The sequence below is a fragment of the Emys orbicularis genome, chromosome 9 (assembly GCF_028017835.1).
Source record: "Emys orbicularis isolate rEmyOrb1 chromosome 9, rEmyOrb1.hap1, whole genome shotgun sequence".
NCBI classification, from domain to species: Eukaryota; Metazoa; Chordata; order Testudines; family Emydidae; genus Emys; species Emys orbicularis.
Window position 1 is genome coordinate 13,405,536 of NC_088691.1, and position 69,721 is coordinate 13,475,256.

The window sequence follows — 69,721 nt, forward strand, 5'->3', positions numbered from 1 at the left end:
ACAAATAGGGTGACCAGATGTCCTGATTTTATAGGGACAGTCCCGATTTTTGGGTCTTTTTCTTATATAGGCTCCTATTACCCCCCACCCCCTGTCCCAATTTTTCACACTTGCTGTCTGGTCACCCTAGTTACAAATTAGGCACTGAATGCACCAACCTGGAGCTGCTCCTAGGATCCAGCCTGGTGACTGGTGCTAACATCAATCTCAATGACACTCCATTACATTTCTGTTTATCATTACCTTTGGTTTAACACCTTCTGGCCACTTTTCAGTCCATGTGCTAGTGTTCTGACCCAAGCCAACATGAATTATTTTCAATTCAGAGTCCACGAGAGATGGTATAAATGCTGTATTCAAATATATTACATCAACTATATTCCTTTCATCTACTAAGGGCCCCCATCCTGTGATAAAATGCATGCTGGCAGATCCCAGGGCCTGTGCAAAGCTGCATCACAGTCCCACACATGAGCAGGGGCAAGTGGGAACCATGAACAGCCCCCTTCTTAAAATTTTGCCACCCCTCTGAAGGGAGAGTTGGAGTGATTTCCCTGTCTGTGAAGGAGCATCCCCTCACTCACACACACACACACACACACACACCCCTGCCTGCCAGAGAGGACAAATAAACACCTGGCAAGTATTCTAAAGGGGGGAAATATTATCCATGTGCTCAGTACATTTCAGGGACAAAATATAAAACAGGCTAGCACCATGCAGGTCAGTGTAAGATGGGCGTCTCTGGCCTTGTTTATGGTTCAGATCAAACATTCTTGTCTAAATGGGAGAACAAATGGAGTCACTCACTCACAGTGCCAGCACACGCCCTCCTTTTACTTGGGCTCCATCGCAGAACAAGTGGGGCATGTTTTGATGGAACCCGTCTCTGCACAACCCTGCCCCAAGAGAAAGGAAGGGTCTGGATAATACTGGCAAAGATATGGAAGTTAACCATGTTGACGTGTTCCCATCATCAGCTTTGTGTCTTAACACGTTACGTCAGTTAGGAAGTCCAGTTTCCCTACAGAGCAGCCCGAAAACAAAGTCTGTGGGCAAATTCCCGATTCAACTGAACTCAACGGCAAAATCCCCAATGACTTCACTAGGATGCAGATTTAGTCCCTTACTTTTGTCAGAGTCCTGCAATTTGTCACGTCAATTATCAGCCACTCTTTCCAGCTGCCAGCCTGCAAAATCCAGACCTCTGTGCAAAGTGGTTGATGCTTTCCATGAAACAGTATTTTCATGACCATCCAAGGAGCCAGTAGGAGCCATTTCTCTGCTCAGTCTGGGAACCAGGGCCAACATTTTCAAATTTGGGTGGCTAAATTTAGGCACCAACATCCCCACTTAGGCACCTTAATGAGGTTCCAGTCCTGCACTGGGATTCTCTATCTCAGCCTGTGCCTGTATAGAGTCCTAGTGGCTTCAGTGGGACTTCATATGGGCACAAGAGAGCCCACCTTAACAGAGCCCAGTGCAGGATTAAGCCTGTGAGACCTTGTAAGAACTGAGTATCCATCAACTTCAGTAGTACAGGATCAGGCCCAATTCTGTCATGTTTTGAATACCCTTAACTCCTATTGAGTCTGATGCAAAGTGAAAATATTCATCTCCTTGTGGGAATCACTAACTCATAGCACCATAGGGTCCTTTGAGTGAATGCAATCAGGTGCTTACAATATTTTTTTGGGACCGCACACCCTTCCCTACTGCTGATATGCTTATAATGCGACTAGTTCCATTGCAAAAGATGTTGTCTAGATTGCCTGCATCAGGAGATACTCCTTTTTCAACTCCTTTTTCAAAACTTTGTGGCTGATCTATTAAAATTGGACTTAATTCTTAGTATATATGAATGCAGAAGGGCAACTCACACAAGTAATGATCGGCAGCATCAAGCCCATGCAAATCTGCAAGTGACCTACTAGAACTGCGGGAGGTTCTAATCTAAACTTTGGGGGATTGAAGTCAATGGCAAAACTTCCAGTGACTTCACTGGAGCCAGGATTTCATCTCACGTTTCATTCTGTGTCTTACACATTACTGAGCTCATTGGTGGAAGTTAACAAATACTACCAATATTTGATTTATACTTCTAAATAAAACTCCTAATCCACCCTTTTTGGAAGTTTAATCAAATTCATGTTAATCTGAGAGTGGGCTGTTGCTACCCACAGCGGAGCAAGGGACTAACAGAACGTGCACACACAATGAGAAACTATGGACTTTGCAGGAAAAAAACACTTAATTGGTTAAAAGTGTATTCTCAGTTTATAATCCGGATAACACATGGCACCCTGTGCTAATGCAGAGTTGTTTGTAAGCACTTCTCGGGGACTGGATCACAGTTTATGGCTTGGATTTAAGTATTTTACATCTGTGAGTCTCAGTAAATTCTTTGATATTTAAAAGAAAGTATTTACATATTTGTATATTTGTCCAGGGTTTATCAAAACGATTTGATCTTTCCTAGGCACTGGATTAATGTTTCTTATTTGTTTTTAAAGTTTAAATATAGTCTGATGCAAATGATTACAGATAGAATTTACAAAAATGCCTAAAGGGATTAGGTACCCAACTCCTAAAGAAAGGAGGAGTTCAACATCTAAATCCCTTAGGTGCCTTTGAAAATACCAGACCATAACATTCAGTCTATAAATTTCATGGCCAGCAATGCCAGACATTGAATCTGCAATGAAGTCTGCATCATAGAATCATAGGACTGGAAGGGACCTCGAGAGGTCATCTAGTCCAGTCCCCTGCACTCATGGTAGGACTAAGTATTATCTAGACCATCCCTGACAGGTGTTTGGCTAACTTGCTCTTTAAAATCTCCAGTGATGGAGATTCTACAACCTCCCTAGGCACCCTGACAGTTAGAAAGTTTTTCCTAATGTCCAACCTAAACCTCCCTTGCTGCAATTTAAACCCATTGCTTCTTGTCCTATCCTCAGAGGTTAAGAAAAACAATTTTTCACCCTCCTCCTTGTAACAACCATTTACATACTTGAAAACTGTTATGTCCCACCTCAGTCTTCTCTTTTCCAGACTAAACAAACCCAATTTTTTCAATCTTCCCTCATAGCTCATGTTTTCTAGACCTTTAATCATTTTTGTTGCTCTTCTCTGGATTCTCTCAAATTTGTCCACATCCTTCCTGAAATGTGGCGCCCAGAATTGGACACAATACTCCAGTTGAGGCCTAATCAGCACGGAGTAGAGCGGAAGAATTACTTCTCGTGTCTTGCTTCAACACTCCTGCTAATAAATCCCAGAATGATGTTCGCTTTTTTTGCAACAGCGTTACACTGTTGACTCATATTTAGTTTGTGGTCCACTATGACCCCCAGATCCCTTTTTGCAGTACTCCTTCCTAGGCAGTCATTTCCCATTTTGTATGTGTGCAACTGATTGTTCCTTCCTAAGTGGAGTACTTTGCATTTGTCTTTATTAAATTTCATCCTATTTACTTCAGACCATTTCTCCAGTTTGTCCAGATCATTTTGAATTTTAATTCTATCTTCCAAAGCACTTGCAACCCCTCCCAGCTTGGTGTCTCTCTATGCCATTATCTAAATCTTTGATGAAGATACTGAACAGAACCAGAACTGATCCCTACGGGACCCCACTCGTTATGCCCTTCCAGCATGACTGTGAACCACTGAATACTACTCTCTGGGAATGGTTTTCCAAACAGTTTTGCATCTCATAGCTTTATATTTAACCACTTGCCACATTTCTAATTAATCAGATTGAAAAAGCAAAACGTGCCCGTCTTTTTAGTGGACATCTGAAAAGTCTTTTATTTTCCCCAGTCTAACCAGTAGCAGTTTTGCTATTTACTTCCATGTCTCATGAAGTGTATCACAAAACCAGCGAGGACAAAGCATTCGGTCCCTGTGGTGGATGGACTAAGGGCCTGATCCAATACCCATTAAAACAGTGCAGAGACCTCATTAATTTAAATTGGCAATAGTTCCTCTATAACCAAATAGACTTTTTCCATCTCAGTAAATTCTATGGGCCAAATTCTTAAGAGCACAACTCTTATTGACTTCTATGGGCATGTTTATCTGAAGAAAGGATTTGGTCCTTCATATTTATCAGTCCGAGTGATATAAGCTGCAGGTCTCACGCTGCCAGTACTAAAGCATGCTCAAGATTTCTAAAAATTATAGATGACAATTTCCTAATTCAAAAAGTGTTGCATTCAACAGAAGAATTCTATATTAGACCTCATCTTGACAGATTAATTCATCTTTATCACAAAACTAAAAATTAGTGGTTACTTTGGTGCAAGTGATCATGACTTGGTTATGTTTGTAATGTGGAAACAGAATAAACCCCAAACCAGTAATAGCTATATAATTGGTATTTTACAAAGAGCCAGATTCACAAAGCTGAAAACAATTATGAGCCAAATCATCTGGGAGAAAATTTAAACAGAAAAAATGTGAATGCTAATTGGAAACTGTTTAAGAATATTTTACTAGGTGCTCAAAAAGCCACAATTCCACAACTGAGACAGAAGGCTACACTGGCTTAAAAAAACAAAAAAGCAAAAACCAAAAGATTATCAAAAATGCAGAAAAGGCAGAAGTGTTCAATAAATATTTCTGTTTTGTATTTCTGGAAAAGTCAGATGATGTATTCTTATCTTATGTTGATGAAATACTTTCCATTCCAACAGTAACTCAGGAGGATGTTAAACAGCCACTACTAGAGTCAGACATTGTTAAATCAGCAGATCCAGCTAACTTGCATCTGAGAGTTTTAAAAGACCAGGCCAAGGAGCTCTCTGGACCATCAGTGTTGATGGGTTTATGGAAAATAGATCTGTCAAACTAACTTGATTTCTTTTTGATGAGATTACATGTGTGGTTGATAAAGGTCATAGTGTTGATGTAACATACTTAGCTTTCTGCCTTAGTATCATGTGACATTTTGATTAAAAAAATAGAACAATACAAAATCAACAAGGTATATATTAAATGGATTGAAAACTAGCTAACAGACAGGTCTCAAAATGTAATTGTGAATGGGGAATCATTAGTGAACGGGTGCATTTCTAGTGAGAGCCATATACACAAGAGTCAGAAGAACCACAAGAATGATTAGAGGATTAGAAAACATGCCTTATACTGAAAGACTAAAGGAGTTCAATTTATTTAGCTTATTAGAAGGAAGGTTAAAGGGTAACTTGATCACAGGCTATAACTACCTATAAGAGGGACAGAAGTTTAATAAGAAGGCTCTTCAGTGTAGCCTATAGAGCAGGGGTTGGCAGCCTTTCAGAAGTGGTGTGCCGAGTCTTCATTTATTCACTCTAATTTAAGGTTTCACGTGCCAGTAATACATTTAATGTTTTTAGAAGGTCTCTAAGTCTATAATATATAACTAAACTATTGTTGTATGTAAAGTAAATAAGGTTTTTAAAATGTTTAAGAAGCTTCAATTAAAATTAAATGAAAATGCAGAGCCCCCTGAACCGGTGGCCAGGACCCGGGCAGTGTGAGTGCCACTGAAAATCAGCTCGCGTGCTGCCTTCGGCACGCATGCCATAGGTTGCCTAGCCCTGCTATAGAGCTAGCTTAGCATTTCATTTAACAGTCACATAAGGAACATACAGGCCTACAACCTGTAAGGCATTAGTTTAAGCAGTTAGCATAAGGCTTTGAGGCCTATGAACTTTAGCATAAATAAGTGGCCCAACAGTGCCCCTGAGTTTTGGGGTACTGGGAACATTGTGCTTGGGAAGGCAGGGAAGGGAAGTGTGTACAAAATGATATCAGGAACATTGAACTGATACTAGACTTGGATATTTTAGGACAGAAATGTTGGCAGATGCTTAACCATAAACTTGCCTTGGCAATGAATTGATGCATGTATGATAATAGGTCAAGACTATTAATATACTAATCTGTATCATAAGGATACTGCAACATTATTAAGGTGAGGAAGTTAGGTATGGACAAAGGAGGCTGGGTATTTGTATAAATTTTCATGACAGCCCGTAGCCCCTTTAATAGGCAGACAACCATGAAAGGAGAGATCTGTACCACTGGACTCTCTTGGCACGCTAGAGACAGAGCAGGACCTTTGCCTCTTACCATCAGCTCCCCAAGAAAGGGTGTCAGTAGACATAAGGAATGGTACAAAAATTAGCTTCATACTATATTACTGCTATCATTTTATGTGGCTTGGAGCATTTGTGGCTTTACTAATTGTGCTAATAAAATTGCTTAAAGTTTTGCTTTGCCCTCAGTATGTCTTTGTTGTGCACATTGGGTGCTCAACCAGATACAGAACTGGATAATCTTTATTTTGGGACTAGACCCCTACAATCCACAGCTCTTTACATGAGTAATTAATTGGAAATCAATAAAAATCAATGACCACTAAAGAACTGTGCAACAGCAGACAAAGGTATCATGAGGTCCAATGGCTGGAAGTTGAAGCTAAACAAATTCAGACTGGAACTGAGGTGTACATTTATAATAATGCAGCTGATTAACCACTGGTACAACCCACCCAGGGCTGTGACAGTCTCCATCACTGGAAACTTTGACATCAAGATTGGATGTTTTTCTAAGAGAGATGTTGTAGTTCAAACAGGAATTAATTCAGGGAAGTGCTGTGGACTGTGTTAGGCAGGAGATCAGATTATCACAATGGCCCCTTCTGGTTTTATAATCTATGAATAAAGCGGAATAAACCAGGAGGCATTCAGCACCTCACAGGATTGTGTCCCAGTCTCATCTCCCTGCAGACACCAGTATAAATCAGGAGTAATTCAGTGGAAGTCACTGGAATTATGCTGGTATGAGAGGAGGAGCAGACCCAGAATTCACATGCAGAGTAAACAGCTTCCTGGGATTTAAAGTATATAGAGACAATTAACCATGTGCAAATATGATTTAATATTCATGTGGCCCCAGGGGAAGCTTGTTAGTTTGATGATCTTGCAGAGATCACATTGAGTTTTTACCGTCTTTCTCTACCCATTCAGCTTTCCCAGCTCACATTCTGCTGGGAAGTTGTCGGCATAGCATGGAATCAAACCATTCACAGTTCTGGGGTAATATTTTGCAGATAGTAATGAGACGACCAGAAACAAGAATGAGCTTCTGGGAAGTGAAGTTCTGTGTATCACTCATTTCTCTTCCTCTTTGGGTCCCTCTGTCCATTATGTCAGTGTCATATCTCTGACTGGGATCTCATAGATAATGATTATGCAAATTTGCTGCTCTAAGGAAATAGAACTATTTAGACTTCCTAATGGAAAGGGCTTTCTCTGACAACACCAGAGGGAGATAAACTCCCATCCTCACTGAAGGCTAAACTCCCTTTGAAGCCAGTGAAAGTCTTGTTTGAGTAAAGAACTAGAGACTGGGCCCACCATCTCAACAGGCATGGAATACCTGGCCCATTCTCTGAGGTAAGCCGCTCCAGCCACCTTAGAGCTCAGAGTCACCAGCAGCTGCCATTTTCTTGATTCCCTGTGTCCTCTCTAACCATCAGAGGCCACTGACTAAACCACACAGCTCCATAAGAGGAAACCAATGGACATTTATGTTTTAATCTTCACTAGCTTTGGCTTCCTGACATGGTCCAGGCTTCCCCACATAGCCTCTAAAATGGGTGCACAGCATGGCCCAACCATAATACATAGTTGAGGTTGTCTGTAAGAAGGATGGGTTCCCTCAATGGAATCAGATTGGTGGCAGAGTACCACCTTTCTGAAGTACTTTACAGCCCCACCATACATTGTTCACTGTGCTTCAGCATTCCCAGGATGGGCACCATTTCACTTCAGTTTGCACAAAGTCTGGTTCCTTGTTTAATTGTCTTTGGAGCTGCTGTGGTTTAAACTTATTCTGCAAAACGGCTTTCTCAGCTGCCCAATCTCTGTTGGGTTCCAAGTTCAGTATTCCACATACAAACCCCCTTTTTTACCAATTTCTTTAGTGTGTGCCCAGCTACCAAAGAAAACTGCTCATGTTGTTAATTCAGTCCAGCAGCCTGTGAGTCAAACAGCGGCTAAGAGGCAATTCTCCCCAGGACATACCCTTGAGGAGCCAAGTGTGTTTTGATCAGAATTGGTTGTAATTCTTCAAGTTGCATTACACTTGCTTGCCTCCTGCAGTCTCCCACAATCACATTTACCTGCCTGGCTGTGCAGTATGTGCTGTACAGAGGTTAGTGTGTTTTCTGTATGCAGCAGATTCCTTCCCCAGATCTGATCCCATTGGCACAACTGACAGGTCACACAGATGTCCTTGCTCTGGGGTTGGGCAGTCATCTGAAAAGGCGAGTCAAACAGTCTTACATTTTTTAAATTTAGGATTTTAAGGAATGTTAACCAGTGAGATTGTATTAGAGATGTAACCTAAGTAAAAAGGGTAACTGGCTGAATTAGCTCTAATATAAAGTACAGCCACCCTTCAATGCCCTTTTTGTAGCACAGAAAAAGAAAGAGGAGGAGAAATTAGATGATCAAGGAGATGGGGAGGGGTGAAGGAAGGTTGCTGGAAAGCAGGGCAAATCAAAGTCTTCCTGAGATGAGGAGCACTTAATACGTAATTAACAATAGAGACCTATGGGGAAAAAACCAGGAGCGGTGACATTTCAGAGACGAGGGAATTTTGGCTGGTCGCTGCTCCCATGGAAGTAAAGGGCAAAACTTCCATTGACTTCAGTGGGAGCAAGAATGTGCCCTTTAACATGCCAGTGTAGTTATTGTGGTGATCCTCGTTATTTGTTAAGCACCCAGAGCATGCTCAGCTCTGTACAAAATACAGAGGAAAACTCCGCGTCTGCTCTAAGGAGTTTGCAACCAAGAGAGGCTGACAGGACAGTTCAAACTGGATGAGTCAGTGTGGGCCAAATCCTGAGCTCCCAATACAGCTAGGATTGGGCCCTCACAGCATAGCAAATTTGCATACAAAGGAAGCCTCTCTACTGTGCTGACTGAATCAGCCACTAGTCCCACTACCAAATGCATTAACTATATTTACTTCAAGCAACACAGAGCAGCAAGAGCGACCTCTTATGTCTACTCTGCTGATCTCACCATGGCTACAGCAATGCCCCGGGGAATAAAAGCCAGCACACATTCCCTGCGTGTGCATGTCACCTCCACTTGGCATTCCAACGCGGCTGGAGTGCCTTACACTATTTCTAAGTGGAACAACGATGGATGGAAATACTCCTGTCCTTTCCTAGAAACATCAATGTTTAATGTTAGCAGCCTCACCAGAGTAATCATTTCCTCTTCCGATTTTTCAAATATTATGACCTTGGCAGGTGTGTGTGGGCAGGTGGGTGGATATTATGGAGGCAAATGAACAGCAATGCAAACCCTACTGCACTGGGGTCACGTGGAGGGGCTTCTCCAGGGCCCAGGGTCACAGATGGTGCAGTTCCCTCCCTTTGGAGCTTTCCCACCCCTTTTTGCTCCACACCACATGGCAGAGCAGAGCAGAACGGGTCCCATAAGGGACAAACAGACGTGCACAAATGGAGTCGCTGACGCACAGGAGAGATCTCGAATGGCTGTTATACTGCTGGCCACAACACACTGATCGGGCAGTGCAGCAGGACAGAGCTGCCGCAGTGACATCACTTGGGAGTCACTGGAGCAGTGTGTGGGACCCAGCAAGCTCATCAGGGGATTCGTTTTGAAAACACAAATGCTTCCCAATGGAGCAGGGAGTTCCCTCCAGCTATGCTGATCTCAGTGTCTAATACAAGATGACTTCTTGTATTTCCCTCTGCTACTAGCTGTCTGACATCCCCTGCATGTGCAGCACGTGATCAGCTGCCTGCAGTTCCCTGACCTCTGATGAGAGAGGTTTTCCTAATGGCACAGGAAAGAATAAGATACTCATCTGCTCGTAATGCCCCGATATCTAGAGCACATGTTGTCATTTACGTCATGATGCTCCAGAGGACAGAGATTAAAACCCACAGGCCAAAGTCATCAGCCAGATGACAGCACAAACTCTCAGTTAGCACAGTGCTCTCTGCCCAGTAAGAGTCAGAGGAAAACAGAAGGCAAAAGAAGGGCTCATTATCTGTCACTCCTTGTGTGCCAATTTCTGCCATGGTTTACAAGCACGTACCTACCAGTGTCTTCAATGGCTGGGCTGTGTGTGTTCTGGGGCGTGCAGCTTGGCTCTGTGTCAAATAACTAATTCAAATAGCCTGGCTTTTGGGGGAACTACTTACTGGATCTAAAAGAAGTGACAGCAGCAGCCAGGGCCTGTTTCAGATCCCAATTCTACGTACCTCTGTTCCTGTCCTTGGGACAATGGCTTTAAGCTGCCTTTGTACTATCTGTATTGTGGAGCTGCTAGGGGCCCATGGTGTACATTAGAGCAGCCCTAAGACTGCTCTAAGTTATCCTCGGCTTCCTATGGCTCCCTTTTAGCTCAGTGCACTCCAGCCATACCCCCTTTCCTGCCCACAGCCTTGCCATGACCCCCTTGTCAGGGACGGACGGTAGGGCTAGCACAGAGTCCTTCGACCTGTTCTGCCTGGTCTGGGGAGCACCTTTCCCAGGGGTCTGCTACAGCAGCATAGAAAAGCCTCAGAAGAGCTGAGAATTAGGCAGCAACAGCAGTAGCGGCCCCAGCCTTAAGGCTGCAGTAGCAGTGGTGAGGTATCTGCCCCATGCTGTGGGGTGGGGACCGGAGGATTCACGTAACGCCCTGCGCCGAGCAGGAAGCAGGCTTTGGTCCAGAGACGCTCTTAGCAATGCAGGCCCGTGTGTGAGTTGTGGAGCTCTCACCAGTCACTAAAGGATAAACTCCCTTGGGAGGCCACTCTGTGTTGTTCTGCTCATTTCCCGCTTGCCAGCTGATCTCTTACCAAAGGTGAGGCACCGTCTTTGAAGGAATGAAAAACAAATCAAATAGCAGGTGGCCTGGCTCGCAGCTCTTCTAGGGTTGTCAACTTTCTAATCGCACAAAACCGAACACCCCTGCCCCACCCCCAGTCCCGCCTCTTCTCTGAGGCCCCGCCCCTCGCTCACTCCACCCCCCCCTCCCTCTGTCGCTTGCTCTCCCCCACCCACTTTAACCGGGCTGAGGGTTGGGGTGTGTAGGGGGGTATGGGCTCCGGGTGGGGCCAGAAATGAGGGGTTCAGGGTGTGGAGAGGGCTCCAGGCTGGGGCAGGGGGTTGGGGTGGGCTCCGGCTGGAAGAACAGGCTCTGGGGTGGGGTTGAGGGGTTTGGGGTACAGGAAAGGGCTCCGGGCTGGGGCAGGAGGTTGGGGTACAGGAGAGGGTGAGGGATCTGGAGTGGGGCTGGGGATGATGGGTTTAGAATGTAGGAGCAGGCTATGGGCTGGGGCAGGGGATTGTCGGGTGCAGGCTCCAGGAGAGAGTTTGAGTGCTGGTGAGGACTCCAGGCTGGGACAGGGGATTGGGAGGGGGTGCAGGGTCCTGGCAGCACTTATTGCGGCTCCCAGGAAGTGGCCACTAGGTCTCTGCGGCCCCTGGGCGCATGGGTGGTCAGGGAGGCTCCGTGCGCTGCCCTCGCGTCTGCAGGTGCTGCCCCTGCACTCCCATTGGTCATTGTTCCCAGTCAATGGGAGCTGCAGAGCCGGCACTAGGGGCGAGGGCAGCGTGCGGACCAGAGACCCTCCCCGGCCGCCCATGTGTCTAGGGGCTGCAGGGACCTGGTGGCTGCTTCCAGGAGCCACACGGAGCCAGGGCAGGCAGGCAGCCTGCCTTAGCCTGGGGCCCCCGCTGCACTGCCAACCGGCGCCGCTAGGGTCCTTTTTTGACTGGACGTTCCAGTCAAAAAGCGGACGCCTGGCAACCCTAAGCTCTTCCGCTGTGTGCCGCTCCCTCCTTGAGCAAGTTTCTCTGCAAACCCTCCTCCCCACCACCAAAAGAGAAATACAGAGTCTCTGACAGTCAAGCTTGACTAAGAGATTCAAACCCAGGCCAGGTTAGGAGGGAGCCTTTCCCTCTCCGATTGGAAGCCCTTTGGAGGAGTGGTGGATCTGATTATCGCCCTGGTTCAGTGTGGGTAACCCTTACCTCAGAGCCTTGCTTACTCCCCAGCACCAAAAAGGAACCAGGGACCAATAACAAAGTAGTAGTCCTGTTCCCAGCCAAGACTCTCTGGCCTCCAGCAGCTCCATGGGCAGGATTTTCCTTAGCCGAGGGCCTGCTGGTACTCGCGTTGTCACCATTGCTGTCTTCTTCCTCCTTCGCCTCTGACAACTCCCAGCCCTCTCCCAGGCTCAAGCACCAACCCAGAGTTGGGGCCTTCATTTATATTCCCTAGCTGGGACTCATCAGACCCAATCACTTGCTGCTGTCCAGCTGGGGTGGGTGAATCCAAGCAACTGCTTGCTGGGCTCCTCCTCAGAACAGGGCTGGCTACTCCCTAGCCCATCTGATCCTTAAAGGGGCAGACTGCCCTGTTACAGACCATCTTTTTGCCTGTGTTTGTACAGCACCTAGCCCAATGGGCTCCTACACGCTATCACAGCACAAGTAAGTTCTAATAACAACAGCTACAATGGCTGTTTGGCAGCCTCCGTGAAGTGAGTTTGGTTCATTTCCCAGCAGACGTGTGTCTCTAACACAAAACCTCCAGTACCGTTATTGGGCCCCCCCGTCTGCAGTCTCAGTAGACGTGCAGGGCTGGACTCATCCCAGGCTGTCCCTCCTTATCAGGGTCGAGACACAGTGTTGGGGCAACGTGTGGGGATGCGCGCACTCTACCAACTGCTTTACAGCTGCGACGTTTTTGAGAACTAGAAGTAAAGGCCAATAGAAGGAGGGACCCAAAAAGGGCTTATTCATTAGGCTTGGCCATGATTTCACTGGGGCACTGGAGAGTAAGTCAGCTGACTCCTGGACTGTCTGAGAGCAGCATGAGTGTGCCACAGCCTGGTCTCATTGTGTATGGCAGGCTCTGAGTCAAGAGCCTGCACCTGACGCTGCTGATGGTGTAGATCCAGCTCTGTGTTAATCTGGAATTAAAAGGGGGCAGTGACAGCTCTCTGGAGCTTGCATGGCTGCTGGACTTCTAGCCCCTTGGGGAGGATGAGAGGTTATTGTAAATGGGACACTGTTGGCCACATTCAAGGTCTGCTTAATAAGGAGGCAAATTAACTGTCCCCCAGCGATTATACATTTTGGATTGCTGGGCGACTTAAAATGGGAGCTGCAGCCCTGTGTTTCCTGTAATCTTTTTGCATGTGTGTGTTTATAGCTGGGGGTGTCGCTTTGCTGCACAGAGTGGCCTGTCAGAACTTCAAGGCAACGGAAGGAATAGGACTCAGGTCCTGCTGCTCCAAAAGCACAAACCACTAGGACTTGAGTTAGGAGAATCTCCATTTGCTGCTAGCAGTATAGAGCCTATGACACACAAACAGTTCTGATTCCATCCCGCAGATGGCAGTCAGTCAATCTTTCTCTGTGTCTCTCTCACACACACAGCACATCACACTTCATCACAGGGAGTTTCCACAAGAGGGGAAGTAGGTGCCTCGCACTGATCTTTAGAGTCTCTTTCAATGGACAACGAGGACATCCCCATTTACCAGCTGTTCAGCACCTCCTAGAAATATTCAGCCTGTAGATTAGCCTAGCTCCTTCTGACTACAGTTACCTCGAGCTCACGCAAACACAGGTTCTCTCACTTTCATTCCTGTGCATTGCTAACTCCAGAGATATTGCACCATCCGGCTGTTTATGCTCGAGGTGAATCCCTTAAAGTGCCTGGCCCAACTGGTTTTACTTGCAACCCTTCTTTTGGGGCCCACAGTTGTGCCTTCGCAGTGCATGTTTTTCTGTTCTCTGGGAAGTGGGTGCATTTGGTTTCACATCCCCAATGGCCAAGGTTAATGCCAGGCCTGCAGCAGAAATGAAAAGTCACATGCAGCAGCTTAATCTGTCTCAGTAGAAAAGGAGGACAAAGGTCCCGCCACAGCTTTTACTATGCAGCAAAACTTACCAGTGGCAACCTTCACACAAAGGAACTCGGCAAGGAGCAGGCTGGTGCGTCTGGAGAGGCGGCGAGAGCCCACGGGCCGAGGAGGAGGGGCCCTGCTGCTGGCAGCAGCCCTCAAGGTGCCCAGCGAGAGGCAGGTTGGGAATTCTGCCCACCCGGAGCTCTATTTCCCCACCCAGCACAGGAGCAATTGGAAAGGTAAGTGGCAGCCGTTCCAGTGAAAAAGTCACTGCCTGCTTTCAGCTTGAATGGACTGAGCTCCCTTTTTTCTTTTTTTTTTTTGGCTGCTGTTATCACTGATTTGTGTGTAGGAAGGAGGAAGTCAAACGGGTCCCGGATCTGCAGATCCAGCTGGACAGTGGGTTGTAATGTAGCTATGTTATCATACAAGCCACCAAAATCTGGAGAGGAGAGAAAACACAGCCTCCGTCTGGGGAGTTATTGAATATTAAGAACCAGGGAGCAGGTAGTTTGGAGAGGAGGGGCTGGGTGTGGGGGGAAATTGCTCTAGCGTCCCTCAGGAAATAAATGGCAGACAGTGAAGTCTTTGAAAATCAGTGATCAGCTGAAGGGTGTGTTGCCTGCAGCCCAGAATCTGCTGCTGCCTGTAACTTATTTCACAACAAGTGCCTTCCCCCTGAGCACAGAAACTAAATGCTGGTTCCTCTTTGCAACATTTCTAAGGCAGACTCAGGAAGCTCTGCAGCCGGAGAGCTCAGGAGGGGAGACCGGAGGCAGAGTCTCAACGGGACAGGGAACCACTTCTCCACACCCCAGCAGCACAGAGAGCCTCGACCATGCCTTAAAGGGAGACGGATGCCTCTGGGGGAGCCACAGGAGCAGATCTTGGGGATGGTGAAGGCTGCAGGAGACATCATGGCTAGGATGCAGAAGGAAGAGAGTCTGGAGGTACCAAAGGGCACTAAGCCACATGTGTTGCCAGAGGCCTCCCAGTCTCAAGCAGAGGCACTTATTGACAGCCAGGCGCCCAACCCCAAAGTCCAGGCATTATCATCATCCTCAGCAGCAGCGGGGAACGTGAATCTCCGCCAGTCACAGAAGAGGGACCTGATCAGGAGCATGGGCAGGGGTAGCAGAGGTACAGGTAACTGGGATGTGAGCTCTGACACAGCCAGGCTCTCCATAGGCCGGGGCAGCGCGCGGCGGAGAGGTCTGAAGGAGGTTCTGCTGCAGAGCAGTGGAGGCGAGGGAGCTATGTGGCTTGCAACTGCTCAGAAGATAGCCAGCAGCAGCAGCCCTGCTGTGGGGATGCAACAAGAGCTGGAGCAGAGGTTGGAACAGAGCCCTGAGGACTTGTCCTTAGCCCTAGACCCCCTCGAGCATGAGTGGATGCTGACTGTGGCCCAGGGGGACCCTGAGAGCATTGTGAGGTTGCTAGACATGGATCCCAGCCTGCTGAACAGGAGAGATTTTGTGACAGGGTTCACTGCCCTCCACTGGCTGGCCAAGCATGGCCGCCATGAGGCCCTGATCGAGGTGATCACCTGTGCAGAGAAGAAGGGCTACCGTGCAGATGTCAACATTCCCACAGCCAGCGGTGGGCTGACACCCCTGCATCTGGCTGCCCTGCAGGGACACGAGATGGTCATCAAGGTGTTGGTGGGAGCCTACGGTGCCAACACAAGCCTGCGGGACCACAGCGGCCACAAAGCCTGGCAGTACCTGAGAGCAGATGCCTCCAGGGAGCTGAAGGAGCTGTCAGGGGCTTTAGAGGAAGACCTGGCCCAGCTTGGTGTGTGGAACACCAACAACAACTGCATGTCGTCCAGAGAGGCTGGTGGCTCTGGTGCTGAACGGAGGACCCAGGTGTTCACCAGACTGCCATCCTTCAGGAGCATGTTCAGACAGGCACTTTCATTCTTCCAAGACCTTTAAATTGTCCTTTGTGGCTAAGAATCAGTTTGATGTTGCCTGTGAACTAGTTATAAAGAGCAGGTTGGCTGGGGCTGGGGCTGGGGAGCAGGGAAGGAGAGCAGGGGGCTGCAGTGGGGTGGCAAAGGGTTGGTACAGGAGACTTGCTGAGCCGGGACTAACCAATGGCAGCTGGTGCACTGAGATTACTCAAGAGCCATTGGCTAGGGCTTCTGCAAACCTGCACAGGCTTGGATCCTGCCCGTAGATATTTGTGCACCATTCCCCTGGCAGGCCACTGTTTAGCAATTGTGCACGCGTAGCTGGGGGCAGGATTTGCCCTGCAGTAACTATTCTGCTCGTACAATGGAAGCCTCTTACCGTAACATTCCTCCTGCTGCCGAACCTCTCCAGCATGAATGGAGACCCAGAAGTGCAGCCTGCCAATCCCAGCCCTCACGCAAGTGCCCCGCACAGGCCCCTTTACTCAGGTTTTGCACAGTTGGCCAGGGCATGGTGCTATAAGCAGAGCATCAGGATGAGCAGGTGCCTCTGCTTTGTTTACATTGCTTCCCCACCTGCTCCAGCGCTGTCACTGAGAACAGCAGGATGGAAAGAGGTACTGGTTTACCTTTAGTTCTTCTGCTCTTGCTGCTTACAATGTCTCTCTGCCCAAAGGCACAAGTCATAGGATGGAGTGGCAGAGGAAGTGCAGTCTTGTGGTTAAAGCACAGGACTGGATGGAGAACTTGGAGTCTATTTCTGGCTATGCAAAAGGCTTTTCACATGACTTTGGTCAGGGCACATCATCTCTCTGTGCCTCAGTTTCCTCTTTTCCAAATGAGGCTAATGCCCCGTTCCTACTTCACAGTGAGGGTGTAAGATTAGCGTGATTGTTGTCTGCAGGGTGCTCGGAGGGGACAGACAGCTAGCAGTGTGTGATTACACATTCCACAGAGACTCACTGAGATGTCACAGAGGATTTGGATTTCAGGTGGGGAATAAGCAGCCGCTGAAACTCCAAAACCAAAAATCGTCTTTTCATGACATGTCTCTGCTAAGGAAGAACATGGAGGAAAAATACAGAAAACAGGTAATGCCACTAAACTACTTGTGCCTTCAAAATGCACTGGGGAGTATCATGCACATTTCTTTTCCTAGAAGCTATTTGCTGGGTCAAATCAAAGCTTAACTCCCCAATTTGACTCCGGTGGTGGAGCACAGAGAAAATGGTGGAGTGCGGAGGTACAGCTTGTTTAAGCAGCTGTGGCACTCCCAAAGGACGGACAGAATGTGGAGAAAGGACGGGAGCTAGAAACACTCTTCTCTACACCGGGGTTTGAAGATTTTAAACTAATAAACGGAGCCCTGGGTGGGAGGGAAAGGGGGCCAGATTAGGCGGAAGTTAGTGTAGGTGGGTTCCATGCAGAGGAAAGGAACTTAGATCAGATTCCTAAAGGAAGGAGGAGCGGGTGACACATTGTTCTGAGAAATGGAAAGAGTACGTAGATAAGAACAACAAACAAAGGTACAGAGGGCATGCAGTGAAGTGACACTCCAGAGAGACAAAGAAGGGTGCGGTTCCTAATCCCCCTTTCTAATGTATCACTGCTCAGATTTGTAAGTATTAAAAAGGTAAATCCTATTCTACTCACCTGTCTGAAGTGTATGTTATTCATCAGAAAAATGGAACTTTGCCCAACTTGTTTTAAGTTTTGGGGCTGCCTTAGAATGTCCTAAAACTAACAGCTGCCCCAGCCTCGGTTTCACACAGAATCAGATCTTTTTTAACTGTCCCATTTATTTATAGTGTGGTTCTGCTTTGAGAAGTGACTGTAAAATGGCCTCCTGGAGTTCCATGCTCATCTTCTCTAGACTCCATTTATAAGGGAGAATGATGTTTCCCTTCTAACTGCCAGCCCTAGAAATATAAGAGGGGATCTGAGACTCAAGCTAGTTTCTTTCCTTGCTGTGCATCATCACCAGTAATAAAGATCCTGCAGGCCAAATTAGGCCCTCAGTGACACCTGGGCAATTGTAGAGACTTCAGTGAGATTGCACCAATGTAACTGACCAGGACTATGTAAACAATGATGTGAGATAGAATCCAGCTGACTCCTAGTTGTTTTGGGTCTGCAGGGTTCATAGAAATAATGACTTATTTTATCATCAGCACCTTTGATTCCTAAACCCAACTAGTCTAAGTTACTCTGCATTTCACTCGGCACACATAATGGGAACAGACTGGTCAGTTCCTACTCCACTTAGGTAAAGATTTCCAAAGTTGCCTAGGGGACTTGGACACCTGGTTTCCATTACAATTAGTGGGACTGGGGCATCCAAATTCCTTGAGCATCCTTGAAAACCTCAGCCCTGATTTCCTGGTTCTTGTGCATTAGCACATTTTTGCAAAGTCCGAGTTCCCAGGAGGCAGAGGAACACTTATTTAACTGAACTATAATGCAGAAGAGCCTCAGTCCTGGACCAGAACCCCATTGCGTTAGGCTTGGTATAAACTGGCAGGCCCTGTCCCTAAGAGCTTTCAATCTAAGTGACAAGAGAAAAAAGCAAGCGGCCACTGAAATAATAATCATTTAAAATATGGAAATAGCCCTGTTGGCCAAGATTCTGTACAAGCTTGTTTTCACCAAACCCCAGTTTGGACCTAAATATGTCTGGACATTGTCCCTTTAAGGTAGGGTTTGAATCAACAGGAAGATTCAATGGGGAAATGTTTTAAAAACAATTATAAGGAGTTATTTTCCCAAGGAAAAGGCAGCTCCCTGCTGGAAGTTGCCACTGTCTGAATAAAATAGCACAATAACAGTAGAAGAATCATAGAATTGGAAGGGACCAGTCAGTCCAGTCCCCCGCACTGAGGGCAGGACTAAGTATTATCTAGACAATTATCTAATAATAGTTGTACAACAAAGAATCAGTTTAACCTATTGCCTGGACCAGCATTGCCACAAATACCTTCGGAAAGGATTGTCTAGTTCAGGGGTCTCAAACTCAAATGACCACGAGGGCCACATGAGGACTAGTACATTGGCCCGAGGGCCGCATTTACTGACACCTCCCACCCGCCGCCCTCGGCCCCGCCCCCACTCCACCCCTTCCATGAGGCCCCACCCCTACCCCGCCTCTTCCCACCCCTTCCCTGCCCCCATTCCAACCCCTTCCCTGAAATCCCCACCCCAACTCCGCCCCCTCCCTGCCCCCAGGGGGTACAGGAGGGGTGTGGTGGGGGCTCAGGGCAGGGAGTTGGGGTGTGGGGTGCAGGAGGGGTGAGGGGTGCAGCAGGGGGCTCAGGGCAGGGGGTCGGGGTGCAGCAGGGGGCTCAGGGCAGGGGGTCAGGGTGCGGGGTGCAGCGGGGGCTCAGGGTGCAGGAGGAGTGCGGGGTGCAGCAGGGGGTCGGGGTGCAGGAGGGGTGCAGGGTGCGGCAGGGGGTTCAGCTGCAGGAAGGTTTTGGGGGGTGGGCTCCCTGCCTGCCTGCCTGCCCTGCCTGGGGAAGGAGGGGTGCAGGGGTGTGTGTGGCTGTTGCTTCAGACACCGCCCCCAGCAGCAGCTCCCACTGGCCCCTCCTTCCCCAGGTTCCGTCGGCTTCCCGGAGCGGCGGGGCAGGGCAGGGCAGGGCAGGGCAGGGCAGGGCAGGCAGGGAGCCTGCCCTGCCCTCAGTGCGTGTCGGGCCGGAGCCACTCTAGGTAAACACTGGGGAAGGGCGGGGGGGTGCGAGGAGCTCGCGGGCCGCAGAAAATAACCCTGCAGGCCGCATGCAGCCCCCCGGGCCGCGTGTTTGAGACCCCTGGTCTAGTTCTACTCTCAGGATTGTAAAGTGACTGGTTTCATCCCAGCCCTGACCCTCATGATGGGGAGAAACTTTGTCAGCAGCCTATCCTGGTAGGTATAATTGCTTTCATCACTCCTGCCCAGGTTAGGGAAAGGAAGCAAACAAGAAAGGAGAGGGGTGGGATTGATGGATCTAACAGGGTTGGTTTTCAGTCTTCCTCAATGCTGTATCTTCTAAACGCCTGCAGCCTCAAACAGCAGGTCTCTTCCTCAGTGGTTGTACTTGTGAAGAGAGAAGAAATTCAAGATTCACAAAAACTTTTGGATTAAAAAAAAAAAAAAAAAATCACATGAGGAAAACTTATGAGAGAGTCTGTGGATAAAGCTTTCAGACACCGGGCTCCTGGAGGACCTCTGAACATGAGAAAGCGCCTTTTAAAAAAATTGGAGTGAGACTACTTGCAGCACGCGGTCTCTTTAGATTTGAATCATCTTTATTAATGCTTCGTGCTCATCTTCTGTTGCAGATTTATCCTCCCCTCAGTGATGCAGAAACTAGACTATCACACATCCCCAGGAAGGGCTGCTGGAAGATCAGATATTACTGATGTGTCCTAAGCCTGTTACAGAACACTAGCCCAATGGGTCTCACTAGACATTTTTTGGTGGCCTCAGAGTGCAGCCACCAACTCTTGCTGGTGGCCACCCTGACAATTTTTCCTAAAATACTTAATTAACTTTAGGAAAAACAAATAAATATGCATGTAGACATGTCCAAATGATTGTAATTTTTTATGTAGGTGTTTATTGCACTCAATAAAAATAATGTACAGTTTTGTCTCTATTCGTTACTAGGCCTAAACAGAATAGAAACAAAATAATGCTCTTTGCATGTTCTTGTCTTTTTTGTTGTTTCTTTTGCTTTTTAAATTTTTTTTTTAAAGATTTGCTAGCTAGTGTATCTGTTTCTGTGAAAAGTGATATTTGTTAACACTGCTTTGCCCCCCCAGTCACTGCCCAGGAGGCTGTGGCCACACAAAAAGCCCCCGCTGGCTGCATGCAACTGTGGTAGCCACAATTGATCATAGAATATCAGGGTTAGAAGGGACCTCAGGAGGTCATCTAATCCAACCCCCTGCTCAAAGCAGGGCCAATCCCCAGACAGATTTTTGCCCCCGATTCCTAAATGGCCTCCTCAAGGATTGAACTCACAACCCTGGGTTTAGCAGGCCAATGCTCAAACCACTGAGCTATCCCTCCCCTGATTAATGCTGCACTAGCCTCACTTGCCTTTGGTAACTAGGATTTCCAAAATGCCTTTAGAGAGAGAGGTAGTTGTGCAAGGCCCAACAAGCTGCCGTAAGCAAGTATGTGACCTAGCTCAGCACATGCTGCACCTTCACTGCCTTACTATGAACGCCAGTAAAAAGATCAGCTCCACCCTATTTATTTTCTTAAAAATTGATAGCGTCTCTGCTGGCCCCACAGGGCATGGTGATAAAGGCTTAAAGCTTCCCCAGGATGTGGTGTGCTGCCACCAGGGAACTGAGTTTCAACTAAACTCCCTTAGAAGGGAGAGCAATTGGAGCTCACTCCTCTGCTCCATTCAGCACCAAGCTAGCTTGGTCTCAGCCGCATCAGCGCACAGAAGTAAAACCACAGCTATTTCCAGGTAACCAGAATGTATATACCAGACCCCACATGGTGGAGAGCAGGGGATCAAGACCGGGCTCAGTTCCTACTGACACTGGTACTCAGTGTGATCTTGAGCAAATCATCTTGCTGTGTTTCAGTTCCCCCCCACTAGAAAGAACTTCCCTCTTTGCATGCAAGGTGCCATGTAATTGCAACATCATCTAGTTAAGGGTCATTACTGCAGAGTGCAGGTATTACTGATGACTCAACCAATTATATTCCCAACCGCTATTCCTCCCCACCTCCACAGAGCAACCTCCTCCACCCTTAAACTATCAGTTTTTTTTATTATGTTGCAACTAGAAGCATGAATCATTCAGTTGTGCTGATAACTGATCAGAAGTAGGAAGAGCAGATAGTCTTCAGTGTTTAAATGTCACTTATAACCCTAACTGGAAAAATTTTCACCTCCAGTCATCCCCAACATCTCACTGTTGACTTTTTATACCCCTTCAAAATCTTGTGTGGATTAAAGTGACTATCCAAATGCAAATTTCCAAAATTCAATCTGGCTCTTTTGAGAATAAAAAATTGACTGGGCAAGGTTTTCATACTGCATCACTTTTGGATCTGCAACATAAAAACAATTTGTGCACCACAGCTGAATGTGAAGAAGTGGCCAATGCATGTGGATCGCTCTAGGCTTCATTTTCGCAATATACACTGCTTGCGATTTTGGAGAATATACAACATCCCAGTCACTGCAAAAGGACTTGGGGCCAGATTTTTAAAGATACTTAGGAATCTGAAGATGCAGACAGGTGCTTAAATACCTTTGAAAAATCTGGCCCTTGGTGTACAAAAGGGTTGTATCAGAATAAAGCAAACCAACTAGGCAGACTGTTAAATATTAGCAAGATGTCATAGATAAGATGAATACAGCAATTTATGAGCACCAAGACAATACAGGATGGAACCTCCTGGTAACTAGGGATTTTCCAGTTTGCGTTAGAAGGGTTTGATTATTTTACTTATTCATGTAGAGTCCTTTGCACATTCTACATGAGTGTGACCCTGACTAGTTCAGCCACCTCTCTTCCTCGATAGAGATTGAGATTTTCTTTTAAGTAAGGGCAAGTTCATATTTCTAAATTGCATCCCAAGTTTGGTTGTTAATGTATAATTATGTCAAAAGGGTACAAAAGGGAGATACTAGTTTTGTCTGCTCGTTTCAAACAGTACAGATAAGAGACTGGGATGGCAGGATCTTTTATCACACACTGATAAATGCTCACATTAATTTCAGTCTTTATTCTCCAGATTACCCACCCATCTCAAGCAATGCATGTAATAAATTCAGCCAGAATCATTTATTCAAAGGATCAATAATGCTCATATTTATTAACAAACCTGTAAACTGGCAATACAAATTAAGTCAATATATTTGAGCACAGAAATAAAGAATGCTAATTGAACAGAGTCTTCATTTTTCAGTTATAATATTCCAAAGAGTCTATTAAAGTCATCTTTCAAGACTGCAGTTTGGTTTGGTTTTTGGGCATGTGGGGGGAGAGAGGGGAGAACAACAAGATTCAACACTTCAAAATGGGTCTGTGGTGGTTTTTGTAGCAATGCATATTTCAGGTCTTGGTGCAGGAGAGACACATGTCATTAGAGTTCCCATTAGAGCAGCTCTTTACAAGCCCAGCTTGGTCCTTCTCCAATGTCTCCTTTTGGAGTTGTACCTAAAACAAAAGCAGCACACTTAATAAGCAAGGCACACTTGACAGTCTGTAACGCAGACCACAATCACATTCAGAATTAACCCACTAGTAAGGAGCTGGAATCTCTTGTAAAGGTTTAGTTGGGAATTTGTCAATTAATTATGTTAATAGCAAATTACTTCATATTCATTTTTTAAACTATTTTCCATATATACTTGCTTTCCTTTTTCACTAGGTCTATGAACCCATATTGGTGTAATAATATCAGCAGCTTTAAAAAAAGGTGAAAGTTCCCAGAAGCAAACTTACCTAGAGACAGCAGCATTGGGCATGGACATACACAGTGCCACTTTTAGAAGACAAGACAGTCACAGATAGCCTAGAATTCATGAGTTCAATGCTGGCAGTAAAGAACTGGCTAGCTCTTAAAACATCACCACTAGTACCATTTTTACCAAAACAAAACAATCCGAGAACACAAGAGCAGTCCATTGCAGCATGGAGAAAGCACTTTTCCAGGGAAATCCACTAAAGCACTCATTCAAAACCTGCATAATCGAAGACTATAAATGTCATACTTGTACATGTTAATGATTAGCGGTTTCACCAATGCATAGGTGAAATCAAAGGCAATATTAACAAAATTACTCTCAGCAGGAAAATGGCAGTACTCCCACAGAATGAAGCACTGTAATTGCAGCCTGCTTTATCAAATACTTTGGGCAGAAAACTGATGCTTTTGGTGCATTAAGTGTTGGAAGACAAAAATAATTAAAATTATGCATTTTAGTAACCCTAATGCTCAACATGCCTAGAACACAGCTAGACAGGTACTATGCCCCTTTTACAAATGGGTAAACCGAGGCACAGAGCAAAGTGACTTTCCTAAGAACAGAGAGCAAATTAGCTGTAGTGACAGCAATAGAACCTAGCAATCCTGACTCCCAGCCTCCTGCTTTAACCACTAGCTACACTCACTCAGAGAAAAAAGGGGAACCAGCAGCAGAAAAAATAAAAGTAAAATATAGAAATATACACATACAGTGGAACTGAAGGAGTTTTTCCTGCAAAGAGCTCTGTACTTCACCTGCAGCAGTTGAGGATATGAATAAACCTAAGGCACTTTAAGTGTTGAAGACCGCATAGAAGAGAAATACACTGTATCATAGAACCATAGAATATCAGGGTTGGAAGGGACCTCAGGAGCAGGACCAATCCCCAGACAGATTTTTGCCCCAAATCCCTACATGGAGCCCTCAAGGATTGAACTCACAACCCTGAGTTTAGCAGGCCAATGCTCAGACTGTTTTGTTTGAAGTGTTGTTGTAGATTACATTTTATTTATAATTAAGGTTTAGATTTTGTCATGGTTATTTTTAGTAAAAGTCACGGAGAGGTCATGGGCAATGAATAGGGCCCTACCAAATTCACTGACATGAAAAACATGCCACGGACCGTGAAATCTGTATAGTGTAGGGTAAAAGCACACAAAAGACCAGATTTCACGGGGGAGACCGGCGTTTCTCAAACTGGGGGGGGGGGGGGGGGGCTGACCCAAAAGGGAGTTGCAGGGGGGTAGCAAGGTTATATTAGGGGGGGCCGCCCTTAATTCTGCACTGCCTTCAGAGCTGGGTGGCCAGAGAGCGGCGGCTGGTGACCAGGCGCCCAGGCCTGAAGGCAGCACCCCGCCAGCAGCAGCGCAGAAGTAAGGGTGGCAATACCATGCCATGCCGCCCTTCTGCACTGCTGCCTTCAGAGATGGGCAGCCAGAGAGTGGCAGCTGCTGATTGATGTCCCAGCTCTGCAAGCAGCAGCGCAGAAGTAAGGATGGCAATATCATACCATGCCATCCTTACTTCTGCGCTGCTGCTGGCGCTGCTTTGCCTTCAGCCGCCGCCCTCCAGCTGTCCAGCTCTGAAGGCAGTGCCGTTACCAGCAACAGCGCAGAAGTAAGGGTAGCAGTACCGCAACGCCCCCCCTTTACAATAACCTTGCCACCCTCCCTCCCCCATAACTCCTTTTTGGATCAGGACCCCTACAATTACAACACCGTGAAATTTCAGATTTAAATAGCTGAAATCATGAAATTTATGATTTTTAAAATCCTGTGACCGTGAAATTGACCAAAATGGACTGTGAATTTGAACAAAAATTCACAGGAGCCCATGACCTGTGACTTTACTAAAAAAAAAAGTAATGGGGGAGGGGTGTGCTCAAACCTGGCTCCAGTGGGTGCAGCCACTGGGGGTCGGGGGGCACACAGCCCCAGCTCCAGCACAGGGGGTGGTGGAGTGCACATGGCCCCAGCCAAAGCCACGGGGTGGGCGAGCGCACACACGTTCGCACAGTCCCGGCTCCAGCTGAAGAAAGTCACAGATGTCTGGTAAAGTCATGGAATCTGTGACTGCCGTGACCTCCATGTCTAAAATGTATACTTATTTTTAATTTAGCACAAGCAAGTACCGACATGCAATATATCTGTGAACAACGGTGGACAAAAGCAAGTACAGTATTTCAGTCTACATATGCATTCTGGTAATGATTTGTGGTTACAAATTGTCCAAACTTTATGTATTAGCCCATTACCATCCACAGACCTTCAACAAAGGAAATTCTTTCGTAGTAAGGTTCCCCAAACACTGTATTTCAGGAACAGGGGATGGATGCCCTCAGGGTAATCACAGATGGGTTTTCCTCACAACACATCCATGAGTACAAGACTCTTCGATCCACCTGCCACTATTCATAATGTAGATGGAGCTAGTATAACTAGGGGCTTTGGTCACTACAGCTGTGTCAGACATGGACCTTCACAATCCCAACCAACAGAAGTGTGTATATTTTTTGATCAGGTATGGCAGCAAGCTGTGAATTCTCCGAAAGCAATAGCTGTTTTTACCTGATCTTATTGCCAGTTTTCATGCGAATCCACTGTGGGATGGGCCGGTTCTGTTTTTGCTTCTTGGCAAGGAATCGCTTGATCTTGAATGTCTTGTGGGACGACTGCGGATGAAAAGATAAAGGGAAGACATTGGAGACACTCTCTCCTATAACAAGTTGCATTCAGAGACCTCCCTACAGATGCAGCCTGATCCTGTGAGAACTTGCCTATACACAGAAATATCAGTGGTAACTAAAGGGACATGGGTAAACAGATTGAGGTCAACTGGTGCAACGGTGCATGTGGACACTCTGCATCAGTTTCAACCTATTCAAAGCTGCACGGGCTCAGTTAAATAGATTTAGTCTCACACTTAAACTAATGCAACCAGGCCTGCCAAACATGGAGCTGACGGTGACTCAGAGGGAGCAGTAGTACCTAAAGGGCTAAGTGGGACTCAGTAACCTGAATCCATTCCACAGAGCTCAGTGGCCATCACAAACAGTAAAGACCACAAATCCTGGCTCCAAAGCCAACGCTACCACAAATTTCCCGGGAGCAGGGCGCTATGTACTGGACAGGGAGCGCTCAACTCCCCCCTCCCCCAAGGAATCAAGGCCACGTGTATTAGCCTAGTGCCCCCCCACCAGCCAGCCTGCTTCCCCTACTGAGCTGGGGGGTGGGCTCCGCATCGCCCAGCCATGGGCCCCAATCCCCTGGCCCTATCCCCGCAGCAGCGGGGTGCAGGAGGGCACCGAGGGACAGGAGTGCGCCCAGGACATGGGCTGGCAGCACCGGCCCCAGGCCCTAGGACGCTGCGGGTGACTCCAGCCCGGGCGGGACAGTGTCGTCCCCCCCACCCCACCGGGGGCCTCGCTCGCCGGCCTGAGCCTCCCACCAGGAACCCGCTCGGGCGATTCGTGGCTGCCCCGGCTAGGAGCCGAGCCGGGAAGGGGGCAGCCCCTGGCCCAGACGCCCCCCGCCCTCCAAGCCTGTCCCACCCCCCGATTCCACGCGGGGAGAGCCGGGGGGGGCCCCCGCAGGCCCTGGCCCCGGTGCCGGGCGCGGATCGGCCCGCGCGGCAGCGGATGGGGCTGGATTGACTCACCATGGTGCGGAGCGACTAGCCGGTCACCACAATGGCGGCGCAGGAAAGGAGCGGGTGGGGCTAGGGAGCAAGGGGTGATGGGGAGGCGGCCTCAGGAACAGCGACACCCAGCGCCTCCCCGGGACCACTGCAGCCGCGTCTCTCGCTCACTCACGCCCCGCGCCTGCTCCGTGTTAAAGAGACAGCGTCTTCGGTGCAGGATCCCACGCTCTCTGAGCAGCCAAAGCTGCTGACACAGCCGCTGTAACCCGCTCCAAAGACCGAGCCTATCTGTCTTGTTCAAACCACCCCCAAGCTGATTACTCTCCATGTTGTTTTGAGGGGACAAGGCCTTAATGCACTCTTGTTTCTTGAATAAATCTTTTGTTTTCTTAAAATATAACAGAAGTCACCATCAAAAAACTGCTTTTTTGTGGAAATTTAAAAAAGCAATACATTAGCAGTTTTTAGAAAGTTTGCCTTACACAGTTGTCATTCCATTGTGAACTTCTCAGGGCAGGGGCTGTGTCTGCTGCTGGCACAGGACTTGTGTGGAATCAGCTCTTTCCAACTCGGCAAGGTTACACCATTATTTGGATGGCCAAACTTAGGCCTTGTCTACACTAGCAAGTTTCTATGCAGTAAAGCAGCTTTCTGCGTGTAACTCCTTAGGTGTACACACAGCCAAGCCACTTAGTGCGCAGAAACTGTGCAGTTGCAGCGCTGTAAAAAAACCACCCCAACAAAAAGCGTACAGCTTTCTGCGCCAGGGCTACAGTGTAGACACCCTGGTCGATTACAGCGCTGCGATTGGCTTCCGGGAGGTGTCCCACAATGCCTGTCCTCATGAAATCTGGTCATCAGTTTGAACTCGACTGCCCTGCCCTCAGGTGACCAACCGTGAGCCCCATCCATTAACTTCCTTGGGAATTTTGAAAGTCCCCTTCCTGTTTGCTCGGTGAGCAGTGGTCTCAGTGCATCTTTCCAGGTGACCATGCCTGCTCCACACACCAGGCAGTCCTCCGCTTGGAGCAATGCTGAGCTGCTGGACCTGATCAGCATTTGGGGAGAGGAGGCTATCCAGTCCCAGCTGCACTGCAGCCATAGAAATTATGATACCTACAAACAGATTTCATGATGCATGACAGAAAGGGGCCAGGACCGGGTCACAGTACACGGCAGGGTTAAAGTGAAGGAGTTGCGGAACGTCTACCACAAGGCATGGGAGGCAAACCGCCGCTCCAGGGCTGCACCCATGAGCTCCCGGTTCTACAAAGAGCTGGATGTGATACTCAGTGGCAACCCCACCTCCACTGTGATACGCGGTGGCTTGCGTGCCAGTCAAGACTGGACTGAGCCAAGAGGAGGAAATCTTGGACGAGGATGTGGAGAGGGAGCGGGACCGAGGCAAAGGATGACTAGGAGGTCCGAGATGCATGCAGCCAGGAGCTTTTCTCTACCCCGGAGAAGGCTAGCCAGTCAGAGCTGCTGTAGCTTAGTAAAGCGCAAACAGGAGGGGAGGCCCTGGGTAAGTGGCTTTGATGTTGGGAATTGCTGAAGCGCGTGGATGGGGGCAGGAGGGTTGCACAAAGCAGGCTTGTGTCTGTATGATGCGCGTACCACCACATGCCTCGTCTGAGCGGCGGAACAGGGTGTTAATTGACTCCCTCACTTCATAGAAATCTGCCTCGGAGATCTCCACAAAACTCTCAAGGTGCTACTGGGCAATCCACTGCCACAGGTTCTTCGGCAGAGCTGCTTTGTTTCTTGCCCCATTAAGGGTAACTTTCCTGCACCACTCTGCTGTCACTGGGGGCGGGGGAGGGGCATTGCTGCATACAGGTGAGCCGCATAAGGGCCAGGGCGGAAGCCCTTGGAGAAGACCCTCCCTTGATTTCTTGCTCATCCTCAGCAGCGAGATATCTTCCATAATAAACACAGCCTGTGGAAAATATGGGGACAGTAATGATTATAAGACTGACACCCCCCCATCCCCCCCCGGCTCTCCCCAAGAGCCACATGCCCAGTGTACAGTATGGTCCTGGAACACTGATTTCCCCTGTGTAGGAGTTGGATTTTACAATGTACTATGAGAATTAATGTATGATTTGATTTCATCCCGTCAGCCAAGTCGCATTTTTCAGGAACATAACTACAATGTTAAGTGAGGAGTTACTGTAACATTATGCACTGTAATTTAGCTACAGTGATGTATTAGTTTAGTATTCTCTGCTGTTCTCAGCAGAGTACAGGGATTTTTTGTTATTGAGTTTGAGGCCATTTGACAATCTTAACTCATGTACAATATTAATATGAAAAGCTTTGATAAAGGATAAATACAGTTCATGAGATAAGGCTAGCTCTGTCATGCCCCCAAATAGAAAAGTCTCACTGAAGACAAATAAGTTAAAGTATCTTTAATATTTTGAGATATTTTATTGGTTTTAGTACAAAACAGCTAAGGCTAAAACTTGCTCGCTTAAAGAGGATCATTATTGGTGAAGTTTCTTCTGGGCTGTGAAATAGCACTCCAGTGGATCAGGAAAGATGAAGCAGAGATTGAAATGGCAAGTTTCCTACTTTTAAGACACTGAAAACAAGAGGGAATGCTTGAAAAGAATCAGACACTCTACACAGCTATACTAAAATTAAAAAAAAAAAAAAAAATGTTTCAGTATAGGTAGACAGACATTACATGACAAATTTATCAAAAAAGGAAATACCCAGTAATAACAAAATTATTCCTACACTGCAATCTTTTAGTTCAACTACTTCATTCAGTAACCCACTTCCTACATGGAAGATTCTTTATAAGGCCTCTCCCCACTTTCCCAACTTCCTACTGCTTCTATCTTGAAAAGGTTTGTTCTGCAGAAAACCAGGAAAGGCTTCCCCAGACCACTGATGGCCCAGCTACCATAGTCTGAGAACTCTGTTTTAGTGCTAGGATTACACTGTTTATTTGTAACTATTGTAGTCTCAGACTCAAACACCACGCAGCATAGCAATATAGGATGTCAGCTTTTGAGCAAAACTGCAGCTTTAACTTTGCTCCTCTTTTTAAGTGTATCAAACACTGGTTCAGGACTGCTTTACAAAAAAGCTCTGCTTTTAGATCCAGGTGTCATCCTCCTGACCACATGACTCGCATTTCTCATACGTAAGGCCACAAAAAGCTTTTCTACTTTGCAAACTGCAAACATTTTCTTCTCCATTGTAGTCTGATGCTATGAAAATAAATTCCAATAACAATGAGAACACATTTCAAATTCTGAGGTTCTTTAACCAGAAACATCCAACAGCACAATGTCCCTCTTCTTCCTTTGTTCCTTCTCTTTGAAGGCACTTCTGGATTGCGTAGTACATGCTCTTTGGCTGCTTCGATAATCAGAACACATAAGGCCTGTGTACTAATCACTCCTCTTCTTTTGTATTACTGGTCTCACTTTCCTGTTTATCTGCTCCTTGGTCCACAGACTTTGTAGCCATGTCTTCATAAGGACACAGTCTACTTCGACTTCGAACTCCTGGCTGGTATAGCTGCATTGCTGGACGATCCTGAAATAAATCAGAAGGTATCAGACAGTATGATACTTTGGCTATTAGACAAATTCCTATAATTTCTAAAGGGATGATACTAAAAAAAGGCAAATAGAACACCACACAGACCACTTCAGACTTTCCCAAAATATTATTAATTATTCAGTGACACCCAACATTACAAGTTCAATGACAAAGAGTAACTGCTCAAATAGCACAGATGAGAATGCTGCTTTAGATTATGCACGCAAGTATTTTAAAGCATTCACAAGGATAATATTTTAAGGAACAATTCAGTTTGTCCTCTTCAAGCACATGAGCAAATTTCAAAGCTTCTCCCAAGGAACATTTTTTAACTAAAAACATGAAACAAAAACACACACACACACACACACACACACACCCCGTAGATGCTGCAAATGCAGAATTAATGCACATCTAAACTGGATGTATTCCTATCAATGGAAGGAATACATATTTTGGGGGTATTTTGCATATAGAACGATAAGTACATTAACATGGGGTCTGTGCCATGACACTGCATAGTGGGGCCTTATACCTGATGCAGCAGCCTCTGCTGTGTTTGGAGAAGGTATAATAGGGGTGGCTGCTTGCTATATAATTTTCTCTCGCTTACGGAGATGTACTTTCTGGCATTAACCCACACGCAGCATCTGCAAGAATCTGGTCCTACCATATCAGTTCTCTGGTGACACAAGTTAAAAAGCCAACATTTATCTGCTGGCAAAACCAGGACAGACATTTATTAACTTTTGTTCAGAACTTGCCAGTAACAGCTGGACTTGTACATAATTCCTACAAAGGCAACAAGAAATTTGCCAAGACTAAGTTCATCTTAGCAGCAGCAAAGCTTACAAGATCTGTCTATTTTTCCCCTCATACACGATGGCAAAGTTTACAGTTGAATTATTATATGAAGGAGAAAAAATGTCAAAAAGGTAAGAAATAGCATGACCCTCCCCCTTAATTAACATTTACTATAAAACCACAAACATGACCTTATAGAATGGGTGTGAATTTAGCCAGCCAGCACCTTATTTCTGATGCGATCTCTCTTAGCTGCATCCTCTTTTTTGTCATCTTTGGTAATTTTCTCAGCTTTTTCTGTGTTGCCTGTAAAGTCTGGAAGCTCACTTTTCCTTCCTTTCTCTCTGAATGAGTTTATCTCCTTTTTCACCTCTTCCTCTCTTTTTCTAAAAACTTTTTCTTTCTCAAAGCGTTCCTTCTGCCTACGACGCTCTTCATCTTGGCGTCTCTGTTTCTCCCGCTGCAGTCTCTCATATTCTCTCTCTCTTTCAAAGTCTCTCTCCCGGTCCCTGTAATCTTTTCCATATTCATCTTCAGATCTGTATGAAAAACACAGCGAGAAATTAAGCTTAGAAGACTGGATAATCAAAATCACAGATCTGTGTAATCAATACTACAGCTCCAAATTTGCATCAATGTTGTCAGACACGGATCTGTAGATTTTAGACAAGAGTTAAAATATCCTAGAAGCCTACAGTCATATTTTACTACAGATACAGAAATAACTGCAGTGAGGATGTAAACCTTGATAATGAGCGAGAACACTACAGATAGGAAGTCCCACAGTTCTAGTCACATAGCTGACTAACTCCCTCTGTGGCCTTGGAAATTACTTAAATCTCTGCCTCATTCCTCTGACACATGGGGGAAACCCACACCTGTATACATCACATGGATGTTGTGAGGATTAGTTATTGCAGTATATGGTTGTCATTCTGGGCTGCATTCTGGCATAAGAATGGCCATACTTTTCCTTCCTGCCAAGGCCTCTAAAGGGATATGCATTATGAGTATTGTGGACTTAAAGTGACCCCTATGCTCTCAGAAGCTGCTATAAGTGCAGGCTATGGAGCTGTTCTCATTTATGCTAGAGACTGTGCAAGCCCAAAGCCAGCCCCAGAATGTGGAGGACACAGAGGTGGCTTAAAGCCATCTTTGCCCAACGGCTGTGCCTCCTGAATTGGGCTCCATTTGTAAATATCTTCAAATGAAAGCCCAAGTGTTTATGATAAAACACTAAAATTTGTCTATTAAACGAACAGATATGAAATAGTTCAAGTCCAGATGGACCCACCCCACTCCCCGATCATGAGTGCACTCTCCCAGACAATTCAGATCAGAGACATTTCTTCATTTGAATTCAAAAGCTGTTCCTGGACAGCGCAGCCTAAGTTTTAAATTACTAGTCTAGAAGGGCTGGGGTTTTTTGGTAAGTCGTATATACTAAGTACTGGAATACTAACTTTTTTGCCTTCTCCTCTTTAGTCTCTCCATCGGATCGTTTGGCTGACACGCTGATTAGTGCGCCAGCAGCCTTTTCTTCCCTCACAATTTCTTTTTCCAGTTTCTTGAACTTTTCCTTTTTCTCCAAGTCTCTTTCATCTTTCTCTGGTTTCTTAAGTAGCTGTGAAGAAAAACACACATTCTACTTAATCAAAGGCTCATTCTAATTCTACTCTGCAGCACAGTATAATTTAGCTACTCAGTTGAAGTGACTTCTGCTTAACATGAGAAATATACATATATGTAACTAGTTATTTCCATACTCCCTATGCTCAGAGGTAATAATGTCTGCAACTAAAATAATGATCCCAATCCCAGAATAGGATTCATTTCCCTGTACAGTATGAGAACAAGATCAAATACTGAAGATGGTAATCAAATATAGCCAGTTACCCAGATTACATTAAATTCATATGTTCTGGGGAACGAAAGCATATACACAAGTATTCAAATGAAAATTGTTTATTCAAGATAAAACTAAAGCAACTAACAATCAACATACAAATCCTTACTGTACTTTAACAAAAGCATGAATATTATGAAATAACTAGTCTACTCCTTCAAGATCATGAATTACTCTTGGATAAGTATTCAGTGAACACATTTTGTATGCAGCTTTTACAGGGAAGGGGGAGGAAAACAGCCTATAACAATGACATGTTCTGTACCTTAATCTTTGGTTCGTCCTTTGATTTATCCCTTTCTTTCTCTGGGCATTTATCAACTTTCTTCAGTTTTTCTGCTTCTTTTCTCTTCCTTCTTTCTTCTTCTTTCCATTTCCTCCTTTCTTCTTCTCTTTGTCTTTTTCTTTCCAGTTCCCTTCTTCTCCTCTCCTCTCTTTTTTCTTCTCTCAGTCTCTGGAAAGGGGGGAGGGGGGGAGGAGACACGGACAAAAAAAAAAAAATCACATTTCCCACATTAGAAAAAAAGTTACTTTTAAAAGTTCCATAAGATACCATGTCCTGAAATGACACAAAATTCTCTAAAATATACAGCTTTATAAAACATTTGTGTCTCCCGTTGCATCCTACTTTTAAGCAACTTATTGAAAGCTTCAAAATTCACTGGAGCAGCATTATTATGTATATTTCAGATATCATTAACTCCATATTTTAATGGAAGTTAAAATGAAACACCCACACATCAGAACCCACCCTAAAAAGTTACACACCTGAAAGAAAAATAGGTTCATAGGAGAGAAATCACCAAGAGGGCATTAAATTAAATCCTGGTAGCTGCAAACAGTATGTTAAACAGAAGATGGCTTGCCAGTCACACAGCTGCAGCTCACATCGCTCAGTGTTCCACTGTGACAAGGACTGTTATTAAACCACCATGTTAAGCAAAATATAGCTTGATATCAATACTCTGGAAGCCACTATCAATCCCTGCTAAACACACAGTTTGTTAAGCATGAACCCAGGTTATACCAATTATTTGGGATACAGAGTACAAGAAAACCCCACCCCATTTTAAACATGATTATAATCGTTAGACTAAGGCCCTGTACACACTATATTTTTCCTCTGCAAGCATGTCCAGCTGCACTGCTAGATCTGCTCCACTACACTTACCATCTGCTGAGCAGCATGGATTCAGTTAGGCAGCAGGATGCAGTCCCGTAGCAGAACAATCAGTTGTAGGACGTTTCCTTCCCTCCCTCCCCCCCCCCGCCCTTTTTTTTTTTTTAAGTTTCACAACTTTCTTCTGAGGAGAGAAGGAAGCAGGAAGTGCTCCCACCTACCTGAACAATTCTGTAGCTCTGGGAGAATTATTTAAAACAAGGTCTTTAGATCCATTTACCACAAAAGAAAATCTTACTATACAGACATCACTGTACATACACAAGTTCTAAAAGGAAGTTATCAAAAACTGTAACCAAAAAGATTCTACATAGATTATACAGAGAAATCATACCTGTTTGTTTTTCAAGAAGTTCAGAAGGGGAGTTGTCTTTTTAGCTAAATAAACATTAAGAACATAAATATTTTTACCTTTACAAATATCAAGATATGTTTGCATAAGTTAGATGGGAAAGACTTATCTCAGTCTATATTAAGTTTTGCTCAGTTTCAGTCTTACTTGTACCACAACTTCTCTCTCTCTTCTTGAAATGTATACTCTTCATTTACTTATAAATGGCTATGTCTCCTCATTTAATGTTTTAGCTAAACTAAATGAGTCGTAACTTACATTTATATATCACTTCCCATCCCACAGTACTAATATTAAAGGAGCCAATGCACCCATCACTGGAATTTAACAGCACATAACAGGTGTTTAGTATAGGTAGCGGAGAAGATTACTATATGAAATTTAAACTAAGAAGAGGGACTGGAGCAGGGATGAATAAAGTAGATCTTCACTAGTAGTATTACTCTAAGGACTTAATGATACTAAATAATCTAAAAAGGAATGTAGAGTCCCCAAAGTTCAAAAGTCACAAACCTACAAAATATTGTACTTCGTATGTCTTCCTATACTGTGAGAAGAGGTTCACATACAAGATATCAGTTTTCATACCTATTAACTCTTTGTTTCTTGCCTCTATTTCCTCTAGTAGTGTTTCAGGAGTCGATGTTAACTTTTCATCATCTGCACTGTAACTTTCCAAAAACTTCTTATACTCTGGGTCTGGAGAGAAAGATTGGTTTGTGCTACAAAATACACATACTGACCCCTCTTCTGGGAATTTCAATCGTCACTCTGCATTTTCAAAACTTATGAACAAACAAGAATGGGTTATATAGTCTTATGAGCTGCTGCCCGATATTTATCTTTAGCCAAGTTAAATCTAACTCTGAGGCAGGAACCAGGTCTGGTTATGTTTTGTAAAGTATACAATTAATAGTAATAATGCAAGATTTTAACAACTTTATTCCATAGTGTGCTTATTAAGATATTTTATTGGTTTTGCAGTTGTCTGTTTTTCTTCTAGTGTACCAAGCCTACAAAAGCTAACTGGGACAAGGACCATCTTTTCATTACATGTGTGGGTGTTACCTAGTACAACAGAACCCTATCCCTTGCTGGGGACCACTAGGTACTATCATAATATCAATAATACCTTAAGTACTTTTGTTATAGTAAAACAGACAAGTTATTTTGAAAAACAGAAATGTAATTGTTGCATGTTAAGTGTTTAGTATCAAACATATTGTTACACTAGGACACCATGCAGTTAAAATAAATTCAAATTTCTGTTATCAGATACCATGCACCACATAAATCTCCACATATGCATGCATACAAACAACCAACCCTAGTAGTTATACCATCATCAATAGTCCCAGTTTTGGCATCCTTTTTCTTATTCTTCTTTTTTGCAGATTTTTGGAAAGGTGCAAATTCTACTATGGCAGCATACTCCTGACCTGTTAAATGTAAAATGTTAAAACTGTTTAATCACCAAGGTAAAAAAAACCCAACACACTAAATTCCTGACAGTATATTATATTGGGGGGGGGGGGGGGGGACGACACTGGGGCGTGTTTATAAGAAACAGTACTAGAACAGATAAATAGATAGTAGCTATGAAATTTATGTTTATATATCTGACAACATGACATTATTTATAACCCTTTCATCGCAAGAGGATCTCAAAGCACTTTCCAGCCTATACACAAAATACATACAAAACTACATTAAAAGAAAGTTAAAGTTGCAAAATGTAATACTCAAAAGTTAGGAAATGCCAGAGCTAAGGTTGCTCAGGCAACCTTAATTCAGCATCCCAATAGTTATGCATTATGATCACATGCTGTTCCCCCCCAATTCCTGCTTCATTCACGGGGAGTGGGGGGGGGGGGGGGGGGGAGAGAACACTGTGTGTTCAACTGGGAATATGGAGAAAGGGGAAATTTCTGTTCTTGACAAAATCCAATATGATTGACAAAAAGTCCATGCAGAACAGAGAAGTAGTTTCAGAGAATCTAGGTAATTTAAATGGATGCTTGGAACTTGAAGCTGGCCCACTCAATGCCTTCTGAATAACTGAGACTTCAATTGTCATAGCTCCATTTCACAAAAAGCAACTGGTTGGTGGAAGATGAAAAATAAAAAAATTAAAAGTAAAATCTCTCTAAAAAAATAAAAATATATCTATAAAAATATCCAAATAAAACAAGAGTTTCAGGTGAAATTCTGGCCCCACGGAAGTCAATTGGAAACAGTGCGCAAGACTCCCATGGAGCCAGAATTTCACCCAGAATGTGTGTGTTAGAGGATATCAGCCTTAGTATTATAAGGCTTTAGTATTAGGTGCTGAATGCTCCCAACAAACCACATAACATACTGAAATGACAGTTAACTAAACTTAGATTATATACATGTAAATTACTAATGGGCTAGAATTCCTCTTAAGCAGTTTGTTTAGAAAATTTAGTACTAATACTTCTTTAAAAAGGGGATTTTATTGTTATTATTTTAAGCTGTATTTAAAATTTACTACAAAAAGTGTCATGAAGTTTATCGAAAAGACTACATGCAAGCACCATGTATTTAATCTCGATATATGGTGCCCAAGTATAGTTATGGCACTAAAAGAAAAAAAAATTGGGACTAAACTACCTGACAATCTCCTAAATCTCATTTAATATATCTGACATACAAACATTTTAGTATATAACCAAGTTTTATGTTTACTTGCCTTTGTGATCAACAAAAACATAACCATCAAAGCGATCCCTGAACAGTACTATGTCTTCTTGGTTTTTAAAGTTGATGTATGCTCTGGAAAACATGTGAGGATACAAACTGCAAAAGGACAAAAAAATAGCAATGTGTAAGGAAATGAAGCTGGCTAGTTGCTGATGATTTTAACTATACACACTATAGACAAGTGTAAATTAATTGACATACTAGAGTTACATGAAAAAATTGAAACCTGAAGTGTTGTACCTGGAATCGTTAGCAAAGAATTCAAAATAGTCATGTTCAGGCAAAGGCTGAAGATGTTCTTCAAGTTGTTCCTTAGTCAAGCTGGGAGGCAAGCGTCGAATTACCACCTTAAACACAAGAATTTTAAGAGCGTAAAATTACTGTCTGCCCCTGACTTTATTTCAGAGGTTACTTGAAAGATGCCATAGGATAACAAAGCTAAGTCAACAACTGTGGCTCATGTCAAGAATGTGGAAATCTATTTCACCCAGCCTGGCTTCAATACCATTTTTATATCCTAAGTACTGAGTGATCTAGAAACATCACAATTCTTCAAGAAAGCACAGAAAGACTGGGGGCCTGATCCAACACCCACTTAAGTCAAAGAAAAGACTCCTCCTCACTTCCCAAGGGGAGCAGCCTCCGGCCCTAAGTGATTAGAGCAAGGAATTCAAAGGCAAGATTCCTGAGCTCCGTTCCCTAGTCTACCACTAACTGCTACTTTGAGCAAGTGACTTGGGCCAAACATTTCCCACGTGGTGGCCAGTGGGTCCGGATGCCACCCAGGCCTTGGTTCTGCAGAGTGCTGCCAACACTCAAAGCGCCACGCGAGCTCAGCACCTCCCTGAGCAAACCATCAGATCTCGGCATCTCAGGCTGGGTACCGAAAAACGAGACACCGCCAGATACTCGCCCGGGCGCCCTGGGCCTGCCTGGCCCCATCCCCAGAACAGCGTCCACAGGCCCCGTCCGGGGGGGTGAGGCGCTGGGGTCTGCGGCGCTCCACCCGGGCCCGGGGCTCTACTGAGCAGCCCGCCAGGGCCCAGGGCAGGCGGCAGGAGCGCAGGCCGGGGCACGGGAGAGGGGGAAGCGCCGCCAGCCCCAGCCCCGAGCTAGGGAGCCTCAGTCCCAGCGGTCCCGAGGGCCGCTCCGCCAGCGCCAGCCAAGGGGCTGCAGCCGCCCCCCCGGCAACGCGGGACGGCCCCGCCCCCAGCCTCACCTTACTGAGCGTCTCCTTCTTGTCCTTAGGCCGCTCAGGCTCCCCGCCCCCCCTGGGATCCAGGGGGCCCCCGGGCGCCCGCTTCTCTTTAGGCCTAGTGTTCTCCTTATCCTCCTTCATCCCGTTCTCCGGCCCACCGAGCCACGCCCCCTCTCGCCCATTGGCCGCTGCACCTCTCGCGGGATCACAGCCTTAAAGGGCCACGAACCGCCGCCTGGCGCCGGAGGCGCCTCCTCAAGGATACAGCACCGTGGGGATGGGAGTTCCCGGCATGCACTGGGGCTAACGGGGGCGGCCGCTCCCCGCATGCTCCCAGCAGGCAGGTCATCGGGGCCACGGGAAGTTCCCGGCAGCCGTGGCAGGCCTAGCGGGACGCCAAGCGCCGCCACCGCCACAGTCACGGGGGGGGCCTAGCCCCGCCCTATCGCTGTTGCACTCGTGACACTTCAGCGACCTTTGCCTCGGCACAATGGCGGCGGCGCGCCGTCGTGATGCATGATGGGTAGGCGGTGCCCTGTGGGTAGTCCTGAGGCGGGGCTAATGCGCAGGCGACTTGGTGCTGCTTGCGCGTGCGCGTTTGCAGGCCTGGGGTCGGCTGTCTAGCGTAGCAGTCGGTAGCGGCTCGAGCGGACGCCGGGATGTGGTACGAGATCCTGCCCGGCGCGGTCATTATGGGCCTGTGCCTGACCATCCCCGGCGTGTCCCTCATCCACATCCACAGATACCTCAACGGGGGCAAGGTCAGGGCCGCGGCGGAGCCAGGAGGGGCGGGGGGCTGGGCCGGCTCCGGACGGAAAGGGAGCGGGGGTGACACGGGGGGGAGCGGGCGCTGGCGGGGAAGCGGGGGGGCAGCTGACGCGGGGGGGAGCGGGCGCTGGCGGGGGGGGGGGAGCGGGGGGGGGCAGCTGACGCGGGGGACGGACCCCTTGCCCGGTGCTTGTGCAGAGTGAGCCGCTGGAGTCCAGCAGAGAGCGCCGCTCCCCTTCCCCCACCCCGGGAACTACTTGGGGCCTTGTCCGAGCCCAAGCTCGCTGTCCAGGCCAGGCGGCACGATCCTGTCTCCTGTGCGGCACCCTCCTGCTCCCCTCTCCGCGCCGTGTCCAAGCCCCGTTCTCCCAGCGCGGTGACACGTTGCTCTGTGTGTGCAGGAAAAGAGAATCGCTCGCCAACCCTACCAGTGGCACCTGATGGAAAGAGACAGGCGACTGTCGGGGGTTAATGAATACTATCGGTCCAAGGTAAATTCCTTCTAACCTAGGACGGAGCAGATCTATAAATACAAGGCAGCTGAACTCTGCAAAATCCAAACGCCTCAAAATTCAACTAACCAGGAGTTGAAAATGACAGTTGTAGGTCTCTGCATTGAGCACTAGCTATTGTTTGAGTTGAGTTAGACCCTTGGCTGGGTTCTGCTCTCTGTTACTTCAGTCTTGATGGTAACTGAGGGTAGAACTTAGCCTGCTAACTGGTGCAGACAACAAGTGCTTATTTTTAATGCATTGTCATACAGCTAATCAGTGGACTGGCTTGCTTTGATTGGTTCAAATCTGGATGCAATCTTCTGTGCACACCCCAAGCCTGACTCTTTTAGCATTAGTGTCTTTTCATTCTCACTTGATATCTTCAGTGAAGACTTGCTACTGCTACTACTTAAAGGTGACATGCAAAGGGCTTTTTTGAGTGCCCGTATTTGTTGCTTTATAACATACAAAGAAAGCCTGTAATATTTGATTAGAAATGGCCTGGTCTGTTTTTTCTAGGGGTCTCTGGGATGTTTCTAAGCATGTGTATTATGAGCTGTCACATTAGTAGAAGGGGTTGGAATGTTTAATTTGTTACATCCTTTCCCCAAGCCTTATTTAGTCATTAAAGTGAAATTAGGGGTTAACACAAACAAATTTTAAACAGTGACAAAATTCCTTTCCCTCTGAATTGCTCAACTTTTCACTCTCCACTAAAGTGATGTAATTTCACTGGTTCTGCAGTTAGCATAGAGTGTTCCTGAGCAGACAAGACCTAAATGTCTAATGTAAAGGACATTCCTTTGAAAAACCTTTTCAGATCACCTTCAGTCATAGTACGTAGGGATGGTATAATTTGCACAGGGTCGCCTTGATGAATTGGGTCTCTTCCCTTTGTAACTTCTGTGATGCTATCACTACAGTTTGCTCAGTGCTATCACCCCACCCTTAATTGTGCTTTTGTGATTCTTTCCCCCCATTTTTTTAAAGAATTGCATGTTTTTCGGGCGATGCTAACTTCTTATTCTGCTGAGGAATTTATGGTTAGAAAAAGATGTGTACTTTCTGAGAAATGTAAATGGGGCGGTGAGATTGGTGTAAATTCTGTATGGATAGTTAAGAGTGTTTCACTTTTTATTTTTCAGGGATTGGAGAACATTGACTAAGAAGCAACTCACTGAGTGAAGAGTCCTAGTTCTTGTACAAAGCAGTTTAGCTCCAGTAAACATGCATGTATATTTGATGCAATGTGTTATATGTTGCACATAAACCTGGAAAATGAAAGTGGGTTTCTGCACTTGTTTTATTGGTATAACTTTAAAAGGTGTATATTGAAAATAATACAGCCAACCATAAACATTCTGTAGTCAAACATACAAAAAGGAATACACAACAGAGGTAGGCAATTACCCTAAAGTTATAGAAGTGCTTCCAGCTAAGAAACTTGCAACAAAAGTTAGTGGCGTGCCAGAGAGAGTTAAATCTATTTTATTTATATACCTGTTATTTTCAGTAACTTGTATAACTCTCTGCAGATACACTAATAGACTACTAAGCTGCTGTAAATAGCAAAACTAACCATTTATTGAGGTTGTGTCCCCCCTCATGAAATTGGCATGCAATGAGTAATGCTAAGCCTTAATTTCTTATTCATTACAAAGCTGTTAAAAGCATCAACTTCTGCTGTCACATAATCAATTATAGGATACCCTTCTCAAAAAGGAGAGGTTGCAAAGAATAGTAGCAATACAGTCATTACTTAAAGGGCTGGTCCACACTAACCCCCCAGTTCGAACTAAGATACGCAACTTCAGCTACGTGAATAACGTAGCTGAAGTCGAAGTATCTTAGTTCGAACTACAAGGTACTTACCGCGGGTCCACACGCGGCAGGCAGGCTCCCCCGTCAACTCCGCGTACTCCTCTCGCGGAACAGGAGTACCGGTGTCGACGGCGAGCACTTCCGGGATCGATTTATCGCATCTAGAGAAGACGCGATAAATCGATCCCAGAAGATCGATTGCTTACCGCCGAACCCGGAGGTAAGTATAGACGTACCCAAAGAAATGACCAGCCTTTTAAGAAATTATTTCTGGAGTGTACCACTACTATTAATGTACCATTAGCAAATACAATGCCATTGTCTTAATTCTGAAAGATGTTTTTTACTATTGATGTATAATGAAAAGGTATACAGATATAGTAGTGATATCCTGATGTGTACCATTCCTTATAAAAATCAAATGAGTTTGATCTTATATAGGTTCTAATTTAGAATGCAGTTGAAGTCATGGCGTTAATTTTGTTTTTCAGATCAGTTCTAGCTGCTCTGAGATTTCACTATGGCTTTGTACTACTCAACTTTAACCTTAGTCCTAGTCTACATACAGATCATGTAATATTAAAACGGCATTGGTTAGGGTTGTGAGAGTAATACCCAGAGAGAGGACATTGTTATACTTATATAACGTGCCTGTAGGGAATAAGCTGTACCAGTATAACTGTGCACTAGAGGGTTGCATTACTTTAACTATATTGGTATAGTTTAAAAACAGTATAACGTGTGTAGACAAAGGCCTTAGGCTTCCAGAATCCACTTCCTGGCAGAAGCAAATGCAGTGACTGTATACAGGGTCTGTATTTGTTCCTTAGCCATTTAATAGATCCTCTGAAACGCCAACACTTAATATAAGTAGCCAGGCAAAAGCAGTAAGTGGAAAGACATCATTGTCACAATAATAACTGTCCATGTAAGCTTCTCAGCACCACATGTAGCTTTAGAATCTGTAGTTTGGAAAACAAAATAAATGTTGTCTTCAATTTACCATTAGGAGTGAGGCAACATTGATACTAGTGTGGTCCTCAGTTTTTTCCCCCTTTAACCCTGTTTTAACTACAGGGAAAAAGCAACGAGTAGTTGCCACTTGTTCACTTCTTATTCACAATCAGTCGCAGTACCAAATAATCACTGTTGTTTTTCAGACAACCAACATCTATGGATTAACAAAGTCTAAGCACAGCTGATTGTGGAAGCAATGAACAGGGCATTAATTAACTTCTAAGAAACTTTTCAAACTACTTTGTATTTACCACGTTTTATACAATGATTGAGATGTATGCATTGTACCTAGATTAGATGGAAAAACCAAAGCACAGAGAGGTTGTATGACGTGCCCCAGCTCCCACCGTAAGTCAGTTGCAAAATGGAGCACAGCGAGACAAGTGCCTAGTCTCCTGCTCTAGCCATTTTATACTACTACCCTGATGTGTTAAGCATTAATAACCAGATTATTAATCTGACAACCATATCAAATGACTTGCTCACTCTCCTTCCTCACTCCTTGTCTGTTCTGTGTAGTTGCAGGTTTTCAAAGGGTGTACAGTTGCCTTGTGTCCTAACTGCTAACTTGAGACATTTTGTGTCTTGCTTTTGAATCTCTTTCTGACTGATAGAGCCAATCCTATCATTTATTATGTTGGTTTTAAAATATAATGCTCCTGTCTCAGGGAAGCCATTCCATGAGTCAGACTAGAATGGAATAACTACATTTCAAAAGTGTTCTTGCTGTTAAACCAAGCAGCTACAGAATAAATGAATACCAATAAAGATAGCTGATTTTTGGATGAGACACACTTAATGTAAAATTTGGATACTACCTGTGCTGTTTGTGTCAAAGCACTTCAACTAGATAGTGCTTTCCTGGTGAATTATCTAGGCTTGATGCTTAGCTAACTCAGTGGGGATAGTTCCAAATCCCCTTCACTCTAGGCATTTGAATTAAGTATGATTTGTGGTTTCAGAGCTTGTCTTTTCCACTTAAAATGAGACCTCATACCATCCCTCCAACTCTTATGCAATTCCCCTATACAGTCAGCGTTTAAGACCTGCAGGGGCCATTAGATCATCTAGTCTGACCTCCTGTATATCACAGGCTACCACCATCACCCAAGCCACCTGCATGTAGGGGCAGATTATAAGTCATTAGTACTGTTTCTCTTATGTAAGACAAGAACAACACTTAACTGCACACTAAAGCCCTGGATTAATGATCCCTAAGCAAGTTGCAGTGACAATCTCTAAAATAATGGCCTTTAAATTGTTCTTCCTAATGAGCAATCTGCTTAAAAATGAGCTTTTGTTTTTGTATTGAAGAGGAGGTGACAGTATCTTACTTCCTTTTATTTACTCAATAACTCCAAGCACATTACAAACATTAATTAATTAAGCCCCAGTATCTGTGTGAGGGGGGCATTGCCTATCCTTGTTTTACTGGTGGTGAAACTGAGGCACGGTTTACATGAATTATCCATGATCACGTGCTGAGTCAACAACAGAATTTAGGAGGCCTGATTCCCACTCCCTGCCTCAAATGTGTCATAAGTAGCCACCTAATTAACAATGTTGGAGCCACTTTAGCAGACATCTCTTCCTGCATAGTTTGGATCACTACTGCTAGGCTGTGTTACTGAACAGGCTTTGAGGCTAGCATGCTATATGCCGTGGTGGCCAAATTTACTGAGCCTCTGAGCCACATACAACAATCTTCAGAAGTTCAAGAGCCAAGGCACACCTGCCAGGGTTTGGGGCCTCAGCCCCATGGGAGGTACCTCTTGGGGCTTCAGCCCCACTGTCTGAACCCTGAGCTCCCACAAGTGCACCCCGAGACCCAGATTTGAGCAACTACAGATATTAAGTCTTCATATAGTTAACACTGAAAGAGATATAGGGGCTCATTTTTTGTCATAGGCTGTGCAATAGCATACATGGCAACCTTTACAGTAGGGTTACATTAGTATGCATCATTTGGCCCTCAATGTAGTTAAAGTTTCCTGATTAGCTGAGTTGAGAGGAAGATACTCATTCCCTAGAAGAACCAGAAACAAAACCAGCTCTCTACCCTTCTGATGACTTCGATATTTGCATACACAAATTCCTGTTGGTGCAAGTTACTCTTCTACCCCTTTCCAGATGGAGGAGAGAGTCAGCTCTTACAGTAACTAGTCTATTTTTTCTTCTCTGTGCAAGACTCCCATTAGCTTAGTAGCAGTGGCTGACAGTTTACTCCATAACACGAGTCATATCTCCATAGGAGACCTGGGATATTTCATTTAGTTCTGTGCACCATGTTAGCAGAAATATATTGTCAGACTGGAAGGAGTTCAGAGAAGAGCAACAAAGATTATTAGGGGGCTGGAGTGAATGATTTAGGAGGAGAGACAAAGAGCTACATATGTAAATTCCAGCTTAGTGAACTGAACTGATCCCTTGTATGGTGAAGAAAAATAATTTCAAAGCAAACTGCACGCAGACTAGCACTCTCTGCATTTCTGATACATCAGTGGCTTTTCTCTTGATGCATCTTTAACTCCTATTTGCATTAATGGCAGTTAGCTACACAATCCGCTGCCTTAAATTGGAATGATAAATTCACTAATTACCTCTCCAGATCACTTTGGATTTGACACCGAGCCAATAAATTTCACGAGACTGTGCTACAGTTGCCCTGTTCAAAAGGAAAAAGAACAGTGGAACATGGTTATAAAATAGGACGAATTCCCCCTCCCACCCTACAAAGATATTCCAGTAACTCATTGTAGCCCTTCTGTGATGGCGTTGCTGCTTTGCTCATAAATTCATTAGCAAATGGTAATGTAAGCCTAAGCTCATGGAAAAGTGAATACACCCTGTCTTGCACACAGAAAAGTGAGCTGCGGCTGACAGTTTCAGATGGCTTCCCAACTGAAGATCCTTCCACTCCCAGAAAGGATCAAAATACTATTCCTGCAGTATAGCAAAATTCTTCTGCTTTAATATCATTTGTAATCCGAATGGTGTGAATCAGCGCTCATTAGTTATGTGCAGCTTTCACTTGTCTGGGGAGACCCTGCTGCTGATTGAGCCCCTAATGTATTATGGGTGACATTTTCAGAAGCACCTAAGTGGCTTAGGAGCAAAAGATCCTGAAAGTCAATGGGGCTTATGCTCTGGAATCACTCAGGTGCTTTTGAAAATCCTGCCCTATATTAAACAGCTGAACCTTTTATGACTGTATTAATGTATAGGTAGAGAAAAGAGAAGAAAACATGTTTGAGATGTCCATTGGAGGGGGAGGGGATTTCATTTAAAAGGGAACTCTCTCATGAAGCTGCTTACATGAATGTAATAACGTCAGGGCAACCAGAGATTGGGGGCAGCCAGGTATAAGTGGTCAGGCTTGTTTTTAACTCGGTGTTAGAATGAGTAATCGCACCTTTTGGGTTTCCAGAGCACTGCAAAAAAAAAAAAAAAAAAGAATATCAATCCATGTATAACTTGTTTAGTTACAATGAATAGTGTACCTGTCACACACGTCCCCAAACTGTGGAGAGTGCTCCCCTGCGGTGATACAGAAGGAACATTTGGGGGGGTGGGGTGCGGTGGGCCTTGGGACCAGCCCCCATTGGGGGTGGGGAGGGAAAACCATCCAACCCCATTCTGCCCCCAACTCCGGCCCCAGCACTGCCCCCTGCCAAGGCCATGACTTCGACTCCTGGTTGTGGCTCCTGCTTCCAGCCCCACGGGACAGATTGCATTACAGGTAAGGGGGGTTACCACAGAAAAAGGTTGGGGACCACTGCACTAGGTGCATGTACAATCAATTTGTAAACAAACAAACAAAAAACCCCTGTTTCCTTAGCAACGATAACATCCCCCTCCCCTCACCAAAAGCCTGGGTAATAGACATCCCATGCAACGTGCCCTGATCAATCCAAATGCTCCCACCCTGCTCCAGCTCCTCTGAAGTCACAGGACTCAAGCACTGGCCCCTCCATCCCCCATTCTGAGGTATCCAGAGAGCTGTGATATGAACAGGGAACAATGGAGAAAGAAATCCACGCCCTGCAAACCTGTGGATTCTGCCCAGCTGCATGGAGGGAACCCCTTCTGTGCCCTTCCAAGCCATGGCAGCACAGCTGGGCTGTATTGGCTGAAGGTCCTTGGTTGCACTCAGTTGCAGCGAGCACTGGGAGAGTTAATGGTTACTCAGGTCGCATCACATCTGTGTGTAGTCTCCTACAACTCACAGTGTGTATGGGGGAGAGGGAGGCAGAACATGCTGCTTTCCTGGGGATCCAGCTTGGCTGCTCCACTGCTGAGATCCCAGGACAGCTCATTGTGTCTCCTGTTTCCCAGCTGCCTTTGCTGTTGTATGTTGTTTCTCTCGCTACATTAAATTTCACAGTGTTTATTAAGCCACTGTCGTGGAAAAATCGACCACACCGTTGATTTTGGGTCAGACACACTGATGCACCTTTATTAGGTTACACAATACAATTATGCATAAAGGGAAGGTCGGCGTATCCCCATGCAAGGGGGTCAGCCGCCTTGCATAAATTACACAGTTTCAAGCTTATAAAGGTAAAAACCACAACGCGTAATCAAGCATTACAAATCTTATCAGCCTTATTTGGTATATTTGCTAGCAAACCAATCAAAGCCTCTCTGGGGCCGCGATTCGGACCTGATACCATTTAGGGCTTTTCCTGTTATTGCTAGAGGCTCCTGCACGGCCCCCCCTACTTGCGGTTTTCACTGTACAAGACTCTTCTGCTTTACTAATTTTCCATAGCTAAACTCCTGTTATCCTAGGTCAGGTTACCCAACTACCAGTAGGCGTTGGTTCCCCTTTTTCTCCTGTTGGCCTTTTGATTGAGCCATACAGGTTTTGCATTGTGCCACACAAGCTTACAAATCTTGCTTATACCTTTAATATTAAGCAGGCCTGCCACGGCCTACTGTTGCTAGCTTTAGCAATAGGTTATAATTTAGAGTAAGGCATATGGGGTTCCCCGAAAATCCTCCACAGCCACGATGCCCCACAAGGCTAGAAATGAGAAGTTCCCAGCTTACCTGTAAGAACTTAGTGTTATTGGCAGGATTCTGCCAAGTGCCAAGTGCAGCAGTGGAGCCAAAGGTGCGAGCTTCCAGCAACAGGCCTCTGTATCCCGGCCCTACAATCTGAACTGGAAGATAGTATATGCATCTATCGCGTGTTAGTCACCCATAGCTGGGGCTGGCTTCTCAAACCGTCACTACCATTAATAACTCCAAAGATACACCAGATATATCTTTGCACATCAGCTGTGTCTGCAAAACTAGCCCGGTGATTAGCGTGCCAGCCTGGGACTTAGGAGACGCTGGCTCAATTCCCTCTTTGCCACTGACTTCCCATGGCACCCTGGGCTGGTCACTTAGTCTATCTGTGCCTTGATTTCCCCAGCTGCAAAACAAGGATGATAGTAGCTCTCTGTCTCACAGGGGTCTGCAAGTTGGGTGAGGTGCTCCTTTACTATGGGCCTGGGGCAATATAAGTACCACAGAGACTGACTGTGAAAAAGGCTTTAGATAAAATTCAGCCCTCAGGAAACTGGGTGCCACTCCCATTGAGATTATAAGCAGGGCTAGGGACAAGGAGCAAGTTTTCCTCTAGCTTGTTCTCGCAGCTCCTGGGGCTTCTGAGCAGGCACCTAAGGCTTCCTCCTCCTTTCCTGGCCTTGAACAGCAGCACATTCCACCTCCAGGAGGCAGCCAGGGTGTACAAGGAGACAGGACCTGAATACGCCAGGCAGTGATGGTCACCCCTTCTCAAGAAAAGATACATTAGAATTGGAAACAGTGCAGAGAAGGGCAATGAAAATCATGAAAGGCATGGAACAACTTCCAGATGAGGAGCAATTAAAAGGACTGGGATTGTTCAGCTTAGAAAAGAGATGACTAAGGAGAACTGCGAGGATATGAGAGAGGTCTATAAAATCATGACTGGTGTGGAGAAAGTGAATTGGGAAGTGTTATTTACCCCTTCACTTGACACAAGACCCAGGGGTCACTCCGTGAAATTAACAAGCAGCAGGTTTAAAACAAACCAAGGCAAGTATTTCTTCACACAACACACAGTCAACCTGTGGAATTCGTTGCCTGGGAATGTTGCGAAGGCTGAAAGTATAACTGGGTTCAGAAAAGAATTAGATAAGTTCCTGCAGGATAGGTCCATCAATGGCTATTACCCAAGATGGTCAGGGACACTATTGCAAGCTTTGGGTGTCCCTAAACCTCTATTAGAAGCTGGGACTGAATGAAACTGGATGGATCATTCAAAATTGCCCTGTTCTGTTCATGTCCTCTGACACATCTGGCACTAGCCACATACTGGCTTAGATGGACCATTGGTCTGACCCAGTATGGCCATTCTTACGTTCTAGGATCAAGGGTAACAAAGAACCAGAAGAGGAATGGACTGGGGGAGAAGTGAAGAGAGGGAGTCTGAGCCCTTGGAAAAGGAGGGCAGAGAGGGTCAGATGGTAGCCATAGAGAGAGGTGAAGAAGAAAGACATCAGAGACATATTGGGACTGAAAGGAAATGAAGAAGACACTGAACTGTATTCTAAGCAAGTAACCGGGCATGAGTCAGCAGGGGGAAGGATGGTCTTGTTACTAGTATACAGGACAGGGAGTCAGGCCTCCCGGCTTCCATTCCCAACTCTGCCACTGACTATGGGACGTGGGAAAGTCACATCTCTGCTCTAGCCTCAGTTATGCATCTGACCACCAACTCATTTCAAATGGGCCACCAAAGAGCTAGCAGATGTTAATTTCTGCTTACTGCCTTCCTTGGTACAGAAACAAATCACCGAACTATCGGTGATAGCCCTGCACCAGTTAAGAATTCCCTTAGCTATCTGGTGCCAGTTAAAATCATCCACTGATTTCATGGCATTGGCCCAATCCTGCCAGATGCTGTATTCATCCTATGAGGGCCTAACCCTTGTCTGATTCATCACTAGATTATCAGCGTCACTATAACAGAATGCAGCCATATCATGATTACTTGATTGGCATACAGACCTGGCAGACTTTAAAATAACTTGCATAGTGTTTGTAATGTCAGCTTCTCATCTCCATGTAGTTCTCAGTTTGTTTCTCCTGATCCTCTCCTGCTGATCTGCTCACAGTTGTTTTAATTCATTTCACTAAACAGAAGCTTACTAAACACATTTTAGGGAGAAAACATGGTGAAAAAGAGAAGCTCACTAATCATACTGATCCGTTTACACGGAAAGCATGCCAAATGCAAACAAAACTATGAAGAAATCATGGATTTTAAGTGAATCTTACCAATCCAGTTAAGAAGTTGGAACTTAATTACCATTAATCGGCTGCCTGTTCACGAAGGAAGATACATCAATCTGGATCTCATAGGGGGCTGGACTTGGCTGGGGCTGGACCCCCATATGCACAGGCATCATATTCTCACAGGCTGATGCAGGGGCTCCTGTTGGAAAAGCAACACATGAACGAATAACGTTCCAAAAGACGATGTAGCCAAGAAGTGAAGGACTCCAGTGAGCCATGACTGGGGGAATCAACAATAAATCCTCTCTGACTGCAGACACAGAGAAAAGAGGAGCAGGGCTCTGCTGAGTCACTTACCCTCAACAAATTCATTTTCTAGCCTTGGGTTTTGAATGCTTTTTGCGCACACGCCCTCTGAATGAGGGCTGTGTTCAGTGGTTTCTAGCTATTAGCTATCTGCATATGGGATCTTTCAGAATAACTAAGGGTATTTTGCTTTCACTTCCCTCCTTACAACCCACTTCTTTCTCCTGCTTTCCTATGTTAATCGCCTTGCCAAGAGGTCTCCAACCCTCCCTGTGCTGGGGTTGTTCCTGGTTTTCTATTGGTCTGAGTTAGACTGTAAGCAGCTCAGGGCAGGAACCTGGTCCTTCAAGTGTTGTGTAGAGACCAAGACAACTCATGATGCTGTAGGGATGAATAACAAGGTGAGCTTTCTGCTTTCTGCTGGAGATGGGTCTGAACCAAACCTCTAGAGCTGAGCCTCCCGAATCCAAGCTTCACACAGTTGGCCCCTCTCTATATACTGAGCATTAGTTGGGAAAGGAGGGCAGTTCCCCTATTAGTACTGGTGCTCTATAGGAAAGCAAATCAAAAACGTAACCCATCCTTCTCTGCTGCCTTTGTCCTCCCTACCCACTCCCCATTCATGCATTCAGGACTGCTGGCTCTCCGACTAACCCCTATTTGTACTATAAAAGGTCACTGAGCAGCTATCAGATTGTAGTAATTTTTGACCACTACCAGCCTGGACTTTAAACAAATCTGTTCTACAGGTTAAAGACTCTATATCCTCATTATCAATCCCCGACCATCCATTCCCTACATTCTGTGTCCTAACAGCTCGCTCTTTGGCATTAATCCTTCATGAGTAAGTGATGCCAGAACGAACCCCGTGGCCTGGAGATGTGAAGGGTCCATGACTTTCTCTTTACATAATCACAGTGAAATTACCTACAAATTCACTGATCGCAATCTACACCTTTAGAAGTGACATTTTCCATTGAATTGCTATTACTCTGGTTTGACTCACTCACCGAAACAAAATTGCTTTCCAGCCAAATAGGAGTTAGTACTAGAAAAATGCAAGGGAGCTGCTGAAGATGTATGAGTCAGAATTCCTGAACATTATCATAAAAAAGTTTAAAGGGCTTATCAACTTTCCTTTCAAAGCCTCTGCTTGTATGGCAAATGCCAAGGCTGGCCAGGTGCTCTCTGTCCCGACAAGAACAAAGGGACATTTGTTCACATTGCTGGTGAGAAACGTACAGCAGCCTTCACAAGGCTAAGAAAGGAGCGATTAAAGGAAGATTAAAGAGCCACGGAAAGGGAGTTTGTTGTAGGCAGAGGCAAGCAGGGAAGGAAAGAGAAAAACAGCCCTGACCCCTTTGTGGGGCATCAAGAGTGCAAAACAGGGAACAAATGCCATTAAATAACAGGAGATTTGATCTACTCTGCTCACACTGGGGGAAATCAGGAGGAGCTCGACTGGGGTGGAGCCAGTGTGAGTGGAGAATCAGGCCCTCCCTAGCCACACTCTTCATGAAGGGAAGGGCCGGATTTTCTGAAATGCTAACGCCTCAAGACCCCACTGAAGTCAAGGGTAGTTAAGGGGCTCAGGCAGCTCAACACTTCTGAAAATCAGGTTCTTTATGGTTAACATATGCATGCTGGGGAAGCTGCCTTGCCCTCTGATGTTATGATGACTCTATTCCATCTTATTGATGGCTTGGTAATATAACTGCCTCAAAATTCAGTTTCATGCAGATATTTTTAAAAAATGAAATAAAAGTACATGAACTAAAGTAAATGGAACTCCCCTGGCTCTACTGCGGTATTAAAGAGAACTTTGGCCCAAATTAGACCCAACATTTAGATCTGAATTTCCCCACATTTGGAGGGGGCTCTGAGTGGACCCATCTCTTGTCTGCGTCTTCAAATATTGTTTGTGTTGCTAAGCACGGAGACCCCAATACTTTTCTAAGGACACCCGGAGCGGGAGCTCTACGGACACGGTGTTCTAGGTTAGCTGGCATGGAGGCTAACTCAGCTCACGTGGCTTTGTTTTCAGTCCATGACCAACTCATCACGCTTCCTGCCTCAGCCTATCTTTTGAAAGATGGAGACAGCTTGGGAATCAATTAAACACAAAGCCCAAAGATCCTGTCACAAGCCGGTCAGTTACAACCCTGGAGGGAGAGTGGGAAGGGAGGAGATAGGACAGATGATGAAAAAAGGGACTGTGTGTGTGAAGATCAGGGAGAGAAAACAGTAGGCGGGCACAAGGGAGAGAAGGAAAGGATGCCAAGTCCCCTGCTGATGATGATGTGGAGCTCCTCGCCATCCCAGCTAAACTGCAGCTGGTGAAAGGCCAGACAGGGCCACTTTGGGTCCGATTACCCTTAGTCTTCCAGAAAATCCACATGCCAGCTGTTTGGCACCCATAGACTTCCCTCCGACCCCCACCACAGGCACTGGGACTTTAGATGCTGGGAAATGGAGTGAAAAGAAATAGATGTTTGCAAAGATCCTTTTAGTTCCCTGTCACAGATCTGATCCAGCGCCCTCTGTTGGCCACAACCGAGATTGCTGAGAGAGGAATTCAAGCCTCTTGAAACTCCCACTGTTGTAAGTTTCCGGGGGAGGGGGGTATTAATTGGCTGTAGCACATTTCCTGGGCACCAACTCTCAGTTACCCTTTCACAGAAATGGAGCCCCTCAGCCCACCTGCCTCATGCCCCCACCTCCATCGCTGACCCCCAAGATACCTCAGTAATTAAACACACCGACTCCCAGAAGCCCACTGAAGGTGCGAGGCTTCTGGGTTACACACACAGTCACTTTGCACAGGGCTCTACACTGCAGTTGCTCTTTACTTAATCACAAGAGATATATACAGATCCACACAAAAATAATAAAAACCTACATGCTCTTCCCCTCACTGTAGCTCAGCCTTCCCTCAGGACTCCTTGGAGAACCATCTATGTTCAGGTTGGCAGGGTTCCCTCTATCTCACCTAGCACCTGCAGCAGCTTCCCCTACCTTAAACAGGTGAAAGATGGTTGAAGAGAGAATGACTGCGCACAAACTGCAGCTTTGGCCCTTTATATTCTTCCAGCCCCTTCAGAGGTGACTCCCTGGTCAGCCTTAACAGGTGACCACAGAGTCCTACCAGAGGATTTCATTGTTAGGCAACTTCTCTCCGACAACCTAGGTCTCCTGGCTGGGAGCCAGTCTTTGGTCTAGAGCTATTACATTTTAATGGTCAAGCACTTAAGTTAACACCCCTCTTCTGTTATCCTTTTGCCAGCCACCATTGGAATTCCAGTCCAACTGGGAGACAAAGAGATGGCAAACTGTTGCATGTTAAAAATGGAGTTTGCAGCTTGGTAAAGACACATACAGAGAGTTCATAATCTCACATCATTCATAAATTGGACAGGCAGATTCCCCAGCTCAACAGAGCATGCCTGAAAGGGCAGATTTGGAACCAGTGCCCAGACTCTGCCCAAACCCATGAAGCTTGGAAGCATGTGGGATCCAAAGGTTGGGTCCAAAATACAGCAGCTTGGTGACTGTTCACATGGGGGAACCCAGACACATTCCATGGATAAGGTTGCCACTTCTGAAGTTAAAAAAAAAAAAAAAAAAGGGGGGGGGGGGAGGGGGGACTTCTGGGATTATCCTGAGCCCATAAAACTGGGAGCTGGCAGTGTGTACTGAGCACTTGTACAGATTTTCCAGGACAGCTACCTCTAAAAAAATAAAATAAAATAAAAAAGGATGATCATGGGAATAGCTGGACAGGTGGCAACAGTATCCATAGACAATATTCTCCCTTGGGCCTGGTGGGGCTCTTTATAATGGAAATCCAATGACAGGATTCTTCTCACCTTATGGAGCATGACTTGATGGAGAACTGGGAGATATTTCCTCTCTGATGATTACCATGGATATACTACAGCCTATGTCTGGACAGCAGGATGAACAAGGTCTGCCTCTTGCCAGACAGATAGTAAGTTTTTCTGGGTTGTCCGTCACAAGCCCTATCCCCCTCTTTGGTTCTGGTGTGATCTATCCTGCACTTTCCACTTGGTTCCATTTGTTTTTGCTTCCACCTTTCTTGCTCCCAACACTTGTCTTTTCAGAATCTCTCCCCCTCTTTCTGTGAAGGACTCCCTGCTCTGGAAGTCCCCCTGCCCAGTGTTTTGAAGGGGCTGGAATTCTCTTCATTGGCGACTCAACAAAAATCACTATGCACTCAAGCTTCCCTGGCTGGGGTCTGGCCTGAATCTTGGTTCAGGGTCTCTGGTCTCCTCCAGAAGGCTGCCTAGCATGAAGCGTTGGGAAGTCAGGGTCATTCATCTGGCCTTTTAATCCAAGGAGCTCTAAAGAGAGCTAGATGATGTCAGGGTAAAGCTGCTTAAGTTCAATGGGCCCCTTGTTTATGCTACAGATTCTGCTGTTGCCACTGCTAGTGAGGGAATTACAGGTCCCATTTTTGCAGCCTTAGCAGAACTACTAGTCTGTTGGAATGGATCAATTTCTGCAGTTCAGCCGGGACCCTTCAATCCAATTTCCCACTAAAGAACACAGATGGGGCTGATACATTCCTGAACAATCTACACAAAGAAACAATGATTAGTGCAAAGTATTGGGCACAGCCCTGTGTGATTGAATGAGGGGCAGGAAGCAAAACACCATTTAAGAACACAGAGGGCTAATGTTCAAAGCAGGGTTTCATTGACTGCTCTCTGGTGTTTAGCTTTCATTTAATTTTCTTGTCTCCGAGCAGTAAACTAAGCTCTGGTGGGTCCCTCTTACTTCTTACTCACAACTCCAAGGAAAAAGCAACAGAGGGTCCTGTGGCACCTTTAAGACTAACAGAAGTATTGGGAGCATAAGCTTTCGTGGGTAAGAACCTCACTTCTTCTTGCATCTGAAGAAGTGAGGTTCTTACCCACGAAAGCTTATGCTCCCAATACTTCTGTTAGTCTTAAAGGTGCCACAGGACCCTCTGTTGCTTTTTACAGATTCAGACTAACACGGCTACCCCTCTGATACTTAACTCCAAGGAACAGTCTCTAGTGTACCTGCTGGACTGGCTCGTGGACTGTACAATCTACACGGCATGGTCTCTAGGTTTCCACATGCTTCCATGACTGAGCCATACTTCCTGTCTTCCCTCATCCCTGCCTACTCCCACACTGCTTTAGGGGCACCCTGCTTTCTCTGTGCCTCTGGCATGTTCCATTGTAATAATAATAGCATTTCCAAAACACCTTGTGTCACAAACATCAATCTATATACCCTGCAACATCCCTGTGCAACAGGTATTGTTGTTATCCTCAGAGGAACTGGGGCTGAGATACAAAAAGGGGTTAGGTTCACATTTTCAGAAGTGGCCTCTAATTTGGGTGCCCACCTCATTGCCAACCCCAAGAGTTACAAAATCTGAGTCAAGTATCAGAGGGGTAGCCGTGTTAGTCTGAATCTGTAAAAAGCAACAGAGGGTCCTGTGGCACCTTTAAGACTAACAGAAGTATTGGGAGCATACTGAGTCAAATCTGAGTCAGTTTCCCCCCCCCCCCCTGGAATCATGAGGATTTTTTTTATAAATCTATTGTGGATTTTAGCTTCTCTTTTGATTTTGAACCCTCTTCCTTTCCCAGGCACATGTACCAGTTAGCATGGCCAACTCTCCCACACGTAGTGAGTGAGGTGAGTCTCACCCTCGCTGCAGGAGCTCTGCTTGCTGCCTGATTGATTGGACGGAGCTTCCAGCTTCTCCCCAAGCCCACAATTCTAATTAGTGAACTCTGGCTCTCCCCAACCCCACACGCCCCAGCAATCAGTTCTGCCCCCTCAACTCCAAGTCAACGCTGACCCCCAGCCTCACTGCTGTTCCCCCAGGGGTTCTTCATCCCCGTTACCCCCTTCCCAGGCCTGGCATTTCTGGGATGGAGGGGGAAGCAGACTGACCCATTTTTCACAGGAGAGGAGGGATTGGAGCCACATAGTGCTGCTGGGCTCTGCCTGCTCCCTCTTCCAGGAGGGCAAGTGGAGAAGGCAGCCAATCAAAGCGGGTTTTCTCCAGGTGGAGGGGTCAGGAAAGCTGAAATTTGTGAGAGGGCTGCAGCTTCTCATGTCATCATTTGCTCCAGCCCCAGCCAAACTGCATCACTGACAAGAAAATAGCACGTTGGCAACACTGGTTTAGACACCAAGCGCCAGATCCACCAAGATATTCAGGCACCAAATCCTATTGATTTTAATGCGAGTTAGGTGCCTAAATGCCTTTGAGGATCTGGGCCCAAGAGGCTGATCTTCAGAGTGCTGAGCACCTGTAGTTCCCATAGATTCCAAGTGGAAGGATGGGGCCTCCACACCTCTGAAGAGCAGGTCCTACGTATCTAAAGTTGGACACCCCACAAACTGCTCCACCCAAACTCAGAGGGCACTTTTCAAAAGTTGGCCTTTGGTCCTTGTCCAGGGACACACATTGAATCAACATCAGAGCCAGAACTGCAGCGCGCTGTCCTAACGCCCAGTCCTGTGGTCTGATCACTAAACCATGCTGTAGCCCACTTCATTATTACTTCCCTTTCTTTTCCCCTTCATACTTTCCTTCCCGAGCAACATTTCTCATTCAGATATACTTGCTGACTGCTTTGGTTTGTCACACAGCCACGGCCCCTTCCCCCAGCGCTAGGTCTCGGAGGCAGACCTTGACTTTTTCAAACTTATTTTTGCTCGCACCATGATGAATTCACAGGGAAAAATGGACAAACACAAGGACTGTCGGGTGTTTCCATGCAAAGCCAGCCAACCAGTGAAAACGGAATGAAGAGCAAAGTTTCTGGGCTGAGAAATTATGTGGGATGAAATTATGAATTTTCTTTGTGGTGAAAGTTTGCCAAAAAGAAGCACAGTTTTCCCCACCCCACCGAGTTAGCACCACTAGGCACAGCTCAGGCCTATCCTGAATGATGCAGAGGACACGGAGCAGCCAGTGCATAGGGCATTTTGTGGCTGGAGGCAGACACAAGGTAATGGAAACATGACTGCGGCGTTGTCCCACTGTGCCATCACCTTGGGGTGCTCATGACAGGGCAGAGCATCAGAGCTAATAAATGGTGAAGAAGTCAAGCAAGTCCCTTTCCTGTCACCAGTGGACACCCATGCAAGATTTGACCCCCTGCAATCTTCCTCTGCTGACTTCAGACTAAGGCTATGGACAAGGAGTCTAGGAAATCCTGCACAGGCTAACCAGGGATTGACCAATCTCTCCTTACCCATTGCAGGTGTTCATTGCAGGGGCTGTAAATCACACAGCCATAGAAGGCAGTGATGACAAAAGCTGCTGGATCCTGAAATCCAGCTTCCTGCTAATGCTGGCCACCTGTTCCCTAGCAGGATCTTCCATGAAGACTGGCCAATGAAGTGCTGCCAGTTAGGATTATTATTGCATACATGGTGCGGCACAAACATAGAGGAAGACAGAGTTTGCTCCATGGACCTCCAGTCTAAGGGCCTGATCCCACTCAGTGGGAGCAGAACAGGGACCCCTCTTGCCACTCTCAATATCTGCACAGCCATAATACTGGTGCTGAACGGCTAAACTTTAAGCAATTATTTTTCTTGTTTTAAAACACAATGGAATGCCTGTACATAGGCTCTGTTTTTCTATTGGCTGGCACTAGTGTTGCCTGGGTGACGGCTGTGTGCAAACACTCTTTTAAGGAACCCAGAGAGCCAGCTGCTTAATGAGCCCTGGGAATCTGCAGGCTACAGGGGATAGAGCAGATCCCAGCACTAAGGAAAAAACCTGTAAGGTGCATTCAGACAGGTAGGCATGAGAGCAGTTCTACTGTCTACCCCTGGGACCTGAAGAATTCAGTGCCACATTTGAGGCTCAGACCTGATGCCCCAGGAATATCACCACTCTTGTCGGTGGGACCTGCCAGCTAAATCCCTGAACTTCCCTCTGCATATTACTGCAGTAAAGAGCTCAATCCAATGCACTAAACCTATCTGATTTATGAGAGTAGGAGAGAACGGCTGCTTTCTAATATTGGCAGGGAGATATTTTATGACTAGACTTTGGTGTGGGTATATACAGGAAATGAGGGGTCAGGGGCTATAAGGGAATTGACCAATGAAAGCAGCTGCTGTTTTGCTATCTCTTTCCAGATCAGCTGAAGGTCTGTTGGGGGTAGATTAGGTGAGAAAGCCAAGCTCTACCCAAGTTTCATTTATTGACCTTTTCCTAGTGAACTTGTCAATTTCTCTCTCTAAAGCTGAGGGTAATGGATGTGGGAGATGAAGATGCTGCCATCAAGGAAAAAGCACACATTTTAATTGAGGATGTAATCAGGGATGCAAAAGAGCATCTGCGAGATTTGCAAGAAAAAGAGAGAGGTATTGAAATATAGAGCCGGCTGCATTCAAAAATCCTTTAGCGTGTCAGAGCCCCATCAGGCGGCTTAAGCAGCATATTGTCTGTTTGCAGAAGCTGAGTACATCATCCAAAACATTCAATGGACCTCGTGCGAGGACTTTACAGTGGAAAGGGGACAGCAGCAAATTGAGGAATACATGTCAGTAAGTGACAGAGCCATTTTTTCATTCAGTATAACTGAAAATGAACTGAGCCAACATGGCCTGCTCCCTTGGACACTGATGAGTGAAGTTATGATCTATTATTTATTGCTGGTAGTACTTACTACAGTCTACTTTCCAAACGGAGGCCCAGCACCCTTTGTCCAGATGTGTGTGTAAAGGGGCACTGTAAAGGTAGACTGCTCAAGTGTGTGTGTGTGTAGGGGGCGGGGAGGGTTAAACTTCTCCACCTAACTCTCAGTGATGGCAGCCTAACACCATGAGAGCTTTGAACACCCACTGAGATGTCACTTGAGTCATGCAGAAAGGTGCTTGGACATTTTCTGGAGCTTGGTTCTGTTCCCTGATAGCTCCAAATACTCCTTTTGAAACCCTTCTCGCTGTCTTCCAAGCTTCACTTGCATGTCCTGCCCCCAAATTGCTTCCTCAGCAGGCCCTTTAACTACTCAATGGCACCCTGGGGTGGTTTTCCAATTGGTCGGAAGGCCCTCTCTCCTCACATGCTCGGGTGCTCTCCATTTCCTTATTGTTCCCCTCTGCAAAACTCTGTGTCCTAATGGCCTTTGGATGAGACTGATGTATGTCCATGCAGTGAGATTGTCTTTGGCAGCTTAGGCCCAGCACCTCAGATATTTATTTGAAATCAATGGGAGTTAGGCAACTAAGCCCTTCTGAGGGCCTCGGTTTAGACTATCTAATGGGTTCTTTTTAACTGTCACCTTCACTAGACAGCTTTACACAAATATTACATGAAAAATCCAAGAACCCGAATAGAGCTTAAAGTACAGCTGAGGGTCTAAGGCCATATGAATACAGGAAATGCCAAAGCAGAAGACAGCACTGTTTCCTCTGGTCTAGTGGACTGCTTGCCTCCAGCAGTGACCTGTTTAAATCCCATCTCTAATGCTGATTTCATGTCGCCTGGGACAAGTTTTAGAGCCAATATTTGTAAGTACCTGTAAATTTTAGGCACCCAAATTTTGAGACCGCTTGGGTCCAATTTTCAGAAACACTGAGCACCCGCAGTTCTCATTGCATCCATCTGGCGCCGAGGGAGCTCAGCAACTCTGAAAAACCAGGCTTTTGGTGTCCAACACTGGCCCCCCCAAAACCTGAGGCATCCAAATTTAGAGACACATTTTGAAAACTTGGACCTAAAGCTGTGTGTCTTCATGTCCCCATCTGAAAACAGGGAAAATATTCACTTGCATCACATGATGTTTATCGTTTTTAAGGAGCTTTGTATATGAAAAGTGGCACAAATTAGAAATGCACCTAGTCAACTACTAGGCCCGGGGGTATCCATGTTAGTCTGTATCTACAAAAACAACAAGGAGTCCGGTGGCACCTTAAAGACGAACAGATTTATTTGGGCATAAGCTTTCGCGTGTAAAAAACCAAAAGCTTATGCCCAAATAAATATTAGTCTTTAAGGTGCCACCGGACTCCTTGTTGTTCTAGTCAACTACTATATGCAATATTGAATGAAGAAAAATCCTTCTGAACTCTACAATCAAGCTTAGAAGCATTAGAATGACAACCCAGCTAACTTTAACATGCCTTCTGTTATTGCAAATGCTGCTCTGTGTACATTGAATCTTCTAGGAATCTTGTTAAAACTATTTGCCCCAGTAATATGCTGCAGAAGTAAGTTCTTGAGGTGACTGTGAATAGACAGTGTTTAAAAGTAGCATTTCCTTTTTACCATGTCCCCATAATCTTGATTTGCGTGGCAGAGTTAAACAAGAGCAACTCAATCTCTTTTTTTCCCACTTCCCTTAAGTCATCTGTACTAGAGAGTGGAAGTCTTATAGTGTGGTGTATGTTCAGCAGACGTGGGAGTTTCATGAGAGCTGGCTTCACTGGTCAGACTACCTCCAGGAAGAAGAACTGAAGTACAGCAGGAGGTACCATTACCGGGTTCGCTGGAGCATCCCAACATGTAGGAAGCCCATTCCACAAGCAACAGCATGCATCTATTTCATCATCGAGATCTCCAAAATTAAACCACCTGTACGTATTCAAAATATTACTCAACCATCTCATTTTTCCCTTTGAAATGAGAGAGTAAAAGTCTCACTTTACTTACTCTGTGGAATGAGAAAGTGGTAGATTAAATTATTATAGTATGTAAGATGTGGGGTCAAAATTTGTCCAAGTGAAGTTCAGAACTGCACAAGTGATTAGATCAGTACTTGATCCCTGTCAAAATTCTGGTTTGAATCCATCTCTCTGAAAAATGAGAAAACATCCTATAGTGTGCTGAGACTAATATTCCAGGAAGAGACCTGGGATATGAATACTACAACCTGAGACCCTCACTAAAATTTATAGTTCTTTGGCCTTCCTCCCCTTTGCTGCTAAAATGTAACCTTAGAGTGCATGCTACTTTCATTCATTTTTATAGTGTTTGCACAATGTGCTGTAATACTATGAAGAACTATCACAAAACTAAATGTCAAAATAAATGATGTTTGCACTGAATCATCTGACTTTCTTTGATGGTTTTTGCTTATTCACTCAGTTGCAATTCTGTGGTTTGTCCAGTAGATCTCCCACGCTGTTGTGCGACTGGGTAAAGTCTAGCTGTCTGGCTCGAAGGAGACTTAGAATTGTGTGTAAACAAATACCTTCTGCTCTGACTTAGAATAAGATTACAGATTACATCGTTCTAGCCATGCAACCTATTTAAAGAGAGAATTGTAACGGATAAAAATGCCTACTTTACCTGTACTCTAGTAAATGTCTGATCTCTACTCTCACTTTCATCTATTGCAGACCTTGCCGGTTGAGGTATTCTTCATTTTGGAGTCAAATAGGCTCATTCACAGGTATATTTTGTTCTGTAGCTTTTTTTTAAGCAACAAACCAGTGTAGAGGGGCCCTAGCAACTCTGCATAAAACATAGTTAATTTCAGGTATGTCCAGCTAGATTAGAAATGGGTACAGATACACTCAGCTATGGTGGGGTGGGGCCTGTCAGGGAGTCAGTTCCAGCAGGCTGATGCTGTCTGGCCCTGCCCTGCTATTGGCTGCTCTAACTTACACCCGCTGAGGATATTGTGCTTTGGCCATACCCCCCACCAGGGCTGAGTGGTTGTGACATAAGTCAGCTATGGTGGCTCTGTAAATGCTGCGGCTTCCCAACAGGGGGAGTTCCAGGCTGTTTCTGGCCTTTGTGGCACAATACGGGTGAAGCAGGGTTAAGTGTCTAATCCGTGATGTGTATGTGGAATGCGAGTAACAACTCACAGCCTTATACAAACTGGGAGCCCAACCTAGCTCCAGCAGCATTTGAACATGATCTATGTAAATTTATCTTTTTATATCACAAGCGAGTTCTAGGACAGTGCTCCAGCAGAGGCAGGAAAGTGAACTGGCTATAGCCGAGTTCTTAAACTCCTGTCCATGTGACTCAGGGAAACCACACTAAAATCCCACCAAGCCACAAAAAAAACCAAACAAACACCACTTGAACCACACCGAGCTAGCATAGTTCCTTATCCCAGCATGGACATGTTCCATGGGTGTCTATTTCCTGCCTACTGAATTAGTGATGGATTTACACAGGCCTAAAAAGCCTCATTCTTCCAGGGGATAGGCTTGCCCACTTCAAAGGACCTCTTTCCAGCTGTCTGAACTCTGATTTCCAGCTGACTGCTACCTTTGTTCTTAAACTGTCCTGTTTTTTTCTAGACCAGGACAGTGTCGGTTTAGAGAAAAGTGGCTCAAAGACATCATTGAAAGCAAGAGGATTCTCATGGACAGTATAACTTTCTAAATAAACATTTGCTTCAGATTAAATCCAATTCAAAAGGGCACCTACAATCTGTTGGTGTTATATGGAAATAAACTAAGGGCACTGCCATAGGCTTTTTTGTTTTGTCTTTCCTTCTCGTTTACTAGCTCTTCTGAATTAGATCCTACAATAATGGTACCTGGCTACTACATTCTGCACACAAGTTTTAAATTAGCGTGACATTAACATTGACAGCTTAAGGACCTGATCTTTCAACTTGCTCTGCACAGACGCATGGGTAAGGCTAGCAGAAGAGTTACAAGATCAAGATACATAGTTTAAAGATGAGGAGAGGTAGATTAAGCCTAATGTTATGTTAAAATAAGGTTTATAAATCCAACAGAAGTAGATAACAGGATTTCTAAAGTTTTTATGGAAACCTACACAGGGTATAAGTATTTCCACCCCTCAGAACTACAAACCAGGGATTTTAAAAGTACGTCCAGACACTATTTTACTTTTTTTTTTTTTTTTTTTTTTAAAGTATTTAAGAATGAATAAGTTAAAGCATACTCATTTTGGAAATAAGCCAGATGACAATGTGGGAACACTGGATGAGAATTGATCAGGAGTAGGCCTCTAACCTCAAATCTTAAGAGATTAATACTACTGGGGAAAAAAAAAAAAGGAAATTAAAATACAAGGAGTTAAAATAATAAGGGTTTAATCTAGAAGATTTCCAAGAGCAAAGAAATTCAGAACTGGAATTAAAATCCATCCTCAGTTATTACCTATGTATTTCCAGAACTTCCAAACACTGGTCCCTACTGCACCCCATCTGAGAGAGATATCTATGTACAGCTAAGCAGAGAAGCACACAAGCTTTTAGTTCTTTCATTCATGTCCTGGGCTTTTGGAGGTTCTAGGCCAGACCCTTAATGTTACTACTTCTATAATATACACTGCTTGTGATCTTTTTTTAAAATAGCTGAAGCCAATATCTATTAAATTACAAATATATTCCTATTTACAAATGGAGTCTGAACCACAAGACATGAAATGAGTTTTCTTCCTCAAAACAACTAAAAGGAAACCCTAAATGTAAAGTGTGTACAGAACTTTTCACAAGTACATCATAAATGAACAGTCATATTCAAATCTAAACGGACATTTAGGAGTTCCTTAATTTTTGCTACTAGTAGTAGCCTATTCATGGTGGTGAAGTCTAGTCTGATTTTGTCCATGCTGATTAACCAAAATAAATGAAAGATGGTTATGTTTCATTTCACCAGCAGCAGCTGATGGTATCCTGTTGCGTCCATATCGAGGTCTAATACAGTGCTTGTATGATCATGAACCTCCGAGTGCTCCTCGGTCTCATTCAGGATTCTGTACTTCCCCTAATGGCAGTTGCCTACAGCTGGTGAATGAGTTGTCCAAGAAAGCCTGCTAAGGGTAATGGTTTCTTTGATACAAATGATCCATTCCTGAGAAATGCATCCCATCGGGTGGAAGGCACTGCAGCACTTTACAGCTGTTTCCAAGTCACAACAAGAAGAGGTTAGCCACTGTTTACTACAATCCGTGCTGTACAATTGGGGGGGGAAGGAGTTATTTGTCTTCTTTGCCCTTAGTCTTTCTGTAGACCATCTCCCGGAAGCTAGCCAGGATCTTGTTCTCTCGCTTCCGTCTCTCCTCCTGGTTGAAAGATGCCAGAGCTCTCTTCTCATCTGCACTGTAGATCTGGTTCTCTTTACGCAGACGCACAGCTTCCATTCGGCGATGCCTGAGGAGAACATTGCATTTGTCAGGAGGCAAAAAACCATTTACCCTTGCCCTCTTTGGGAGACTATTTCCCCACCCCCGACTGTACAGCCTACATTGCCTTTCCTATTATCCACTATGCTATCTGGAACGCACCAACACTGCCATCTCTATTATCTGAGCATCAGGCTTCCAGTGATCTGAACTCAAACTATATTTACATTTTAGTGCAATTATAATACCTAGCTCTTATATAGTGCTTTTCATCCATAGACCTCAAAGAACTTTACAAAAGAGGTCTGAATCAGTATCCCCATTTTACAGAGGGGAAACTGAGGTGAAGATGATAGGAGAGCTGCAGAGTATTTTTGCCCTTGGGAAAAACATATATGTAACAAACTTGCTGTAAATCAGCAGAGATTAATAAGTATGTTTGTAGTCATAGGCTGTTTAACCTTTTTGATTGTTGCATAATATACACACTTAGCAACTTGTCTTTGGTGCTTTCAACTTGGTCTCCCACGCAGTTGTAAATCTCACCCTAAGTGCCATCATCAAAAAAAAAAAAAAAAAACCCTACCTGCTACCACTCATTACATAACCAGAGCTCTCGAATGATGCGATCTCTTCACTGGTCAGGCCAATTTCACCTCTTCGAGGGATGCGTTTCCCAGCCTTTACGTACTCTGCCATGGCTGCCCCTTCACCAGGCAGCAAAGCATGGCCATAGCTAAATAAAAAAAAAAAAAAGTCATCCATTTCAAACTGAAGAGGTCACAAGAGTAATTAAACCACGAGCTAACGCAGAGGAGACCGGATAAATCTAGCACTAGGAACTCAACTAAATGCTGTGTATTTCCTGCAACTAGAGCAGCAGCATCTTTAATCGTTTGTTCAACCTCTTGGACACGACACACTGGAATACTCGCTTCCATGCTGGATTTCCAGACTAACTGAAGCAAGGAAGTTTGTAACAAAAGCTTCCATTTACTGCAGGACTGGCTTCCTCTAGGCTGACACGTTACTAAAGCATGATTGTTGCTCTGGGACAGCTGGAGCGGAATGGTCACTAAGAGTAACTCACTTGACCTCTCGCTATTCATCACCATTTCTCCAGTTAACGTACGCGCTTCCTTTATTGTGGCAGTTTCCATCAGTGAGAGAGATTGAAAATCATTATAATTAATTCATTTTGATTAAGCTAATGGAGAATTTGATTTAATGGTAAGTTGGGATAAAGTCACCACACTGCAGAAAGTATTTGAAAAAATAATACTGTAACATGGCCATTCTATTGAAAACTATGTAACAAATTGTCTGTAACAAAAGTTACCAGGTACACACTGAAAGTTCTAGCTGATTTCAGTAGGTTTTCAATTTAAGAATAAAAAACACAGATTTAGTGCCGCTAACAAATTGAAGTCTGAGAAAACGTCACCTTCACTCATGGCTATCTGGCATGGTAGCCTTCATGTTTAATTTCCTTGATTTGAACTGTTTGTGTAAATCATATATGATTACTTACTTCAAAGGCCTATCATCTTGAGATGCATGCATTTTTGGAGCTTCTGGTCCAATTAAATTATCAGCGTCTGTATTTTCTGCAATACAAATAATCACAAATATTATTGCTGTACCTTCTGCTTCCAGAAATCTGTCACACACCTGTCTAAGTCAGGTCAGTTACACAGGACATCAACATATCAGCAACTGATATTACTGAACAGAATACCTAGGAGTTATAACAGAAGTGTTAAATAGAAAGAACCTACTTGATCTCTCAATCCAGAGATCGTCCCCTTGAAGTGCTTCATCATCAGAATCTTCACTACTCGAATCACTGGATTTCTTCCTACTCCTCTTACTCTTCTTTTTCTTAGACTTCTTTCTGTTACGACGTTAAAGACGAGACAGACAGATGTTTATACGCCTCATGGGGAAAAGGGATAGTGCTAGAGGCCAGGCTCAATTGATCCATTTTTCAAGCAACTTCCCAGTGGAGGATTCAATTGGTATCTATCTGTTCAATAAGACACAAAACACATTTCATTCTACAGATCCAGCAAGTACCATTATGGGTCTTGCACGCACCATTCTTTGGCAGATTCCTCTCTCAAGTTTGGACTGGGCCCTTCATTAGCCAGAATTCAGTTTGTCTGAGGGAGAGTCATGAAGATTCTGAAGTGAGGCTATTACATGATACTGTGGGCCCCTTAACTACAGGAGACACGGAAATGTTGGCTCTTCCTTACTCATCATCTAGGGAAATAATACCATAATAGTGGAAGACACATACAGATTTAAAAACAGCAGTGTTTTAAATGCAATATTTTAGAGACTGCTCTTACTTTCTATGTTTCTTTTTCTTCTTCTTGGTTTTCTTTTTATCTTCCTCATCTGAAAAATCAAACATACAATCACCAAAAAAACCACCGTAATAAAATGAAGAAAGTACCGAACATTATTGGAAATATAACCCGCCCCCCCACAACAGCAGCTAAAGTAAGGTGGAGAGAACTAAAGCCATGCAACACTGAGCTACTCACCTGGGATAAAAGTAGAAATGCCCCTGAATTCTTCAGTTCACCCTACACCAGAATGGCTTAGTGATTAGCTACTATTCCTGGGGGAATTCTGCACCACTGCGCACGTGCAGAATTCATGTCCAGCGCAGAATTTATTCCCCCATAGAAAATATATTCTGCTGAGAAGTGCTGCAGTTATGTCTTTCACCCACCACAGGCTGCTGTGGCACCAGAATAGCCAGCTGCGTTCATCACAGCACCCTGCCAGTGGCGCCAGGTTAGGATAGACAGAGTGGGGCATATCAAGCTGCTGGGGGGTGGAGAATGACTGGGCATGGGCTCAGGAGCTAGTGAGGTGACAGTACTGAGCATGGGGCTGAACGGGAGGGCCACACAGGGACAGGGGGTGCGTGCAGGGACACATGGGGATGGGGGCAAATGTGCTTGACTGAATGGGAGAGACTTGGGATTGGCTAGGGTCTGCATGGGGGAGGCTCTACGACACCCTAACAATCCTCCCCCCCACCCCCCCAATGTTTTGTACTTCTCCCATCCACACCCAACCCTCCAGGTTCACTCCCAGGCTCCTTCCCTCTCCCTTAGCTCCTCCATTACCCCAACTCCCCCAAGCCTTTGCATTGCTTCTGAGGGGTGTGGGAAATACATTTCTGTATTGTAGTTTAAATGAATTACTTGAAGTTCTGTATTAATATGCCTAGTAAGGAATCTATTTGTCAAAAAAACATTATCTGAATATTTTTTTTGTCTGTATTGTTACAGACATACTTGCTGACAAGTATTTTTAAATAAATTACCATAATAATTGAAACTGGCGTGATTATATTGTGTTATTTTGACAAATAAAATATGTAGAATTTTGCAGAATTCTAAAATATTGAGCGCAGAATTCCCCCAGGAGTAACCGTGCATTAGAGGGGAGGGTCTCAATTCCAGGTAATTTACAATATCCAAACAATGTCAAAACAATATTATTCAATGTACTCATATACTATCACCACCTGAACTGAGATGCCTGATGGATTAAATTCAGGATACCATTCACTGATGGCCAAACCCCATGTACAGAACAAGAGACACTGCAAACTCAACAGAACAGTGAAATAATTTAAACTATAGGATTATTGATTAATTTCTATGGGAATGGCTATTGAAGTTCAGCAACAGAGGCTGTATGTTGCCTCTGGGCTAGAGTGTTGTGATTTCACATCCTGCACAAAGTGGATTAGGGCTGAGAGATTTCATAGAGGATGTGTTTTAAGGAGACATTTGAGTGGAGGGAGTGGTGATTTGGTGCACAAGAACAGAGGCTATTCTAAATACAAGAGGTGGCATTGAGATGAGAATGGGAAAAGGGCACAAAGGGAAACCATTCAACATTAGTCTTGAATAGAGTCCGAAAAAATTAGAGCTGAATACAGGTACAAGTGGAATTTAAAAAGCTTCACTACAATTTATATGGCTATTGGGAAAAGAGAAACATTTGTCTTCAGAATGTATTCTGCAGTCAACAGATTCACAGATTTCCCCCCCCATAACGAGCAACTAATGTACGAAATCCCAGAATGTCGTGAGAATGCCAACACAACAGATGCAATATTCCAAAGGATTATAAACAACACATACAATAGAAGGATTCAGACCATATAGTTTAATAGAAGCCTTGTTTTCTTACCACTCGTGTTTAGCTCAGACTCAGACTCGCTGTCACTGTCCCCAGAATGCTTTCTGTGTTTTCTTTTGGACCTCTTTCTTTTCTTTTCCTTTTTCTTCTTCTTCTTTTTCTCTTCTGTAAAGATTTGAAAAGAGAATGTTACCTGCAAGATGAGTATAGTTTGGCACTCCATTAATATTTTTGGATCTTATTCTGCTAGCATCCTCCTCTCCTGGAACTCTATCATGCTGGCTTTACTGAGTCCTACTGAAGTCAGTAGAGTTCTTTGTAAGTAAGGTGAACAGATTCTAACCCTCAATCTTCTATTAAGTGTGCAAACAACTTCTATGGTCAAAACGAAATACCTTCTGAACTGGAATCTGAAGAGCTACTCTTCTTAGATTTTGCCTCCTCATCTTCTGCTGGGGTATGCTCATCGGAACTGAACAGAAACAAAAAGATCTTAAATATTATGAAATATGATTTGAAGTGCAGATTGTTTATCCAAAATCAAAACACATGTATAATTGTTTGCAGATTCAGAGCCTGTGTTAGTAATGAAAGAAACCATTAAACAGCTAATATTTGAGTCACTCTCTGAAAACACAAGACGTTATTTGATCTACAACATGCTGAAACCTCTGTTGGGATTATATGAAAAATTGTATCCAGTTATGACTGTTTAGTGATTTACCTTTGGAGACGTGTAACCTGAATTACAAAGAATAAAGAAAGCAGAACAAGAACATTTCTGTAAAGTAATAGTAACATTTATTATCAATACTATTTTAGCATAAGACTCCAGACCAGAGTTCCAGAAGGAGAAAAAAACCCATGAGAAATTACTTACTCTGGGTCAGGAAACTTTGGTGACAGTCCCCAGACTTCAGGTGCTCCCAGTTCACCAATCCTCTCTCTCTCATTTAGTCTCCTGTAAAGGTACATGCCTGCATTAAAACCTATTGTGCTACTCCCACCAAACAGATATTCAAAACCTGAGTAATTTGTGTTTTAGCAGCATTTCTAGTCTCTGAAATTAGATTTGGTGAA

At 45.0% G+C, this 69,721-nt stretch overlaps 6 protein-coding genes and 1 non-coding gene across 7 annotated transcripts in view; 2 read left to right on the forward strand and 5 right to left on the reverse strand.

Annotated features, from left to right (window-relative positions):
• Positions 1 to 14,798: 14,798 nt before the first annotated feature.
• Positions 14,799 to 15,878, forward strand: SOWAHD (sosondowah ankyrin repeat domain family member D). Its single transcript, XM_065410265.1, has one exon. The coding sequence runs from the start codon at positions 14,799 to 14,801 to the stop codon at positions 15,876 to 15,878; it is 1,080 nt and encodes a 359-aa protein (XP_065266337.1).
• A 6,769-nt stretch (positions 15,879 to 22,647) lies between these two features.
• On the reverse strand, positions 22,648 to 27,096 carry RPL39 (ribosomal protein L39). Its single transcript, XM_065410804.1, has 3 exons — positions 26,992 to 27,096; positions 25,902 to 26,005; positions 22,648 to 23,023 (listed from the first exon to the last, which is right to left on the reverse strand). Exons 1-3 carry the CDS (start codon positions 26,992 to 26,994, stop codon positions 22,975 to 22,977), a joined length of 156 nt encoding a protein of 51 aa, XP_065266876.1. The 5' UTR covers positions 26,995 to 27,096; the 3' UTR covers positions 22,648 to 22,974.
• On the reverse strand, positions 23,579 to 23,710 carry LOC135884195 (small nucleolar RNA SNORA69). The gene has a single exon (XR_010561688.1). It is a non-coding gene; the product is annotated as a small nucleolar RNA SNORA69 (small nucleolar RNA).
• A 2,278-nt stretch (positions 27,097 to 29,374) lies between the features above and the next one.
• On the reverse strand, positions 29,375 to 38,843 carry UPF3B (UPF3B regulator of nonsense mediated mRNA decay). The gene is made up of 10 exons (XM_065410426.1): positions 38,720 to 38,843; positions 37,741 to 37,847; positions 37,490 to 37,596; positions 36,117 to 36,215; positions 35,365 to 35,475; positions 34,759 to 34,802; positions 33,510 to 33,698; positions 32,802 to 32,962; positions 31,565 to 31,877; positions 29,375 to 30,528 (listed from the first exon to the last, which is right to left on the reverse strand). The coding sequence occupies exons 1-10, from the start codon at positions 38,837 to 38,839 to the stop codon at positions 30,385 to 30,387; spliced, it is 1,395 nt and encodes a 464-aa protein (XP_065266498.1). The 5' UTR covers positions 38,840 to 38,843; the 3' UTR covers positions 29,375 to 30,384.
• A 388-nt stretch (positions 38,844 to 39,231) lies between these two features.
• On the forward strand, positions 39,232 to 41,244 carry NDUFA1 (NADH:ubiquinone oxidoreductase subunit A1). Its single transcript, XM_065410962.1, has 3 exons — positions 39,232 to 39,459; positions 39,868 to 39,957; positions 41,106 to 41,244. Exons 1-3 carry the CDS (start codon positions 39,358 to 39,360, stop codon positions 41,124 to 41,126), a joined length of 213 nt encoding a protein of 70 aa, XP_065267034.1. The 5' UTR covers positions 39,232 to 39,357; the 3' UTR covers positions 41,127 to 41,244.
• A 1,398-nt stretch (positions 41,245 to 42,642) lies between these two features.
• Positions 42,643 to 50,348, reverse strand: LOC135884155 (putative defense protein 3). Its single transcript, XM_065411447.1, has 5 exons — positions 50,144 to 50,348; positions 47,851 to 47,963; positions 46,114 to 46,229; positions 45,399 to 45,463; positions 42,643 to 42,743 (listed from the first exon to the last, which is right to left on the reverse strand). The coding sequence occupies exons 1-5, from the start codon at positions 50,346 to 50,348 to the stop codon at positions 42,643 to 42,645; spliced, it is 600 nt and encodes a 199-aa protein (XP_065267519.1).
• Positions 50,349 to 63,418: 13,070 nt separating this feature from the next.
• Positions 63,419 to 69,721, reverse strand: part of NKAP (NFKB activating protein) — an 8,023-nt gene continuing 1,720 nt past the window's right edge. The window contains exons 2-9 of the mRNA XM_065410574.1: positions 69,522 to 69,602; positions 69,037 to 69,113; positions 68,693 to 68,806; positions 66,823 to 66,871; positions 66,247 to 66,362; positions 66,000 to 66,075; positions 65,055 to 65,204; positions 63,419 to 64,496 (exon numbers count right to left, since the gene is read on the reverse strand). Coding sequence (XP_065266646.1) covers positions 64,322 to 64,496; positions 65,055 to 65,204; positions 66,000 to 66,075; positions 66,247 to 66,362; positions 66,823 to 66,871; positions 68,693 to 68,806; positions 69,037 to 69,113; positions 69,522 to 69,602 — 838 coding nt within the window. The 3' untranslated portion in view covers positions 63,419 to 64,321. The remainder of the gene's footprint in view (positions 64,497 to 65,054; positions 65,205 to 65,999; positions 66,076 to 66,246; positions 66,363 to 66,822; positions 66,872 to 68,692; positions 68,807 to 69,036; positions 69,114 to 69,521; positions 69,603 to 69,721) is intronic.

Excerpts from the sequence above, each read along its gene's own strand:
- SOWAHD (XM_065410265.1), top strand. The coding sequence starts at position 14,799 with ATGCCTCTGGGGGAGCCACAGGAGCAGATCTTGGGGATGGTGAAGGCT.
- UPF3B (XM_065410426.1), bottom strand. The coding sequence starts at position 38,839 with ATGAAGGAGGATAAGGAGAACACTAGGCCTAAAGAGAAGCGGGCGCCC. Across the intron at positions 37,848-38,719 it reads AGAAGGAGACGCTCAGTAAG|GTGGTAATTCGACGCTTGCC; the intron begins GTGAGGCTGGGG and ends CTTGTGTTTAAG. Across the intron at positions 31,878-32,801 it reads AAAGAGGAGAAGGCAAAAAA|ATCTGAAGATGAATATGGAA; the intron begins GTTAGTATTCCA and ends TTTTTCATACAG.
- RPL39 (XM_065410804.1), bottom strand. Across the intron at positions 23,024-25,901 it reads AAAACTGGCAATAAGATCAG|GTACAACTCCAAAAGGAGAC; the intron begins GTAAAAACAGCT and ends CTTTTGTTTTAG.
- LOC135884155 (XM_065411447.1), bottom strand. The coding sequence starts at position 50,348 with ATGGCTCACTGGAGTCCTTCACTTCTTGGCTACATCGTCTTTTGGAAC. Across the intron at positions 47,964-50,143 it reads GAACAGGCAGCCGATTAATG|TTCAGATTGTAGGGCCGGGA; the intron begins GTAATTAAGTTC and ends ACTATCTTCCAG. Across the intron at positions 42,744-45,398 it reads ATCCAAAGTGATCTGGAGAG|ATTCTAAAGCTACATGTGGT; the intron begins GTAATTAGTGAA and ends TCCAAACTACAG.
- NDUFA1 (XM_065410962.1), top strand. The coding sequence starts at position 39,358 with ATGTGGTACGAGATCCTGCCCGGCGCGGTCATTATGGGCCTGTGCCTG. Across the intron at positions 39,460-39,867 it reads GATACCTCAACGGGGGCAAG|GAAAAGAGAATCGCTCGCCA; the intron begins GTCAGGGCCGCG and ends CTGTGTGTGCAG. Across the intron at positions 39,958-41,105 it reads ATGAATACTATCGGTCCAAG|GGATTGGAGAACATTGACTA; the intron begins GTAAATTCCTTC and ends TTTATTTTTCAG.